Source organism: Solanum pennellii, chromosome 5 (assembly GCF_001406875.1).
Source record: "Solanum pennellii chromosome 5, SPENNV200".
Classification (NCBI taxonomy): Eukaryota; Viridiplantae; Streptophyta; class Magnoliopsida; order Solanales; family Solanaceae; genus Solanum; species Solanum pennellii.
This window is the reverse complement of record NC_028641.1, coordinates 20996339-21068427: the sequence shown is the minus strand read 5'-3', so window position 1 is coordinate 21068427 and position 72089 is coordinate 20996339. Positions and strand designations below refer to the sequence as shown.

The window sequence follows — 72089 nt, the reverse complement described above, 5'->3', positions numbered from 1 at the left end:
CTCTCTCTACATGAACTCACCATTGAAGGATAGCAAGAACTAGGGTTTGGGGTCTGGAAAAAAGGGGGGATTCTTCATAAAATTGTTGATAAACATTAAGGTATGGGTTCTATTCACCTTTGAGATTCTTTCCTCAAAGGGTTCCTTCAAAACAGATTTCAAAAAGTTGAGTTTTCTTATGTGTTTAATACAATTACGAAATTGAAGTTATGGATTGAGTTTAATTATTAGGTTTATGTTTAGTATATTAACATGTAATTCAACTTGTTTATGGTCATTTTTGATGGTTTGGTCTAAATTGAAGAATATGATCCTCTATCCCTAACCCTAGGTAGAGATGTTGACCTATGTTGTATGGTGATCAGTAAATTGAGTTGGTTGTTGATTAGATTACTATTCTATGGTACTATAATGGTTAAATTAAGATGAATTATCGACCTATCATGCTAGTTCTTGAGATGTGATATAGGTTATGAATTATAATGGGAAATTTGTCTATGTACCTTGTCTCAAGTTGTGATCTAAAGATGAATTGTGTTATAGAGATGCAATTGGTCTTGTTGTTCTATTGGTTATAATTGTGTGATGATGTTACTCCCAAGGTTGGATTGAGTTATGGGTTGATGGTAAGACTTTGATGATAGACTATGAGAAAGACTTGGTAAGTCTTAGAATCTCTATCTTTACTTCCAATTGTGATTAATTGTTGTTAAGCCATGATATTACATTGGAGTATGCCTTATACTAGGATTATAGGGTTGTATGATATTGAATCAGAATGTCTTGACTATGTTGTGGGGTTGATTAAGGTGTATGTGTTATAAAGATGGTGAAAACTATCAACGAGCCTTAATATGTTATGAAATGCTAGAGTGCTAACCTCACTTATATGAATTGTGATGAGAGGACTTATACTCATATAATTCTTATTGATCTATTGATGATGATGATTATACAAGGGGTAGACCCCCATGGCCTAAATTAAGTTAAGATTGATAAATTAAAGGCTTAAATACATTTCAAAAGGGACTCTGCTTAGCACCGAGTGAACTAGATGGAGAAGTGTCCTTTCCCACATATGGAAGGTAGGAACACTACATTACTCTTATTATTGGAGACTATACTACATAACGCATAAAGAGGGTCCCAACTAAATCTACTAGTTCTTGAACTATTTTGCCCCCATAGGAATACTAGCTAGTGGATCCACGTAGTGGCTATGTTTTATGTTTTGGTACAACCTTGGCAATTAGTATACCTTTTTTTTGGTAGGGTTTTATGACATCATACTCCACACTAGCTCATGTCGTCTCTGTCGGTTAAGGCAAGATGTTCCCAAAAAGGTAAAACTAATTGAAGGACTTGAACTCTAACTTGGATAACCTAAGGGGTCTAGCTTAGTCTAGGTAGGGGTATGAGACTCTACCTAGACGTTGCACTAGTTAGTTTTGGAGGGAGTCATAGGAGGAGGTTCATTTATGTTTATGTAAGATAATATATGATGTATATATATGATGACCATCTCATATTGTTGATACTATATGTTGATTAGTTGGTTTATGAATATGCTTTGGATTATAATGATAATATAAGATGAATTTCAAGCCAAAATTCCATGATATATAAAGTTGGACATTGGTCATGTCTTCTTGTTGAGGATACTTTATTGAGTAAGGTTATGGGGCTTTGCTTGGTCATTGCACCTGTTGACTTTATAAGGACTTGTGAGTAGTTGTCTTGCTTATTATGACATGTATAACTCGTATTCATTCTTGTGATATTATTCCTTGATGTTACAGTTGTAGTAAATCATGATTCCAAATGTGTTGGGATAAGTATTACTTGTTTAGATAGTAAGCATGTTTGGTTCATTAATATGACTTACTTGACTTTGCATTAAGCCTCTAAAAGGGGGTATAATGGCATGCTTTGAAAAAAGTCCCTTTTATCATGTTTTGCTTGTGTATGTGCATAAGATCTAATACTTAGTACATGTAGAGCACTAACCCCATTTTCTTACCTTGTCCCAAACATTTTAGGTTCCGGTCATTGAAGAGTTGGGAAGGTGATATTGTTGAAGACTTGGATTCTTCCTTTCATACAAGTGGAGTAAGTCTTCAACTTTCGAGGGCAATGCCATTTTCTAGCTTTGGATTGTGTTATGAGCTTATTGACTCTATCATTTCTTTCCTTTTTTTTAAAATATTGTACTTTCATATGACCTATACATGGTCTTGTTGAATTTATGTAAGGGTTATGCCCATATTGTGATATCCTTTTAGATGGTATAAGACGAGACAATCGTTGAGACTATTTCTATATATATATATATATATATATATATATATGTATATATATATATGTGTGTGTGTGTGTGTGTGTGTGTGTGTGCATTAAAAATAGAAGGCTATGTAACCTTCCTATATTAACTGTCTATATATACTCGATATGAATATATATTATGTGTATGTAGAGGTCTATGTAAATTTCCAAGTAGATAAAATAAAAGTTTTAAATTTTTCCGCATTTTTCAACCTATGAAAGTGATGACATGAAACTAAGAGGCTAGTCTTAATCCTTAAAAAGGATAATGACGCCGGTTACGTCTAGGGGGTAAACCCAGATGTGACAAACATGGTATCAGAGCATGAGTTGAATGTCGTTGAGTTATGTCGTTCTCTCTACCACGTCTATGTAGGTTTGTTTTTATAAATGTGAAGCGCACCACACTTATGAGTAGGAACCTATATGGTGCGTAGGAATCGCTCTCGTTCTTGGAAATCGTATATTGTGTCAATAGAGTATACTTATGGTGTGCCTCACATCTAATCATATTGTTGTGCTTATAGGAAACATAAACACTCAAAGGAATTCGGCTCGAAGACTCTAGGAGGAAGTTGCTAATGCGGGAGCTCCTCCCCATGATGAGCAAGTTTCTCCACTTGAGAAAAATTCTAATGTTGATCAAGCCGCGGCTAATACTACAACAAATACGGAGGCGGAGATGAGGTCTATTCTTGCTCAAATGGACCAAGCCATGACTACTCAAGCACAAGCCACAATGGCTTAGTCCAAAGCTATCATCAACAAGTCACTACTATGGCTTCCCGTTTAAGGTACTTCACTCCGATAAACCCTCCTACTTTCTATGGGTCTAAGGTTGAGGAATACCCCCAGACTTCCTTGATTAGGTATAAAAAGTGTTTTATGCTATGGGGTGACTTCAAGTGATAAGGCCGAGTGAGCCTCATATCAACTCAAGTATGTGGCTCAAACTTGGTATGTTCAATGGAGGGACAATAGGCCGTTAAGGGGTGGTCCGGTGACTTGGGAGATCTTTAAGGCGGCTTTTCTAGATCGGTTCTTCCCTAGAGATATGAGGGAGGAGAAAGTGACGGAGTTCATCAATCTTCCCCAAGGAGGGAAGAGTGTTCATGAGTACTCTTTGGAATTTGTTAAGTTGTCCAAATATGCTCCTTCATTAGTCTCTGATCCTAGATACCAAATGAGCCATTTAGTGATGGGGGTGTCGGAGGACTTACAAGAGGAGTGCCTATCGGCCATGCTACATGACAACATGAAAATTTCTCGTCTTATGGTCTATGCAAGAAGGGTTGAGAAGGCAAGAGCTAAGAGAAAAAGTAGGGATGCTAAGAGGGCTAGATCATTTGATGGAGGCTCCTAAAGGAATAGGCTTGATATACAAGATAAGCCTAAATTTAAGAAGCGGGGTTCAAATCAAGTCCCTACAAAATTCCCAAGAGCTAGTGGTGATAGGGTGTCTAACCTAAAATTTAAGAAGGGAAAAGGTTCTAATTCACCAAAGGAGAAAAAAACTTGTGGAAAGTGTGGTAAAAATCACTATCGTAAGTGCCTTAAGGGGACGGATAATTGCTTTAGTTGTGGACAGGGTGGTAACAAAATGAGAGATTGTCCAAACTTGTAGAGTCATGACAAGGGTAGTGGCCACCATCAAGCAAGTGGTTATAGTGATGCTCCAAAGAAGAACCGCTTCTATGTTCTCCTCTCTATGGGTGATAAAGAGACCTCTCTCGACGTGGTGACCGGTATGTTAAAAATCTTTACTCTTGATGTGCATGCTTTACTTGATCCGGGTGCTACTTTTTCCTTTGTTACACCACTAGTAGCTAAAAAAATTTATTATTTTACAAGATATTTTGCAGGAGCCTTTTCTAGTGTCTACTTCGGTGGTAGAGTCAGTTGTTGCTACAAGAGTTTATTGAAATTATCCTATTTTGTTGCACAATATAGTTCCTTATGTCGATCTAGTAGAACTCGATATGTTTGATTTTGATATTATATTGGGTATGGATTGGTCTCATGCATGTTTTGCATCCATTGATTGTAGGACAAGAGTGGTGAGTTTTAAACTTCCCAAATGAACCCATTGTTGAGTGGAAGGGGGGAAATTCTATTCCTAGAGGTTGCATCACATCTTGTCTAAAAGCATGTAAAATGATCTCAAAGGGTTGTCTCTTCACATAGTAAGAGTCCAAGATTTGGATTCCGAAATTCCTCCTATTGAGTCGGTCCCCATAGTGAATGAATTTCCGCAGGTTTTTCCTAATGACCTTCCCGGTATTCCTGCCGAACGGGAAATTAATTTTGGTATCAATTTGCTACCAGAAACAAATCCCATTTCAATCCCTCCATATTGGATGGCTCCGGCCGAATTGAAAGAGTTGAAGGCTAAACTCAAGGAGTTTCTTGACAAGGGCTTTATAAGGCCTAGTATATCTCCATGAGGTGCTCCGGTGTTATTTTTCAAAAAGAAGGATAGGTTTTTAAGAATGTGTATTGACTACCGCCAACTCAACAAGGTCACCATTAAGAATAAGTACCCTCACCCTCGGATTGATGACTTATTTGACCAACTCCAAGGGATGAGTTACTTTTCAAAGATAGACTTGATGTTGGGGTATCATCAACTCAGGTGAGAGGGGAGGATGTACCAAAGATGGCCTTTCGAACTAGGTATGGGAATTATGAGTTCTTGGTCATGTCTTTCGGTCTCGCTAATGCTCCGGTGGAATTTATTGAGCTAATGAATAGTGTATTTCGAAATTACCTATGTTTGTTTGTCATTGTCTTCATTGATGATATCTTGGTATACTCAAGGAATGAGGATGATCATATGTGTCATTTGAGGTTAGTGTTGCAAGCCCTTAAAGAACATCAATTGTATGACAAATATAGTAAGTGTGAGTTTTCGTTGAGATCGATTACTTTTCTTGGGCACATAACTTCTAGCGAGGGAGTTGAAGTAGACCCAAGGAAAATGGAAGCGGTGAAAAATTGGCCTAGACCATTGACTCTAACTGACATCAGGAGTTTCTTGGGTTTACCAGGTTACTCTCAGAGGTCCATGGATAGTTTCGCGTCCATTGCGTCTCGTTTGACTACTTTGACCCAAAAGAGTAAAAAATTTTAGTGGTCGAAGGCATGTGAGAAGAGTTTCCAATTGTTTAAAGATAGGCTTACTTCCGCTCCGGTGTTGACCTTATCTGAGGGTACAAAGGGTTTTGTGATGTATTGTGACGCATCCCGAGCGGGTTTAGGGTGTGTGCTTATGCAAAACGAGAGTGTGATAGCTTATGCCTCTAGGAAACTAAAGGTACATGAGATGAATTACCCCACCCATGACCTTGAATTAGCGGCCGTGGTGTTTGCTTTGAAATTTTGGAGGCATTATTTGTATGGGAATGTGTATGTTTTACCGATCATAAGAGTCTCCAATATGAGTTTACCGAAATGAGTTAAATCTCCGACAAAGAAGGTGGCTTGAGTTGTTGAAAGATTATTATATGAGTGTCCTTTATCACCCCGGCAAGGCTAATGTAGTTGCGGATGCCCTAAGTCGGATGACTAAGGGTAGTGTATCCCATTTTGATAAAGCCAAAAAGGACCTAGCAAGGGAAGTGGATAGGTTGTCTAGGTTGGGGTGAGGTTGGAGAGTTCTCCGAATGGGGGTGTTATAGTTCATCATAAATCTGAGTCATCATTACTGGTTGAGGTGAAGTTCAAACAACACATTTATTTAGCCCTGATGGAGTTGAAAGAATCAGTTCTTGGCAAGTTGAATGAATCATTCTCCCAAGGGGGGATGGTGTGTTCAGCTACCAAGGGAGATTGTGTTTTCCCAATGTAGATGGGTTGAGGGTTCGGATCTTAGAAGAAGCACAAGAGTCTCGCTACTCAATTCATCTGGGGTCGACAAAAATGTACCATGACCTAAGGGAAATATATTGGTGGGAAGGTCTAAAAAGGGACATAGCGGAATTTGTCGCTAAGTGTCCGAATTGTCAACAAGTAAAGGTCGAACACCTAAAGTCGGGTGGCTTAATACAAGAGATCCAAATTCCAACTTGGATGTGGGAAGACATTAATATGGACTTTGTAGTAGGTTTACCCAGGACCCAAAAGTCCTATGATTCCATATAGGTGGTTGTGGATCGACTGACTAAATCCGCCCGCTTTATCCCCATCAAGTGTTCTTATATGGCGGAGGATTATGCGAGAATCTTCCTAGATGAGATTGTGTGCCGCCATGGCATTCCGTTATCCATCTTATTGGATTGGGGCGCACAATTCACATCTAGATTTTGGAGGTCGTTCCAAAAAGGGTTAGGTACTACGGTGAAGTTGAGCACCGCTTTTCATCCCTAAACTGATGGTCAAGCGGAGCGTACGATACAAACACTTGAAGATATGCTTAGAGCATGCATTATTGATTTTAAAGGATAGGCATTTACCTTTAGTGGAGTTTTCCTACAACATCAGTTTTTATCCATCCATTTCCATGGCTCCTTATGAAGCCTTGTATGGTAGAAGGTGTAGGTATCCTGTTGGATGGTTTGAAGTGGGTGAGCCATCACTTATTGGTCCTGAGTTGATTTATAAGACTTTGGAAAGGTTCATATCATAAGGAACCGGTTACAAACGGCCTGTAGTCGGCAAAGGTCTTATGCCGATAATAGGAAAAGAGATTTGGAGTTCGAAGAAGTTGACAAGGTGTATTTAAAAATTTCACCAATTAAAGGGGTGGTTAGGTTTGGCAAGAAAGGGAAATCGAGCCCTCGTTATGTGGGTCCCTATGAAATCTTGCAAAAGGTTGGTAATGTTGCCTATGAATTGAAACTTCCTAGTGAATTGTCTTCGATTCATCTAGTTTTCCATGTTTCTATGTTGAAAAAGTTTATTGCTGAACCCGAGTCTGTTCTTCCTATTGAGGGTCTTGGTGTCAAGGACAACCTCTCTTATGAGGAAGTCCCGGTTCAAATTCTTGATAGGAAAGTCATGAAGTTAAGGAATAAAGAAGTGGTATCCGTAAAAGTGTTATGGAAAAATCAATTAGTTGAGGGTGCTACATGGGAGGTTGAGGCTGATATGAAGTCCCGTTATCCTCATATTTTTGAGAATTAAGGTTAGCCATTCTTTTTAATTATATAATTATGACAAAGGTTTGTGGTTTCTTGATTTTTGCGTGAAGTGTTACAAAAATGGCATTTTTGAAAACCTCACAGTAAGTTTTACAGTGAAGTCACTGTACTATTGCTATTAAAAATTTGAACTTTTACTTTTCGCTTGCTTTGAGTTATGTTGTACATTTTGATATGGTGAGTCTTCATGAAATGATAGATAGCTTGTTGTTAAGTTGAATTTTGTGCTAATTGACTCATGTGATGTTTGTTGAGCTCATAAGTGTTGTGAGAAGGAAATGCCTCATGATGAAGTGTTTTGAGCCTTTGGTGTTGTAATATGAGTTTTGATATTTGCTTTGTTGAAATGATATGACTTATGTTAAACGGATGTTGTTTATTGATTGGGTTGCTAGTCTTGGGTCTATTCCTTCCTTCAAAAGAGTTTTAGTGTCATTCGGAGATGAATGTTCCTAAGGGGAGGATAATGTAAAACCTTGAAAATCCAATACTCATGGTAAATCCTAACATAGGCGTCATAAAGTCTAAACACTGTTTCTAAGTCCATTTTAAATGAATATAGGTCATTTCGAAGGTTTAAGAATCAAAACGTCCAAAACGTCCGAGAAGTTGGTTCAAAGAGATGTTTTTGTGCCTTAGCCTTTTTTTTTACTAACTTTTAGGAGTCGAAAATGTACGAAAATGGGTGGAAAGGTAGCTAATGGGTGTTTGAGTTGTTTCATGGCTAAAACATCTGATACGACTCCCCAAGGACCAATCCTGAGCCATTGAGAAGAAACCCTGCAGTTTGATGGAGCACTCTGCCTGGCAGTGTGCATCGACAGAACAAACAACGGTCCGTGCGTGGCTCGATAGGGCGTCGAGGCCAACGTCGTCCCACAATTAGAAAGATTCGTGAAGTCCCTTGTTTACCTAGCTACTATTACACGCGACGGAAGGGGTTGACGAGGCGTCAGTGGCTCGAAGAGGCATCGAGGCCATCGTCATCCCACACTTAGAGAAATTGGAGGAAGCCCTCGCCTGCAAAGTCTCTGACCGAGACCACTAAGTGCAGGATGGAGGGGGGTTGTCCGTCGACTCACCCACGGACCGTCGATCAGGGTCTCGTCGGTGAGGGTCGACTTTTATTGATGAATTTTAAATGATTTCATTTAGTTAATTAACTGGTTTAGGGGTTAGTTAGGGATTAAAGGGAGACTTATTAAGTTGATTAGTCCCCTCTATAAATACCCTTAACACTCATTAACCTAAAGACAACTCTCAAAAATAAACTCTCTTCCTTCTCTCTTATTTCTCTCTCTACATGAACTCACCATTGAAGGCTAGCAAGAACAGGGTTTGGGGGCTGGAAAAAAGGTGTATTCTTCATCAAATTTTTGAGAAACATTAAGGTATGGTTTCTATTCACCTTTGAGATTATTTCCTCAAAGAGTTTCTTCAAAATAGATTTCAAAAAGTTGAGTTTTCTTACTGGCTTCATTCAGTTACGAAATTGAAGTTATGGATTGAGTTTAATTATTAGGTTTATATTGAATATATTAACATGTAATTCAACTTATTTATGGTAATTGTTGATGATTTTGTAATTGAAGAATATAATCCTCTATTCCTAAGCCTAGGTAGAGATGTTGACCTATATTGTATGGTGATCATTCAATTGAGTTGGTTGTTGATTAGATTACTATCCTATGGTACTATTATTGTTAAATTAAGATGAATTATAGACCTATCGTGCTAGTTCTTGAGATGTGATTTAGGTTATGAATTATAATGGGAAATTTGTCTATGTACCTTATCTCAAGTTGTGATCTAAAGATGAATTGTGTTATAGAGATGCAATTGGCCTTGTTATTCTATTGGTTATCATAGTGTGATGATGTTACTACCCAAGTTGGATTGAGTTATGGGTTGACGGTAAGACTTTGATGATAGACTATGAGAAAGACTTGGTAAGTCTTAGAATCTCTATCTTTACTTCCAATTGTGATTAATTGTTGTTAAGCCATGATATTACATTGGAGTATGCCTTATACTAGCATTATAGGGTGGTATGATGTTGAATTAAAATGACTTGACTACATAGAGAGGTTGATTAAGGTGTATGTGTTATAAAGATGGTGAAAAACTATCAATGAGCCTTAATATGTTGTGAAATGCTAGAGTGTTAACCTCACTTATATGAATTGTGATGAAAGGACTTATACTCATACAATTCTTATTGATCTATTGATGATGATGATTATACAAGGGGTAGACCCCATGGCCTAAATTATGTAATGATTGATAAATTAAAGGCTTAAATACATTTCAAAAGGGACTCTGCTTAGCACCGAGTGAACTAGATGGAGAAGTGTCCTTTCCCACATATGGAAGGTAGGAACACTACATTACTCTTAACATTGGAGACTATAATGCATAGCGCATAAAGAGGGTCCCAACTAAATCTACTAGTTCTTGAACTATGTTGCCCCCATAGGAATACAAGCTAGTGGATCCACGTAGTGGCTATGTTTTATGTTTTGGTACTACCTTGGCAATTAGTCCACCTTCTTTTTGGTAGGGTTTTATGACACCGGATTCCACACTAGCTCATGTGGTCTATGTCGGTTAAGGCAGGATGTTCAAAAAAAGGTAAAACTAATCAAAGGACTTGAACACTAACTTGGATAACCAAAGGGGTCTAGCTTAGTCTAGGTAGGGGTATAGACTCTACCTAGACATTGCACTAGTTAGTCTTGAGGGGAGTCTTTGGAGGAGGTTCTTATATGCTTATGTAAGATAAAATATGATGTATATATATATGATGACCATGTCATATTGTTGATACTATACGTTGATAGTTCGTTTATGAATATGCTTTGGATAATAATGATAATATAAGATGAATTTCAAGCCTAAATGCCACGATATGTAAAGTTGGACATTGGTCATGTTTTCTTGTTGAGGATACTTGCTTGAGTAAGGTTATGGGGCTTTGCTTGGTCACTGCACCTGTTGACTTTATAAGGACTTGTGAGTAGTTGTCTTGCTTATTATGACATGTATAACTCGTATTCATTCTTGTGATATTATTCCTTGATGTTACGGTTGTAGTAAATCATGATTCCAAATGTGTTGGGATAAGTATTACTTGTTTAGATAGTAAGCATGTTTGGTTGATTAATATGACTTACTTGACTTTGCATTAAGCCTCTAAAAGGGGGTATAATGGAATGCTTTGAAAAAGTCCCTTTTAGCATATTTTGCTTGTGTATGTGCATAAGATCTAATACTTAGTACATGTGGAGTACTAACCCCGTTTTCTTCCCTTGTCCTAAACATTTTAGGTTCCGGTCGTTGAAGAGTTAGGAAGGCGATATTATTGAAGGCTTGGATTCTTCCTTTCATTTAAGTGGGGTAGGTCATCAACATTCGAGGGCAATTCCATCTTCTAGCTTTTGATTTTGTTATGCGCTTATTGACTCTATCATTTCTTTCCTTGTTATTTGAATATTGTACTTTCATATGACCTATACATGGTCTTGTTGAATTGATGTAAGGGCTATGCCCATATTGTGATATCCGTTTAGATGGTATGAGATGACACAATCATTGAGACTATTTCTATATTTATACATATATATATATATATATATATATATATATCTGTGTGTGTGTGTGTGTGTGAGTGTGTGTGTGTGTGCAATAAAAGTCGAAGGCTATGTAACATTCCTATATGAAGGGGTCTATGTATAGTCGATATGAATATATATTGTGTGTATGTAGAGGTCTATGTAAACCTCCAAGTAGAGAAAATAAAAATTTTAAATTTTTCCGCATTTTTCAAACTATGAATGTGATGACATGAAACTAAGAGGCTAGTCTTAATCCTTAAAAAGGATAACGACGACGGTTACGTCTAGGGGGTAAACCAAAATGTGACACAAGTATGCCCGATCACAAAACGTGGGTTCTCCCTAACTTCTAGGGGGTACTTTCGGGTCATGACAGACTTGGTATCAGAGGATAAGGTTATGGGAAATAGTGTAGGGTCTAAAAAGTCTCACGAGCCACATATAGTAGTATTTTCGTCATTGGTGTGAGTGGCGATACATCCATGGACAAGAGGCTATAGGATGATAAAGTTTCACTTTCTTCAGTACTCTTGAATAGTGCCATAGAACTTAACTCCATAAGGCCTCTCTCTCTCTCTCGTGTGTTACCTTGTCCGGTGGTCTTTTAGGTGTAATTGCTTGGAAAGGGAGATGTTTCTAAGTTTGAGGGAGAGAAAAGGTGAGTTTTGATGTTATGATGGTTTTGTGGCTACAAGAGTAGATATGAAGGTAAGTTTTGAAAATTGTGATGTGATACCATTTATGGCTAGATGTGATGTATGAGATTGGAAGTGTTGTGATAAGAAATGTTATGGTGGTGTAGTTATAAGCATGGTAAGAATTATAATGATTTAATAAAGGGCTTTTGAGAGCAAATGAGTTATCTTGGTGATTATGTTCAAAGATGGTAGAAATGCTTTAAGATGTAAATTTGAGAAATGTTGAAAGAATGTGGAGATTTTGTAGGAGTTGAGGGCAACCATCGTGTGTGGTTAATGTTTGAATAGTTGTTCTTGTGATTTGGTTGAAGTTATTGTGTAGGTTTACACTAAGGAGAAAATGTGGTATGAATACCTAGTAAGAGAGTTTGTTTAGGCTTGAATCCTAAGAGGGAAGTGTTATGCTTAACTTGTAAGGTTGATGTTTAATCTTGATGTGCATGAGTTGAGGATAGTGTGAGTTGCTATCTTGTGAGAGTCATAATGGTGCTTTGAAGCATGAGACCTTGAAGATGGCTTTACCCTAAGTGGGGGAAACTGAGTTGAGTAGAATTGCATGTAACGTACTTAGTCCAAGAGAATCCGCAAGGATCACTAAGTGGGGAGTGATAGTATGGGATGCTACTCTCACATTGCACTTAGTGAAACTTACCAAGTCTTTTTGGAGTAAGTTAGTGTGGTCTTGTCCCTCATAGTGTCATGCCATCTTGTTAAAGTTGCTTGAAAGGTGCATTATTAAAGTCATAAGCATGTGACGCAGTGAAGTTTTGAGGTCACTATAAAGGAGTCCAAATATTTGAGAAAATTGCATTTATCATGAATTATGGTTTCAGTGTGTTATAAGATGAGTTTGTATGGTATTATACTTCATATGATCATGCCTTCTTGATGAATTGCTCATAGAATAAAAATTGGAAATTTTAAGCATGCTTAACAGTGTGACAGTGAGATACACTATATGATTTTTGAGTTTTGAGAAAAATTGTCTTGTCTTTGATTGAAGTTTAAATGTGGGCAAAAGTGTTGCATATGATAATGTTTAATGTTGGAGAAGGTAGTTCCTCCATCAGTGAAGAATAAGAGAAGATTTTGAAATTTTTTAAGTTTTGCAAAGAGTTGCTTATGTTGCTAGTGTTTGAAAGTGTGAAAATGTTCTTTTGCTAGTTGATGCTAGAATTTTGACTATTTTGGTCATGATTGTAATGTGTTACGTGATGCTAAGTGAGTCCTTGTTGCTCTTATGTTTTTAGTGTCATTCGAGGACTAATGTTATTCTAAGTGGGGGAGAATGTAACGCCCCAAAACAAACTAAGGTAAACTAGAGTCTCATGAGTGTTTATTGAGTTAATTTTGTTTTTAAATGAGTTATTTTAGATTTCTTAGGCAGTGTATGAGGTTTGGTTAAGTTTGGAGGTCTATACATCCATGACGTTTGGAAGGTGTGCCTTCGACAGCGCTTGCGTGTCTTGATGTGTTTGAGTGAGTTTTACGTGTTCTTTTTTTCTTATCAAAATTGATGTGGGATGTTCCTAAGACCTAGATGACTTAGTTTAGGGGCTTAACGTTTGGGCACGGCCCCACCTAGGACCCACAAGGGGCCCTATAAAAAGGGCCCAAGACTTGGACCAAAACTGCCTTGGCAGTGTCAACTAACGAAGGCAACTACGGCCAGTGGTCCAACCAACGGCCCATCGTGTTGCTTCGTCGGTTGGAACTGAAAGTTTAGTTAGTCAGGCTCCATTTGTATCTAAGTGTCCATTGATGCACAGACGGCCTGTTGGTTAGGACTCGTCTATGAGGGGTCCAAAACTGTAAGTTCCCGGTTAAGGCTTGGGGTGTTTGGTAAATTCACCCCAAGTCTTTTATGACCCTAGAACGTTAGTTTTAGGTTTTATTAGGTATACTAATGTTTTCTAAACCCTAAGACCTCATTTTAGACCCCTCTTTCTAAAACCCAAAAAACCCTCTCTCTTAGAAGACTCTCTTAAGTCACCATGGAAGCTAGAAGTCAGGAAGTGCTAGGAGGGTTGTTGGTGGTCGTTTATTCATCAAAAATCATTGTTATTTCTTCAATGTGAGTTATGTTATACATCCTTGAATTCTCTTCCATTCAAGGAGTCTCTTCAAATGAATTTTCAAAAGGGGTTTTCAACCATAGTTTCTACTATCTTCAACTCTAAATATGGGTCTTGCATGAAAACGTTTCTAATGACTTAATAATGGTATTTATGATGTTAGTTGATGATTTTAAGTTTAAAACTTCAATGAAATCATTTTAAATATTTTCATCAAATTTGGACTTAGGAAAAGGGTTAAATGAGCATCAATTCGTAGTCTTCAAGTTTTGGTTTCTTATGGTTGTTATTGTTGTTTAGCTACTGACCAAAGGGATTTATTATGATGGAATATTGAGTTAATTTCTTTAGGTTATTAAATCTTGGGTTAAAGCTTAAGTTGGTTATGTTGTTTAGCTTAAATTTTGAAATGCTCTTGAGTGGTATAGTCAACATTGTTGGCGGCGATGTATACTTGAATTGTATGAATGTGAAGTTACTAGTTTATTGTGAATGAAGTTATTGAGGCTTTTTATGTGAAGTAAGATTATAAATATGTCATTATTCTTAAATGTGCATTATGAAGTGATTATGTGAAGTAGCCTAGACTGTATGCTTGAATGAAGTCATACTTGTTAATTGTTTTATAAAGCTTATTATCAGATGTATGTTAAGGATTAGGAATAAAGGACTTATATGATTGTATGAAGTATGTCAAATGTGTGATATGATGAATGAAGGTCTAAGCATGTATAGAAGTTAAATGTAAATGAAAGAAAGCTTATGTGCAAAGTGTGATCACATGTACAGACACTCACACTTGAATGAATGAATAAATCTAAGTTAAGTCCTACAGGGGAGTTTTGGGGTGAACACTCTTCGTGATTTGAGATGAAGTGTTCAGTAGCAACCCCATTACATCCCATGAGCTTTCTAAGATAGGTTAGAGGATGAATGCCCTTCGTAAGTTGAGTTATGGTGTTCAGTAGTTATCCTTAACCTATAGTTTATAATGTTTAGAATCTGTGGGAAGTTATGCCTAGCACCGAGAGGATATGAAGAAGAGGTGGTTACACTTCGTGAGTTGAGATGTTGTATTCCAATGTACCTCTTGAGATGAGTACTCCTCGTTAGTAGAGAATGAGTTACTTAATAGCAATCTCCTTATCCTTTAACTATGCGTCCACATAGGTATAGCTATTGGGAAAGCCAAGCAAAATCTAAGAGAATGACCTCATTCTAGGAAAGTGAGGATTCCTAATCCGATAAGGGTTAATATCGGGATTCCATATCTCGCTCTCGTGGTCTATGTTGGTTAAGCTAACTCCCACAAAAGCAACGAATATGCTAAGTCTTCTAAAGGAGTGTTCTACTTAGGGTAGGTAGTGGTATGGGACGCTATTTATCCATTTCATTATGTAGGACCTTTCAAAAGGGGAGTCTTGGTGAGTCTTATGTGAATTGATTGAACTAAGGTTTCTAAAAGAACGTGCTACTTAGGGTAGGTGGTGGTATGGGATGCTATCTATCCATTGCACTAAGTAGGACCTTCCGAAGGGAAGACTTGGTATCAAACCTTCTAAAAGTGTGTGCTACTTAGGGTAGGTGGTGGCATGGGATGACATCTACTCATTGCACTAAGTAGGCAATCCGAAATGGAAGACTTTGGTGGTTTGTTGGGTGTTTCTCTAGTGTCTTCTCATTGAGTGAGGGCTTGTTCTCCTGAGGTGAGTAAGCCGAAATGGGTAGTCTTGAGGATCACTTTGATATGTATTCAAGGAGGAATATGCTTACTTCCTTCGTGTCTTAACTTGGTGAATCTTAGGATAATCCGTAGTTAGGGAAACTCCTACGGAAATGAGTTCACTTCCTTTTTACTTGGCTTTAGAAGTTCACTCCTTAGAATAGGATGAATTCAGTGTAATTTTCTTAGGAGTTCACTGTAATTGTTAAATGAGCTTACTGTAATATTTTGTAAGTTACTGTATAGTGATCCTTTGAGTTTAAAATTATGCAAATTCTTCTCTAAGTGTTCAATTATGTTCCTTATGATGTTTTGCTTCTATATTCATGAATGTTTTACTTATATGGCATGAAATGTTATGTTAGTAAAATTTCCCTTTTTGCATGTTTTTGCATACACCATACTTAGTACATTGGCTTGTACTAACCCAATACTTTTCTATACTATCTAAGTATAGGTTGGAAGCAAGGTTGAAGTCTAGAAGGCAAAGCTTGGGAAAGTTCCTCTCAAGACAAAGTGTGTCCTCATATATTCGAGGGCATAAGTCCTATCTTCTTAGTTTCTTTATGTTAAGACTTATTATGTATCTCTTTCAAATGTAAAGGGTTGTGTCCCTAAGTTTATTATGTCGTGTCTTAAGTTGGCTTTTGATGATGAGATTTTCTAAGTATTTTTAAAAAATTCCTTTTTATGTGAATTGGCTTGAAAAGTTTTAATTTCGCACTACTTTTCATGTCGTATGTAATGAACGATAGTTAAAGGGCTTGTACAAGACCACAAAGGGTCAAGTACACCTGGTCACGAAACGAGGGTTCTCCCTAACTTCTAGGGGTACTTTCGGGTCGTGACATAAATGAATGAGTACATAATCTAAACTGACTGAAGGATTATTTAGCTAAAGTGTGAAGTAGGAATAAGGGATGATCTCTTCATGTCTTATCTTTGGAAGTCTTGAGAGACTCTAGTTAGGGAAATTGGTTGATTATGTGGACATGATCTAAACTTAGGAAGTCTTAAGGATTATTAATGTAGTCTGGAAAAGGTCAATCATGGACGTTATCTTCTAGATTTACTTAAGTAAGTATTTTGATAGCCTTTGGTATGTAAATGTCATATTATCTTATATTGATATGTTTGATGTCTTGTAATTGTGTATGCGTCTTATTATAAGTGTCTTTGAGGGTCATTTAGGTATGCTTAGGGAGGTTTCATGGACGGTCTCTATTTGTATTGCTTAAGTGGGTCTTAGGATAGCTTTTAGTGAGAAGACTACATGCTTGAAAGTGTTAAAAGGAAGGAAGAGATACTTCACTGTAACAATGAACCAATTCACTGTAACAGTGAAGCAATTCACTGTAACAGTGAAGCAATTCACTATATAGTGAATATAGATCATTGTTAAGTTAGCTAAAAATTGGGTTAAATCGTTTAAATGTTATTTTATGTGTTTCTAAGTTGCTAAATGTTGTTCTTATGATTATAATATGATTTTTAAATGAAAAGATTCATATTTCTAATAAATGTTCATTTTCATGATTTTCATGCATTATGCCATACTTAGTACATGTGGTTGTACTAATCCATGCTTTTATCTATCTCTATAGTTCTTGGTAGGTGAGGAGCATTTGGGAAGGAAGACTTGTATTGTAGTATCATTCAAGTGAAGTCGAATTATGTCCTCATTTGATTTGAGGGAATAGATGTCTTTTATGTTTCCATTTGAAGTATTGTAATAGACTAAGTATTTATATATTAGTATTGAAGTATGGGCCATGTCCCAAGTATTCTCGTGTCTTAACTTTGATGAGATTGAGACTTAGTATTTCCTATGACTATATAAAAAGATTTTTTAAAGACTATGATATGTTTTGTGAAAAGTTCTAATTCTGCACTACTTTTCATTATGTATATGTGATGAATGATATGTAAGGGCTTGTACAAGAACTCCGAGAGGTCAAGTATGTCGGTTGCAATCCGAGATTGCCCCTAACTTCTAAGGTGTGGTTTCGGGATGTTACAGAAATTTACTTTGAAAAGCCTTATGCACATTTAAGAAGACCATGCCAAGTCAACACGACATAAATATTAAGTAAAAATCATGTACATCACAAGACCAACGATACTAAGTCTAGTCAAGCCAACATGCATATCACATAATTGAACACATTGTCGAGGCAACTCTATAACCGAATTACAATAGCAACAAGCATGCATAAGACTTCATTACAACATATCCAAAGCAAGACAATTACGCATAAACCCTCATTAAGTCACTAGTGCAATGACCAAGCAAAGCCCCATAACATTACTCAATCAAATAAACCCAACAAGAACCATGGCCAATATCCAACTTCACATAGCTTATTATTTAAGAGTACATATCATCATAATTTAGAAATAGTGACCAAACACATATTTGTTAGTGAAACCAATCATAATGTAGCATCATCAATGTGCAAGGCCATTACATGTATACCATGTCTTATTATAAACATATACATATATATAAGAACAACCTTCTAAAGATTCCTTCAAGGCAAACTAGTGCAAGGAATAGGTAGAGTCTCATACCTTAACCTAGTCAAACCTCTCAAGTCACACTAGTTGGTTCGTACTTCATTACTTCATTTTAAGTTTGGGGAACACTTGCCTTAACCGACATAGACCACAAGAGCTAAATATGGAATCCGGTGTTGTAAAAACTTACACCGATGGAAGGTGGTCTACCGGCCTAAATAAAACCAAACATAAACGTACCTTTCTAGGTGGATCCACTAGCTAGTCTTTCTATGGGGGAAACATGGTTCAAGAACTAAGAGATATGTATGATCTCTTTACCTGCCACTTTGCAATTGGAGCCTCATCTCATGGGAATCCATAAGATGAGTATCCCTCATAGGGGAGTCAACACCTCATGTGGAACTATTGGGTGAATCTTCCTCTATGGAAAGTCAACACCTCTCATTGTCAAGTTCACTTGGTGCTAAGCTAAGTCCCTTTTGAAATGTCTTTAATGTCTTTTTTTAACATCATTGCTTAATGTAGATCATAGGGTCTATCCCTTGTATAATCATCATCATCATAGCTCAATAAGAACTGCATGAGTATAGTCCTTTCATTACAATTCATATAAGTGAAGTTAGCTCATTTACATAATCACATCATGATAAGGCACATTGGTAAGTTGTCATCATCCTTATAACATTTACATCTTAGCCAACACCTGACAAAACCGAAGTCAAGAAATTTCAATTCAACATCATACCAACCCTATCAATCTTAATACAAGGTATACTTCAATGTAACATCATCACTTAATCATAATTAACCACAATTGAAGTAAAGAATAGGGATCACAAGACTTACCAAGTCTCCTACATACTGCATCATCAAGGTCTTACAATCAACCTTAAATGAAACCAATAAGGGTGTTATATCATCACACAACAATAAGCAACATGATAAGAAGGCTAATTTAATCAATGCATCACAATCCGTCACTAGATCATAGCTTAAGATAAGAGACTTGGGTCAAATTCATAATGTATTTCACAACCAAGATCAATTAATCAAGAACTATCATGATAGGACTATAATTCATCTTAATCTATTCATAATTGATACAATAACATCATAATATAGTAATTCACACACTAACCAAGTCAATTGAGTCATTACTATGCAATTCAATTGAAGATGAAAACCTAGGGTTCGGGGGAAAAGGTTATCTTCTACAAACTAGAACAATACATCAAGAAATAACATGATTAAGTTATAATAATTCTTAAACTACTCGTAATATCCAAAATAAATCATAAACAGAGCAATTCATAACATCAATTTCGTATTGGATGAAAACCCACTTGAACTTCCTACTTTTTAAATCAATTTGATGAAACCATTTGAGGAAAGAAGTTTCAACGGTGAAAGAAATACCATACCTTAGTATTTGATGAAGATTGATGGAGAAATTTTGAGTTTTGTAGCCCTAAAACCTCCTAATTTTACCTTCTACGGTGTTCTTCAACTTGAGAGAGAGAAAGAAGAGAGAAGGAAGAGAATTTGAATTTGGGAATTATGAGGGCTTAGGTTAGTTTAATTAGCTTAGGTTCTTTATATAGGTCATTAATTAACTTAATTAGACCACTCTTAACCCCTAACTAATTAACTAAAACACCTAATTAATTAATTTAACTAAACTAAAAATGAACAGTAAAAGACAGTCATCACAGACGAGACCACGACAAACGGTTCGTTTGTCAAACGACGGCCAAGGGACCAACTTTCCTGTTGGTCCGTCATTTTGGTCAGATACTGTGCATAAAGGCCTCCCATGAATTTGGCTAAGTGTTCATCAACGGTTTCCATGGACGCCCCATCGATTGACACGCAATGGTTGGTCCTTGGGGAGTCGTTCCTGGACGTTTCGATTATGAAATAACTCTAACACATGTTAGACACCCTTCCACCAATTTTCATCATTTTCATTAAAATTGTCCTCAAAGCAGTGTCCAAACCTTTTGAAACTTATATTAGTCTCTAGAACACGTCTTAGTCTTTCGAAGTATTACACAAACTTTTTGACAGTAATAAAGATTTTTATTGGAGAAATTGTTTTTGAAATATTCTCTATGTTGTGACATAGATTTGATGAGGAGATTATGGAGAGGAGAAGCAAATTTTTTAAGATTATTTGAAGAACGTGGATAAATTTATTTTGTCAGAAATTCAGGCCAAGGAAGAGATTTGTTGGGTATTAATTGCCCTGAGTTTCTTGTCATAACCTTTTAGGAAAATGTTTAGGATTGGCTAGTCCTTTTCTGGTTGGAAAAGGTGTAAGACTCTATAAATATAGGTTTGTTCCTTCTAACTTAATTAGCATTTGAAATGTAGTCCTAAGGGATATGAGAGTTTTGGATGGGGGGAGGGGATTTGTAGGACACAAGTTTTAAATGTTATCACTTGTGAACCTCCCATGTATTCTGACAAATCGGTAGAGGTTATTTCTCTCTATATTTTGTACCCTCATTTTTTATAATGGATTGTTCATCTCCTTTAGAATGTAGGTCAGTTTGCCGAACCACGTTAAATATTTATGTCTTTTGGTATATTTCTCTTTGTCTTATTATTAGTGGTCTTTCGAGGTTTGTTTTGATAGCTTCAGCATGACACCTAATTATTTTACGATCCTAACACTTCACTCTAAGTCAGAATCTTGCAACAATTATGTCATGTTGAATGACTGTTGCAAAATGTTTAGATGTTGCATATAGGGGTATACATATTGCATATCATCATTGATTGCTGCTAAATGTTTTAAGGTGGTGTCTTCAACTTTAATAATTTGTTTCTCATTTTATATCTTATTTGCATCAAAAAATCATTTTAAAAATATCATATCACATCGAATTGAAGTTTTACAAAATTAAAGTGAATTGAATTAGTTTGGTTTGATGTTTGACTCACACTTTTCGAAAAATAAAAATAAAAAAATTGAATCGAATCGAATTTTGATAAAATCGAACAAAAGAACTGAATGTCCACCCCTACTAACAATGGAGTAGAGTCTACAATATGTATTATAAATGTATTATTCATGAATAAAACATGTATATCTTATCAATTATTTTGATTTGTATCACCAATAAAAGGTGTTGTCTGAAATATGTATTAAAGCATATTTGTATTATAAATGTATTATAAGTGTGTTATCTAAATTATTTTGGTTGGCATAGCTTAGAATGAGATATCTCTACAGTATATATTATAAATGTATTGTTCATTATATTTGATACAATTCTAATACAACTAAGATATAATTTTGAAAACTTCGTCTTCTTTGAGTTCGAACCTAATATTTCTCCTAAAATCAATTCTAAACTTAATCAATCCCTATTAAAATTCAGATACAATTTCAAATGATATTTTCAATTATTTGCAAGAACAAATAATCCAAACTGGTCACAAATTTGTAAAACCCTAATAATGAATTCAAATCCTGAAGTTTTTTAATGGTCATTAATAGTGAATCCTTGTTGTTGTAATTTTAGATATTTGAAATCCTTGTTTGTGCAGATTATCGTTATATTTTTTTTCCTCTTGTTGTATTGGGTAAAAATCGTGAAACGTGATTGAAAATCTATTTGGTGAAATTAAAATTTAAAGATAGTTCCTTGGAGGGAATTTAGAATAAGGAGAAAAGGAGGATGAGGAGGAGAAATCATGAATATGAGGAAAAAGAATTATAGAGAAAGTGAGACAGACAAACAAACTAAATTCAATTTCAAAAAAAATGTTATATTCAATTAGAAAAATGATATTATTATAGATGATAAATATTTTCTAAACATAGTATAGATAATTACATCAAACGACCATTCGATCAATTTGATTACCAAAAATAGAGTCAAATTCTTTTCCACCTTCTCCTTCTTCTTCTAATTCTTCTTTGTATGCTAAAATTTGATGTACCGTAAAAGTGAATCATTTGAAACAAATTATATATCAAAAGACTCAAAACATCAAAAGGATGTCATATCTAAATTTTGAAACTATTTAGAGTTGACTTTGAATTAATCAAGATTGAATAGTTGATGTATATTCCATGTATAGTTAAGTTATATTCGGTTTTTTGAGTGTATATTCAGTGTATAACTCATGTATAGATCAACTATATTGTATAGTCAGTGTATACTTTAACTTTTGTATAACTTTAAAGTTCACTAATTAGAAATTCCAACCTAAAATAATTTTATGTAATTTTAAATTCATAATATGTCAAAAAGTAGGAATTATTCCTTTAATTACACATGAAAATTATATTTTTCAACTTGTACTTATTATATATCACTCTTTTTGGGACGAATAAAAACGCCTCTTCTTTTTAAGTAGCAAAGGTATCCATAATATAAGATAATAGTGAGTCAGAGCCCGTTTGGTAGTTGGTTAGAGTTATGAATATATTGATAACGAGTGAATATATGTAATATTTTATGCATGAATTAGTCACACATCATTTATCCAGCATAAAATTGTTGACATCTTTTGAGAGGGCGCAACGTGACTAACTAAAAAAATAGTTATCAATTTTAAAAAGAATAAAAGAATTTTAAAAGGATAAAAAGGGTAAAGGAAGTCGCCATCTAATTTTAGGAAAACTAGGAAACCAATAACTAATTAGTTTTTAAAAGAATATCTACGGAACCAGTAGGTTGTAGGTAAGGGGTTCAAGTTATTTCGTATAAAAGGGGTTAGACATCGTTAGAAATCCACAAATTTGATTCCCGACTAAGTTCATTTTTTCAAATTGAGAAGATAACAATAATATACAAGTATAATAAATATGCAATATACACAATAATATAATAAAACAACAATACAAGAAATGGTAATTTCATTAAAATAGCTTCATTGGGAAGAAACTCCTTGTACATGTATATATACTTAGTAAATGTGTTAGTAATTAATAAATATGAATAAATCAAATAATAAATTAAAAATAAAACCCCACCTTATTAACATGGGATGCGTTGAAAATCCATGGTAATTTCTTCATCGGCCCATTTTAACGAACAAAATATGAACATAAACTAAATCACTGTTTTCAAAAATAAGAAGGCCTCCAAAATTGACGAAGAGATTTTCTCATTAGTCAATTTTACCAAATAAAGTAATGTAATAAAGTACAAAATATCTAAAATTAACCTCAAACAAAATAAATGAATATAATAATAATAAAAATAATGATAATAGTAATAACGATAACAACACAAACAGTAACATTAATAACAAGACTACTACTAATAATAATGAATGCAACTAACTATTTTATCTTTTTTTAAAGAAAATTAAATAAACTTATGTAAGCAAAGGTAAAACAACAATATAAATGACTTAAACAATCAATTAATAAAATAACTAAAGAAATAAAATAAAGAATAAACAACTATTAACACAAAAGTAACTATAATGAATTCAACTGAAGAAAAAGTATCCAAATTACTTAAAAAGTACAATAGTCATTAAAAAATTAACTCAAAACAAACCCATAATTAGTAAGAAACAGAGCAAAAATTATGAAATTGAAGAACTAAGGTCGTTAATTCAACAACAACGATATAAAGCCAAGTAAAATAAAGTTATAAGAGAAAAAATGTCATAAAAAGAGAACGGAAGTTGTAGGGAAGATCTGGTTCACCATTATTAAGCTTAACTCCGGCGTATCTAGTCTGAAACAACAATGGATGGTTTTGGTATTGGGCCAGTTCGCCGGAGATGGAATCGCTCTTTGCCGAGTAGTAGGTATTTCTGCAACTCGGAGCTACCGGTGACCTGCAAAATGAAACAAAAATCGTGATTAGGGAGAGGAGAAGGGGCTGGTACGAGCTGATAGTCGAAGAAGTGTTGTTTCGTCATGGAGCTTGCTGGAAAATGGAGAAGAGGGAACAATCTTGGAGCTCAGTGGCGGCTGGTTTTGGAGCGAGATTTGGTGGAGGAGAGTGGTGGAGAGCTCGTGGTGTTGTTTCTAAAGCCATAATGGTGGTTTGGGTTGTTTCTGGTGGTGTTTTCTGGTTGTGTTTGTTGGAAAACGGAGGGAACAGGGGGTTGAGGGCTGGTTGTTTGCCGGAGAAAAAAATAAAATGGGTGTTTGATGGCCATGGTTGCTGGCCAAAAACGGAAAGGGAAAATGGGGATCTTTGGATGGTGGTCTAACTGAATTTCGGCGGAACTCCAGCAACTTGTTGGTAAAATAATGAAAAATCAAAAAATATAAAAATTTGTATATTATACCCCTAAAATCTTATCTATCGTATTTTAATCTAATGAGCAAGTTATTCTTTAAATAGAGAATTGAAAACCACACCAATACTACAATATCATTATCTTAAAATTGTGGTTCAAATCATCGGTTAATAAAATATGTGTACGTAATTTTATCCATACCATAGTAAATTTCTGGACTTTCGAGTGATCGAATGAAATTTCATCGATTTCATTAGTCTTGAAATGTGAAATTTGGTATGGGAGGATCGTCGGTAAATTCTGAGTCTTTTTGAGCACTACAGGTCCTAAGTTGTGGAATTGTGGAATTTTATCATTTATATTGACTTTGGTCAATATTCGAGGGTTTGGATGCTCGAATCAAAATTTCGAAAGTTCCGTTGGATTTGAGGATGATTTTAGGCTTGGGTTAGGTCTTAGTTAATTTTTGAGAGGTCCCAAATTGGTTTTACCCTTTTTAGGCGTGAGTTAGTCTCTTGTGGTTCTCACATATGTCAAGTCAAAGAGATCTCATATTTGTGTTCTAACGGTTCCAATGAGTTTGGAACATCGGCTATAATTGATTTACATATGTGGTTTGTGTGCCCATGTTTCTGAACGGATTTCGAGGGTCCTTTCGATATTCTTTTTTGGATAATATTAACCATTGTTTTGCAGTGTTCGCTTGAGAAGAACATATTCGCTTTAGCGATGGTCCTTTAAGAGAAGCCAAGTTCGCAAAAGTGATTGGCTATTTGGGTAGGGATGCTTAAGAATAACCTTGTTCGCAAAAGTGAGACCCCCAACTTTTGTGGGATTTGCTTAAGCAAGGACCTAATTTAGGCACACCTGAGACGTTTTTGCTGTCATTTTGGGGTTTAAGCCCTATTTTACTATTTTTTTTTGTTTTGGAAACTTTGGGGAGGCGATTTGGACCAAGTTCTCGAGTAAAACACTTTGGGTAATGTTTCTAAACTCTAAATCTTTGATTACCCATTATTAGTATTGAATGTATGAGTTTAAATCAATATTTTGGGATGATAAATTGGGGGTTTCTCATGAACTTGAGTTTTTAAATGAGTTTATGAACTAATTTTAACTCCATGTTTTAAACTATTTTCTCTAATTATTTCCTAAATCCTTGAATATTACTTTCAAGTATTATTTTCAAGATTTAAACCTTAATTTTAGAATTGAATTTGTGTTGATTGACCTACCTTTCCAGAGGATTGATATAGATACTGTTGTTTCCAAAAAATTATTTTGTATACTTGCTTGTGCATAGATTTTATGACTTTGGAGGTGATCCGAAAGAGGAAAACTCAACTATTGAAGTGATTGTTAATTTATTTAAATTAAGTGGCTTCCTAAACCTTGTAATATAGTTGAATTCATATGTTTCCTTTCTTGTTTGTGTGTTGAGAGTAACAGAATGAAGTGAAGGGTTAAACTGTTCACTTGTTTTTGCTAAATGAACAGAAAGGGGGTTGAAATGAAAAAGATTATGTTGAACATGATGTGTTTTGCCTCAATGTAAATCTTATTGATTGATTGATGATATGCTTGAAAACATGATTGTGGACTTGAATTGTGTAATTGTTATTTCTTCTATATGGTGTGATATTGCTTGCGTGCATTGACCGTTGAACATCGTGATGAGGCAGGTAATGATTATAAGGCCAAGGTCTTTGTCGGCATATGTTATTATGCCAAGGTCTTTACCGGTAAGAGTGTTATTTGGCCGAGGTAATTTTTGACAATGGTTATAAAGCCGATGGAAAATAGTTTCGACTTGACATTGATGTACTTATCGCGTGTGTTTGAACTAGTATTTGATCTGTTATTTGTTGAATTCTGGTTATTGAGCTGTGAATATTTGATCGTTGATCCGTGTATGGTAGAATTACTAGGTTGACTTGGTCTCTGTACATGTTTTACTTTGAAGAGGTTCGATTGGAAATTCAGAGGTATCCGTTTTCAAGCTAGTTGTTTTGCTTAATAAATTTCTTGCTAGGTACCGTGCTATTGGTACTCACCCCTTGCTTCTACATTTGTGTAGGTTTTGAGCTTGGATCCATTTGATCTCTTTCTCTTTCTTCGATCTCAAAGCTTGTCAAGGACTTGAAGAGGTAGATGTTTGTCGTTTGGCGGGTCCTCTTTCCCTTTTCTTACACTCTGTTCTATTTGATTATAACAAGATTGAGAGTTGTATTTATATTTGAATTCCACACTTATGTATTTAGTGTCTTTTACACATGATAATCAGATCTTCAGAGTTTTTATAGAAGAATAAGTTTTTCACTTTATCTTGTTTTTATTTTTACTGTTTTTCGCATTTCTTTTTTTTCGATCGTAATGAGACTGACTTGTCTTGGTGAAAATAGACAAGTGTCATCATGTTCATTTTTACATCCTGACAAATCTCTAGTTAGTTAAGAAGTATATTTATATTCATGTATTTTTTTTCACTATGTATTTATTTTTTTTCTTCAGATTCTTATATCCTTTGTTAGTCCATATTCATTCCAATATGTTTATTGTTTGTATTTGTATTCATTCTAGTTTTTATTTTGTATTTTGTAGAATGATATATAAAATAAAAAATAATATGATGAAAAAGTGAGAATGAAATATGAAACGGAAAAGGAATTAGTGTATACTTGTTGCAATCATTCTTAAATAAAATTCATAACTAGTTGGCATACCTTTAAAATTAATAAAATTTTGGAATAAATAAAAGATTCATAAACTATGCAACATGAGATTTTTAATGCATATGAAACATACTAATTTGAATACAAATTGATAAAGGATACAAAATTGTGAATAAAAACTATAAAAACAAAAGGAACGAATAGGAAGTTGTTCTTCTTATAAATAAAATACTTAACTAGTTCGCATACCTTTGAAATGCATAGAAATTAGAAATAAATAAAAGATTCATAAACTATGCAACATGAGATTTTGAATGAATACAAACATTAATAGCATACATACTAGTTTGAATACTAACAAAGAAAGGATACAAAATTCTGAAGAAAAAAAATATAAAGACAAAACAAACTAATCAAATTGTTTTCCTCAATTTGGTCTTCAACAAGTTTTTCAAAATCTTCACCGCCTAAAATAAAAATTATTAATAGTGTCTCTACCCTGGCTAACATTGCTATCTTGAACTTAAATGTGATGTACAATCATAAACAAACTTAGATGTTCTCTCTTGAGTCATTTTAGCCGAGAGCCTATATTTTTAAATAATCCTTGAGTAATATATACATCGAAATAGTCAAAAAGTTGATGATTATATGAGATACCTCTTGTAGTTCTTTTTAAATCGAAAATTGGAGTGCATTTTTTGTGTTTTCCCCTTATCTAAAACTATAACTGAAAATGGAGAGATTAAAAAACATAAGAACGCACAAAAATCTAAGTAACTTCATATGAAAATATAGAATAATAAATACAAAAAAATTGAAACAAAATCCCTAAAAATATGAAGAAATCCTAAAGGATGTATGTCGAACTTATGCTTACCTTAATCATTGGATTGTATGATTGTGGAATTATGATGTACATCTCTATGAACTTTTTTCCAATTTCTAAAAGAAAAAAAATCATGCAATATATTAGAAATAAAAGTGGGAGAAAGAAGTTCCAGAAGAAGCATCGAGGGAATGGCGTGATGGGATTTTGCCATTTTTAAAAAATGAAGAAGTGCCTAAAATGTCACTCAACTATTTGAATTGATACAAAACTATCCTTCATCCATATTTGCGCCCCCAAATACCCCTAACGTTAATCCTTTGGCTCAAAAATATCCTTATGTTTAACACATCATAGTTATTAGGTGGATGAAGGGTAATACCGTACCAAATCTCATAGTTTAAGAGCATTTGAGGTCATTTTCCGTAAAAATTATATAAACTTATTTAATATATAAGCTCATATGATTGACTTTATTTTGAATTCATAGTAAATTAAAAATTGAAAAAAAATGTAAAGGATCTACTCTCTACACTCGCGCGCCCTCCCACCCCACCCACCCCCTCAACTTCTCATTTCTTTTATTTTTATTTTGTATTTGGATTTTGTCCACCATTTAATTTTTTTTTCAATTCATGAACAATAAGAAAAAAAAGGAGGAAAATAACGATAAATTCATATATAAATAATTAGTTCAATAAAAAGATAACTTAATTAAGTAAGTATGTACGAATAATACAGTTTTCTTTTGTGTGTACCAAAAATTCAAAATAAGAGAAAAAAATAATATTTTCTCTTATCCCCGCCCTCATCCCACTATAACAATACTACAATTAAAAGAATATAAACATGTGAGTTCATTTCAAGTTTGAGTCTCGGATATCCTAATTAAGAATAAGAGATTAAAAAGGAATAAAAGAAAAAATGAACAAGACATTTGGATAATTGAACAAGAATTTTATATTAATGAAAATAATATTTTTTTTTCATGGACAATCAATCAGGGCAAGTATTGATTTTAGTTGGATCCTCATTTATGAGTTGGAATATGTTAAAATAAATTGGTTGTTGATTTAAAATAGGTCAATAGAAAGATATCATGAAATTAATTATTTTTCAATATTACTTTCAAGTGTATCGGGTCAAAATATGAACCATATGCTGTCTTATAAAAAAAATTTAGAAATAATTTTTCTTTATTATTTGTTTGTGGAGGGTTTAAATTTGGACTAATCATGTTAAGAAATACAATAAAAAAAATTAATAACTTTACTTTAGGAGAACTAATAAAAATAAGGACAAGTATGACCCAATGTATTAACATCAAGGGTAGTTTTGAGTCAAAAATTGGACATCAGGAGTATTTTAAGGGTGAAAGGTGGATGAAGGATAATTTTGTATCAATTGAAATACTTGAGGACATTTTAAAACCTTTTCCGTTTTAAAAAAATCACGCAACTTGAGAGAGAGAGAGAGAGAGGCGGGAGAAAGAAGGTTTGGACGAATTATGGAGGAATTGGAATGATAGAATTGAATGAGAGAGAATATGGGTAATTAATTTGTCCCCAAAACGTGGGATTCATTAGAGATAATTTAGAAATTAGATTAAAATAAACTTAATTTTCTATATAATTAAAATATCCTCTTTTTAATACTCCATTCGTTTAAAAAAAAAAAAGATGACTTAGTTTGACTTGGAAGGAAGTTTAAGAAGAGATAGAAGACTTTAATCCTGTAGTTCTAAATTAAGTTATGTCAAATGTATTAAAATGACCTTTAATCTTGTGGTCTTACCACGTGGAAAGTTAAAGTTAAAGTGTTGCCAAAAAAAAAGGAATCATTCTTTTGAAACAGACTAAAAAAGAAACAGATCATTCTTTTTAAAACGAAGGGAGTAATATTTTTAGAGTATGACTATTTTCAATAAATTAGGTATCTTGACTAGGTAGCAAATTTTTATTACTCCCTCTGTTTAAAAAAGTATAACATTATTTCCTTTTTAGTCTGTTTTAAAAAGATTAACCTCTTTTTTTTTTGGAACATTCTAATTTCAGTTTTCCACGTGTCATGTTAAATGCCACAAGATCAAAGGGCAATTTTGTATATTTTACCTAACTTTAATTTAGGACCACAATATTCAAAAGTCTTTTTTTTTAATTCTTAAGTTTTGTGTCAAATTAAACTAGGTCATTCTTTGTAAAACGAAGAAAATACAAAATAAACTCATATTTGGTCCATTATACTAACTCCTATTTAATCGTCCACTGTTCATACTCACATCAAATTACAATACTTAAAAGAATTATTTATATGAATCAATCTATGGGTTTAAGGCTTAAATTTTATTTCAAAGGTTGATTGTTGTTGACATACTCGTGAAATGATCGTTCGTGTTTTGAAATTCCAAAATAGCTACTCATTTCAAAAGCATGTTGGTGAGAAAAATTTCCTAACTATGAAAAATTGCTTAGATATGGCAATTGAAACTTGAAATGGCTATTACAATGTTGATTTTGAATGGATAATTTGATTAAAATTAGGGATTTGAAATCATTAGTTTGGAAGGCCAAAGGTGCTATGTTTGTTTCATAACAATGGAGGTATAAATGGCCGGATAAAATAGTAAAGTGAAAGATAAAACTAGCTTTTATATGAAAGTCGATCATTTTCCCTTAAAAAAAATGATTTGCCAGAGGCGAAAAAAAGATAGCAAATTTATAGCAAGATAACAAAAAGTTCCAACTAATAAGAAGTCTAATGAACATAAAAATGGATCACTGCCCGATATTACTTATTATTTGAGATTTTAGTATAAATTCTATCCGTATATTGTTAGATCAGCAAATCATGCTTTACTTGATTACATTTTATTGGATCTATTTCCTATCTACCTACCAAGTATTGAGTAAGTGATATGAAAATTAATAAATGAATTAACTTGTTCCTTTATCTAGCTAACAAATGATCCCAAATTGCTTAACCTTGAGAAATGATGTCATTCTGTTCGCTTATCTTCAAGAATTTTTTTTTATAATGGAAAAAGAGTCTGATATATTCCTTCTTTTTGTCATTTAGAGTTGATATACCTCTCGTTATGAAAGTGACTTAAATATACTCATATTTATATACAACTGGCTCACATATACCATTTTTCTCTAAGGAAAATGAAAAAAATAGTTTTTATATAATTTTTTATTATTTTTTTGAAAAAATATAAATTCCATATGAGTATTTAATCCTCTTCAAACATATAAATTTTTTTCTTTTGTTTCAATGACTAATTCAGATTTATTATTTTGATGGCAAATTTATTTATGTTTCACTATTATTCTTGTAAAACTTATTATAGATGACCAAATTTTTTTCTTCAAATATAAAAATTAAATTACAATGTAGATAAAGAAAAAAGGGCAAATCACGTGAATGTACCATATTAAATTATTTTTTTACCATTTATGTCAATATAATTTTTCTAACTAAAAATAATAATTTTTAAGAATTAAGAAATTGTACAGTTACTCTTCCTTCGCTCTTTCGCTGCCCATATTCTCTTCCTCCTTTTTTTTTCTGTGTCAATCTCTCTTCCTCATCTCTTTTTTTATTCTTTTTTTTTTTTTGAAAATTTCATCAAATAATCATTTTTAAATTAGTTTTTTTCATATTTCACTATTTTTATTCAAAAACACGACAAGTAAAGGAATAGAAAAAATAAAAAATTGTACAATATGATGTTCTCAAATAGGAATTTTAAAATTATAGAAACAGAAGTTCATCATCGGTGGTCATTATAAAGATTCAATTTTACGAATTTGTGATTAGTTTGGATAGATTATTCCTACAAATAAGTGAAATGTCGTTTGTAGTTTATATCCCAAGGTTTGGTTAAGTTTATAATTGATTTTGGTTAAGTTTATAACTTATTCATGAATAATACAAGTTTTGTTCAATCTATAGATGTCTTTCGTTTGTTACGTTTTCCATTTATTATTATTTTTCTCTTTCATCAACTTTAATATTGTTTAATACACTTTTAATGCAAACTTAATTCATTTTGTAGTTTATTATTTGTCATTGTTAGATTACTTGTTTAATTCATTATTGATATACGTTTAATTAACTCTATAGATCATTGTCTTTTGTTTCATTGGTTACAAGTTTTATCTATGCTTAATTCAACTTTAATTTAATATTTGTGTATGGACTTTTAAGATAAGTTAATTCGTTTTGCGTTCTAGTGGTTGATTTGTTAAGATTGAATTATATCTTTAATTCATTATTGTTACAAGTTTTATTCAATTTACAAATCGCATAATGTTCTTTCGTTTGCTACATTTTACATTCACGTTTAATTTGTTTCTCATTCAACTTTGATATGTGTGCAACATCTTTTATTCAAGTTTAATTCATTTGACAATTTACTAAGTTTCTTCATTTGTTACAGTTAGACTACTTGTCTAATTAATTGGTTATTTTAGTGATAAAAACAAATATAATCTATAAGATACATATGATATAAGTTTTATTCAGGGATAATATGAGTTTTATTCAATTTATAAATCATTGTCTTGTCTTTTGTTAGTTACGTTCTTCATTCATTCTAAATGCTCTTCTAATTCAACTTTAATATTGTGTAATACAATTTTAAAGCAATTTAATTTATTTTGCAACTTCTTGATTTATTTATTATTATTGAATTACTTATTTAATTCATTATTAATATAAGTTTAATTTACTCTATAGATCATTGTTTGTATTACATTTTTAATTCAACTTTTGTGTGAGATACATTTTTAATTCAAGTTTAATTCATTTTTTAAATTATCATGTGTCTTCATTTGTTACAATTAAATCATTTGTTTAATTAATTAATTATTCATACAAATTTTATTCATTCTACGAATTATTGACTACTCTACGAAAGAAAGTAAAGAGAGAAACTAAAGGGAAAAAAAAGAAAGAGCGAGCGAGGCAAAAATCTAATAATAATATATAATATTATAATATATTGATATAAATGATAATAATTAAAGAGTATAGCTAAAATAAGTAATTATTTTTAAAAAATGATTCACTCAAGTAATTAAGTCTAAAAAATATAGTTTTAAATTATAATATAGCCACAAAAAATAGCTTTACTTTTTTTTCTCTTTACACTAAGGATTAAAAGAAAAATAAAATAAGAATAAAAAACTCAAATAATTATAATAAAAGAATTCAAAAAATTATTTATGTATGAAAAAGATTAAAATATACCTTGAACTTTGCTAGAAGAATCATATATCATGTCTTTTTCCCCTGTTTTAATTAAAAGGATTAAAAGACTTTGGGCACAAAATTTCGTTCTTTATATTCAAAAGATACATGATTTAAGCATACGACTACGAGTAATATGTGGCATCTATCTATATTGATGCAAAATGTTCCCTCCTACAAACATAATACAACAAAATACAACTCTTGGTTGAAGGGATTCTCACTGCTGCTATGGATTCTCTTCCACAGAGAACGAACACCATCATAATTTTCCAAGAGTAATACACTTGCCAGAATTGTGAATATTATCCACAAGCTGGGGACCTTCAAATATTTGATCTCTTCTTTAATTTACACCACAAGCCAGTTTTCGTGTGAATAGTTGCCCCCGTAACGAGTTCTACATCCTCAGGAGACCCTTTCAGTTCCACATCAAACTTTTGCAACAACATTGCCAATGCTATTGTTGACTCCATTAGTGCAAATTGATCACCGACACATTTTCTTGGTCCCCCACCAAAAGGCAAGAAAGCAAAGTCTGATATAATCTGATTACAAAGACGCATTGGTAAAAACATAGATTCTGGAAATGAATATAAAAATTAATAGAATGGCACCTCATTTGGATATAATGCTCCAGGACTTCTAGATGGATCAAAACCTCCCCAGCCTTCAATGCCTTGACTTTCCTTTTGTACTAGGAACCTCTCGGGTTCAAATTCATTAGGTTTGTCCCAGAAATATGGTGACCTATGAAGATTATATACCTGCTTGGATGTGCTTAAGTGTCAATAGAGTTCATCAAGATATTACCAACCACTGGTTCAATTCATAAAGACTCAAGAAGACATTACTCACAGACGCACAAACACTTAATACTTGGAGAAAATTAAAAAAGTAAAAGTAAGGAAATGAAAACTGACAGATAGGAAAACATCAGTGCCAGCTGGAATTTCGTATCCATTCTTGTCACCATTATAGCCCCCTGAGGAGTAAAATAAAGTCTCAACCTTGATAACAACAGGGTGGGGAAACACACTGACTATACTCTTTTCACAGGGTTTTGACCCATCATAAAGAAGAAATCAAAAGAGTGGAACGAATGTGCCAGAGTTTGCAAATGGAAAGAGAGCTACAGCCCACAGATACAGCTGTGCTAGAGGGCATACAAATGCCCATAGCAATTAGCAAAAAGGGAAATATGTACAAGACTAATTGAGCCAAGTTCCCAAAACTAGGAGTAGATAACCAAAGCAGTGTGAGGAATCTTACCTGGTAGTATATCTGATGTAAGGGAACGTCTAATAAGCAATGGAGGTTGTGGATACAAGCGCAATGACTCCACAACAATAAGTCGCAAATATCTGAAACAATGAAAGTATGATATAGCATCAAGAAGCATTACAGATCATGCAAAAGAAATCCTCAAATTTTATGTTAACTAATAAAGGTAACCCTTAAAAACTTCATCCCATTACTAATGAATAATATATCCAGGAGACAAAGACTGGCTGCAGCAGTCTGTCTTTTCAATTTATCTGTATGACAAATCATTATTTGCCAATCTACGATTTTTCCTAGTTACTTCATTTTACATGATTTTGCCTTGCTCTCCTCTATTTACCAGGTTAATGATTGTCGTTTTTCAATTGTAAGGACATGTCTTCCTCATTGGTCTTAACCATCTTAATTCCATTTAGTCTCTCTATAATCAATGTTTTAACTGTTAGCCAGTTATTTTTCATTCCTTACCTTGTTCTTTTCGATTGCGCATTTTACATTGTAACATTCTTATTTAAGCAATTACTAAATTTATGGAAACATCATTATTCACGAATTGCATATGGTCCTATTGCCTCATTTAACACCAGTAGAAACTGTTTGTAACTTCGACATCTCAAGATAAACACCAAAAACACTTTCACCAGATATCTTCGCTACTTCAACTCAAGAAAATATTTCATCTTAAAACTAGGGAAAGAGTGACCATATCAAAAAACTATGCTAAAAAGGAGCATAGGCACACTGAGGGGAAGTACAGAGGATTACATTTTGAGAGAAAATGTCATAAGAAGTGATTGCTCCTTGTAAAATAACCAGTACTATAAGCTCGATAACTTACTCTAATTTTTTAAGAGACTCGAAGGTCGTCCTTCCCTGACCAAGCACTGCATCAATCTCTGACTGCGCTTTCTTCATTTTGACTGGATGCTTCAGGATAATTTATGAAAGTGACATTAGCCACAATGTTCAATTGGAGTAAAACAAATCAACTCAAGGAGATCCATTAAAACTTAAGCAAAGAGGTGTGAAGTGGAAAATGAGGGAATGACAAGTACACTATAGGAAAGGGACTTGAAAACTAAATATTCAAACTTGTAATTTTTAAAACTCAAACAATTACAACGTTTAACGTAACAAGTTCTTATTTATGTAATTTCTTTTGGCAACAGTGTAGAAGATATTTATTTTGGGTTGTAATGACCCATACTTGTGCAAGGAGGAAAACAGCCCACGTAAGAACGGCAGCAGTTGTTTCATGTCCAGCAATCAGCATCGTCATCAAGTCATCTCTTAGCTGTCCAATGAAATTAGTGACAGGGATGTTATTGAGGAACCAGTTTTACTTGTGTAAATAAAACACACATAAAATTTGGTGATTGTGACAATTTTCTGTCACTTTATGACAGTTTACAGAAAAAAATAAGATAATTTACCTGACGATCATCGACATCAACACCCCTCATATCAACTAAAAACCGCAAAAGACTTGCATCCTGCAAACTTCAAAAGTTACAATGCCAAGACTCACTGGTCTGAATTTTGCAATGATCTGTAAAATTGTTTGTATACACTTTGCATACCAGCTAACAAAAAAGAAATAGAAGAAGAGAAAACATAAGCAAAAAAACCTTAAGATTTAAGTAGTCTCTTTGCTGTAGTTTCTCAACATCTGTTTCCTGTGAAAAAATGTAACAAGAATTAAGATATGGTGCTCTATAATTCTTCTAGTATTTATTATTCTGCAAAGGTCCTTTATTTTGTTTCTCTTAGTTGATCAACTATATGAATCCTCTGTGTCCATACGCTCTATTCAAGTCCATTTCATTCCAATACTAAATATGATGTTTTTCAAGGTTAATCGGGGTCTTGAAAACTAGAGATTCATCAACACTCACATTTTTTACCCATACACGGGCATGCGAGTCCATAAACAAAATTAGAAGACTTGGAAAACATCAACAATATGATGAAGCATTGCTTGTATGCACCCAAAGATATGCCTGATTATTTACTAAGAGAATATATTTAACCATAAAAGTATTATTGGCTTGTGATATATGTAAGATCCTAAAGAATACAGATCACAAAACAATCTCATGAAAACAGCAAACTATACTAACTTCCAGAAGTACAATCAGATAAGTGTAACAACAAACTTTTTTGCCATTATGGGGCATGTAGTCAACTAGAGTGGAACCAACCAACTATCAACATAAGGTAATAACAAGAACAGATAAAGGCACGATCCATCCTCTCAAGTCTCACCTGCCTGGTCTCTTTTGCATTTTTTATAAGTCCATCAAGGCAATCATTAATGACCTTCAGATCACTTTGGAACTTCCGCTGCCGAGGAACTATCCATCTTGCCAAAGGGATATTCCAATAGGGGATGTAGAAAGTAGAACGATGCTCAGCTTCAAAAAGTGTACCATACACAGCCTGCAAATTTCATTAAAAGAAAGCATCAATTTTTGATTGGGAGGAAGCAGATGAGAGAAGATAGAAGAGTATCTGCAGCCTCGAAATCGTTTGTCAGCTGTTAGAAAAGCAAATCTGCATTCTTTACTCCGAAACTATAAGATTAGAGCAAAACATGGCATGCTAATAATATACTGAATGCTTCAGCATATTGAGAAAGTAACTGAAGTATCTTCCGGAAAATAAGGAATTTAGTTGCACAGTCAGACCTTAATAACTGGAGACTCTTTTGTGATGGAACCGAAGTCATAATTGAAAACACCAAGCCCAATAATATCTAGTGCTAAATTTGAGAATTCTGTCTCGAGATCCAACTCAATTAGCTTCCCTCCTCCTGACTCTTCTTGTTCAATAAGCTTATCAAATTTCAACATTGTTCTATCAGCACATTCAGTGAATACTTTAGCCATAGCTTCTAGGTATGATGAGTGGAATCCAGGGGCAATAACTGTCAATCACAGGAGAGCTAGTCAAATTATTTGAAGTGTACAAATGTTCACACGTGAATCCACATGCTTGTATCTATACATCTAATATATAAGTACAAAGGAAAAAGAATGCACAAATGACTAATAAAACAGAAGCAAATCAAGGATTTTAATCTGATGGGTTTTAACTTTTAAATTACGGGTTCAAAATCTTTCTATGGATTTTGTTTTATATATATATATATATATATAGGTATGTTCCGTTTAAAACCGGTTCAATTGAACCTGTATCTCTAAAGTTACATCCGCCACTGGGTAATAAATGTGATTCTGACTCTTCATTACCCACACAAAGCCATAAGGGTCTCGGATGGTACCTCAACTTTCTCTGTCATGTGGGATCACAAAAGCTTAGTTTTTTGTCTTAATAGTCCTTTACCTTGAAATATTGGGAGAGAGAAAAGCACCAATTACCAAGATGATCCTTTTTCTCTTTGGCTACACATCATTTTCTAAAAAGGATAGGGAACTTGAGTCTCCCTGAATGATGTTCCTTATGTTATCTTTTTCTTGTTCTTGTTTTTGTTTTTGTGTAGAGGCAGGAGGAGGAGTCTAAGTCAGGCGAATGCCACCATCCATGCAATCAATAGAATTGTTTGTTTGTTTGTATAGAACTGAAGTAGAACACAATCTTCTCATAATTTATTAGTAGCTTTATCCTTCTCTCTATAACTTTTATCGGAATACTCGTCTATTAGTCATTTTCCTGCCTCATTTGACTAGTGATGAGTATCATGACGACACCTCTATGTTTCTGAAACACTGGAACTTTATGCAGCCTAACTTCGTATCCTAGAGAAAAGTTGAAAGCAAGTGGTGCTACCCTTGATAAAAAAAAGGCTATCAGATTACTTTGATGTCTGACATCATCCAAATTATCCAGTCATGAAGGCATTGCACTTCTGTTGCATAACCGATTTTTATCACAGCACTATTCTATTTGACCATTCAAAAGACAGAAAAGAGCAGGTATCAAAAGATACGAGAAAGTAGTATCCTTCATCATGGACAAGTTTAGTAATTAGTAAGGGTCAAGCTTGACTACATCAACCGATATATCAGTCAATAATTTCTGCTGCAGGATTATTTGTGTTACAAAATGTACATAACCATATCTAATCATAATATTCATAGCATAATCATAGGTAGAGATCTTAGAGATATTTAGGGATATTTTCTGATTTTATTTCCTTAGATAGATTCACTTGTACACCTATAAATAGCTCTTATTCTTCGAATAATAGAACAACGAAATTGATCCATTGGCTCTGTACTTTACATGGTATCAGAGCGGGTTATCCTGCTTTGTCTGAGTTACATCAGAACTCCTCCGATATACAAAACACCAGACTCCAGTGGTCAGAGGACAAGAGTGTAAGACTCACATGCCGGGAAATCTGCTGGAGACATTGCAGATCTTGAAGCACGTGAAGGTGTGTACGTGGATCTATCTTGGTTTGGTTTTTCTGTTACAATTTCGTCTTGACATTTGTAGAGGATTTCGGTGGTCCTCTAATCATCGGACCATATGTTGGAGAAGAAAATCCTTGAAATAGAATCCGTGCACTCTCATTGGTTAGGTTTGACACTTGTCTGTTTATTGGTTTTTTGGTCTTTCATTTTGATATATGATTGGAGGCTGTTTGCAAAGTGCAACAGTAAGTTGAGTGATTGCTCCACAATTTGTGAACTTGATATTGCTTAGGAGGCGATCTGCCACTCATTTGGAAAATTGTTTTGAAGTGATGGTTGTCAACCTCAAGATTCTGTCTACCAGTTAGCTACTGTTTGTCTTTCCTTTTGGGTATAGTGTGACTTTCAGATATAGCCTACTTGGAATGTTCTATTGGTTTCAACATCAATTTGATCTGATACAGTGAGCATTTTAGTCGGAAAAAAAAATGGCTGATCAAGGTGAGGTTGTTGCTGCATCTAGTCCATTATCTGACAAAATGTTATTGATTTCGGTTGAGGAGATCTCTAAATTCTCTCAATATAAGAAATTATTGAAGCAATCCACTTCGGTTAATGCTTTTCCCAAGTCAGATAAAGCATGTCTCATCACTTCTTCAAATAAACAGGTGATTGATTCAGGTGCCACCAATCATATGACAGGTAATCCTAATATTTTTTCTAATTTTCAGCCATACAAAGAACCCTATCCAGTTACAGTAGCTGATGGATCAACCTGTAACATCATTGGATCTGGAACTGTTAAACCTACCTCCTCTATTACTTTGTCATCTGTATTAAGTATATCAAAATTGGCCTTTAATCTGATTTCTGTTAGTAAAGTTACTAGAGACCTTCATTGTTATATCACTTTCTTTGCCGATCATTGTTTGTTTTGTAATCTTACTACAAATGAGGTTATTGGTAAAGGACATGTTTCTGATGATTTATATATCCTGGATGAATGGGAATCTCGATTTGTTGCATGCTCAAGTGTCGTATCTCCATTTGAAGCACATTGTCGATTAGGACACCCTTCTCTACCTTTGTTGAAAAAGCTTTGTCCTCAATATCAGCATATTTCCTCCTTGGAATGTGAGTCATGTAAATTTTCAAAACACCATCGCATCTCACTAGGTCCAAGGGTTAATACTCGAGTTGAGTCTGCTTTTGAGTTAGTACATTCAGATGTTTGGGGACCATGTCCAGTTGTTTCTAAAACTGGCATAAATATTTTGTTACTTTTGTGGATGATTTTTCTCGAATGACTTGGATTTACTTTATGAAGAGTAGAACTGAAGTGTTTACTCACTTTATTGCCTTCTGCGCTGAAGTCAAAACGCAATTTAGTGACTCAGTTAGGATTCTTAGGAGTGATAATGCTAAAGAATATATGTCAGAATTATTTCAGTCTTACATGAGAAAGCTCGGTATTCTTATCGGTCTTCATGTGTTGATATACCTACCAAAAATGGAGTTGCTAAGAGGAAGAATAGGCATCTACTTGAGACAGCTCGAGCATTTCTGTTCCAATTGAAAGTCCCTAAACAATTTTGGGCTAATGCAGTCACTACAGCTTGTTCTCTGATCAATCGTATGTCGTTGACTGTGTTGGCAGGTAATATGCCTTATAGTGTTCTTTTTCCAACCAAATCACTATTTCCAGTGGAACCTAAGGTGTTTGGAAGCACATGTTATGTTCCAGATGTTCGACCATGTGTTACTAAATTGGACCCAAAGGCGATAAAATGTGTTTTCTTGGGCTATTCTCGACTCTAGAAAGGGTATCGGTGTTATTCTGTTGAGCTTGGCAAATACCTAGTGTCAACTGATGTTGTATTTTCAGAGGCTACACCATTCTTCTATGCACCTCAGTGAGGTGGAGGAAGATGAGTGGTTGATCTATCAGGGTACTCGTGATGTGACAAAACAATCAGATGATGTTGTTCTTCCATCTTCCAGTTCATTCATTGAGAATCAGTCAACTATTATGCCTTCAAAACCTTCTTCATCCGTTCCAACAAGATTGCAAATTATTCAAGTTTACTCGAGGAGGAGAGGTAATGATGATACTTATCCTACATCAACTCCTTTATCATTAGTTCCTTCTCCACTTGATTCCTCAGAAAATCTTGACCTTCCTATTGCACTTCGGAAAGGTACACGTCAGTGTAAATCCACATATTGCATTACTAACTTTGTTTCTTATGATCACTTATCTCCTGCATCTAGCTGTTTGATTAGCTCTCTAGACTCTGTCTCTATTCCTAAAACAGTGAAAGAAGCCTTAACTAATTCTGGATGGCGTGATGCAATGCTTGAAGAGATACATGCTCTAGATGAAAATTATACTTGGGATTTGGTGGATTTATCCAAAGGAAGGAAAGCAGTAGGATGCAAATGGGTTTTTACAGTCAATCCTGATGGTTCTATTGCAAGACTTAAGGCTAGACTTGTGACTAAAGGCTATGCTCAGACTTATAGAGTAGATTATTCAGGCACTGTCTCCCCCTTAGCAAAGCTCACCTCTGTTCATTTGTTTATTTCATTGGCTGTTTCTCAACATTGGTCTTTGCATCAACTGGATATCAAGAATGCTTTCCTTCATGGTGATCATCATGAAGAGGTGTATATGGAGCAACCACCAGGGTTTGTTGCTCAGGGGGAGCATGGAAAAGTTTGTCATCTAAGAAAATCTCTATATGGTCTAAAGCAGAGTCCTCGTGCCTGGTTTGGAAAATTTAGAGATGTAGTTCAAGAATTTGGGTTGAAGATGAGCAAGTGTGATCATTCAGTCTTTTATAGACAATCAATGACTGGTATATTCTTTAGTTGTCTATGTTGACGATATTGTTATTACAGTAGTTGATTGTACTGGAATTTCTTCTCTCAGACTTATGGAGTAGATTATTCACACTTTCTCCCCCTTAGCAAAGCTCACCTCTATTCATTTGTTTATTTCATTGGCTGCTTCTCAACATTGGTCTTTGCATCAACTAGATATCAAGAATGCTTTCCTTCATGGTGATCATCATGAAGAGGTGTATATGGAGCAACCACCAGGGTTTGTTGCTCAGGGGGAGTATGGAAAAGTTTGTCATCTAAGAAAATCTCTATATGGTCTAAAGCGGAGTCCTCGTGCCTGGTTTGGAAAATTTAGCGATGTAGTTCAAGAATTTGGGTTGAAGATGAGCAAGTGTGATCATTCAGTCTTTTATAGACAATCAATGACTGGTATATTCTTTAGTTGTCTATGTTGACGATATTGTTATTACAGGAGATGATTGTACTGGAATTTCTTCTCTCAAGCAATTTTTACATGCCAAGTTTCATACCAAATACTTGGGACAGTTCAAATACTTCTTGGGCTTAGAAGTAGCTAGAAGCAAGAAAAGGATTTTTTTATCTTAAAGGAAGTATGTACTTGACCTACTTGCAGAAACTGGTAAGTTGGGAACAAAACCGTGTGGCACACCAATGGTTCCTAATGCACATCTTACTAAGGATGATGCAGACCCTTTTAATGATCCAGAAAGATACAGAAGGTTGGATGGGAAACTGAACTACCTTATTGTGACTCGGCCAGATGTTGCCTATGCAGTCAGTATTGTCAGTCAATTCATGTGTGTACCAACTGTCAAACATTGGCTGCTTTGGAACAAATTCTGTGTTATTTGAAAGGAGACCCTGGCGTTGGCATATTGTATAGCGACCACATACATACTCGTGTTGAATACTTTGCAGATGCAGATTGGGCAGGATCAAGAATTGATAGAAGATCAACTACTGGCTATTGTGTCTTTGTTGGTGGAAAATATAGTATGTAGGAGGAGTAAGAAACAAAATGTTGTAGCTCGATCTCGTCCAGAGTCCGAATATATAGCTATGGATCAGTCCACTTGTGAAATACTATGGATACAACACCTTCTAGCTGAGGTTGGTTTGGATTCTTCTTTTCCCGCAAAACTTTGGTGTGATAATCAGGCTGCTCTACACATTGCATGAAATCCAGTGTATCATGAACGGACAAAACATATTGAGTTCGATTGTCACTTTGTCCGTGAGAAGATTCAAGAGAACGTGACTTCTACTGGCTATGTATAGCCAAGACAGGAGAGCAATTGGGTGATATATTCACAAAGGCTTTGAATGGAACTAGGGTGGAATATCTTTGTAACAAGTTGGGCATGATTAATATCTATGCTCCAACTTGAGGGGGAGTGTTACAAAATAAACATAACCATATCTAATCATAATATTCATAGCATAATCATAGGTAGAGATCTTTAGGGATCTTAGAGATATTTAGGGATGTTTTCTGATTTTATTTCCTTAGATAGATTCACTTGTACACCTATATATAGCTCTTATTCTTGGAATAATAGAACAACGAAATTGATCCTTTGGCTCTGTACTTTACAATTTGCAACATTTAGCAGATTATATGGGGATCAAAGTGGGCAGAACCAGGCCAACCCCATATACTACACATGCTTACTTCTTCTTCTCTGTTTCCAAGTATCAAGGTCAGCAGGTATCAGCCCTTTTCCCATGATTGGTTCAAAAATTTCAGCAAGGACCCCCTGGTTAGAAATAAGAAGAACCAAATTACAACATCAAATAGAGTAAGTTGACTTAGTTTCCTGCTGTTGTGCCACTATATAAATTAACTTCTATCAGCTAATGTAAGTATTAACAAGATTTCCCTTTCTCCCTAACAATTAAAAAGGAAAACGAAAGGTCATAAGCAAGTTCTTATAACTTTTGTTTTTTTAAGAAAGAACAAGGCCTGGAATTGTTATGGTTTGAAATTGATAGACAGACATACAATAAAAACTGTAAATGTGAAATATCAAGGTTAAAGTATCATATGTTAACTTGAGTTCTTGCATAAATTAAATTTCTCCATCAAAGAACAAGGAAAATTATTTTGGACGCATCATATAACAAATAACTAACTTAATGAAGAACCAAGGAGAAGTTACTAGTTGTCTAAAGGTTCCGCTGATACTCCACTTCTTGCAATATTGATTTGCAAACATAATCAAATCTAACAACTCCCTACATGAGTCAATTGCATCCCTTCTATGCAGAAAAATCAGTAAAAGAATGAATAAGAGATGATGTGCAAAGCAACAGTTGACAATCAGAGGCAAGTAAAGATATGAGAATATACAAGAGCAGACAACCTTAGATATGCTAAAGAATGAACAAGAGAATTACAAAGAACAAAAGGGGTACAATACCTTGTCATAAGAAAATGCATTCTCACGAAGAATATGCCGAGCAACAATGGGATCTGATACAACAACAAATGCCTTTGGTCCAAAAGCAAGTTTATAGACTGATCCATACTGTCAGCCCAAACAAAAGAAGGAGAGAATTAAATTTCACCAAGAAAATAGGGGGACAATGAAGAGAAAAGTCGTATAGTATTTGCATTAGATACCTTTTTTAGGGAAAACCTACAAGTAAGTTCATCCATTTTTTCATTATAAAAATATTAAGAAATTAGTCAGCTTTGATATGAATAATACTCAATATATCCTAGCAAATTCTTGGCTAGTTTTTATTAATATAACTAAAGACCAATACATGTTTGGCATCTTTGTTCTGAATAATCAATTCATTCTAAAAAAGTTGGTAACTATAAAAGTAATCCTGTTGGTACAGACACATCATAAATCCACATTAGCATTCTCCTCTCCATCATGATACTTCAAATCTCTATTTTCTCACATTTTCTGTCAAATGATACAGATTTTTTCTTGCTTTGATAAAAGTTATGCAACAACCAACTCTGGACAACTTTTCGTCCAACACAATATTCTGTTCCCTCTGACCATTGGGAACTGAATTTTTTAAAAAAGTACAAAACTAAATTGTGTCTCTTGCTCAAAGGCAATGTTGCTCGGACTCTTCAAAAATGTCATCGAGTGTGTGTCGGATTCTCCAAAAATAGTTAGCTTTGGAGAATCCGATAGAGGTTTGACATCGAAAATAAAGAGTCCGAGCAACTTAGTTCAAAGGAATAGAGAGATAAGAGAGAGTATCATACTAAGGCTATTACCTTTAGGAACCAATCATACAATGAGAAAAAAAGTGGGCGGTCGAAAAGGTCAGTCACTGCCCCTTCTGCAATAGGCATTGACCCAATTCTCCCACCACTCAACAGATTAGTGAGGAGGTTGCTAGCATTATCAAATAAATTCATCTTTGTTTTTGGTTCATCTGTGCCTGTGGACTGACATCTGCATTTCATAGTCCTGAATTTTAGCCAAAAAACACGGCCACATATAATCATTAGATGCCACAAAAGATGAAGAGGATATCTTATTTCAATCAACATGACTATACTCCAGAAGGACTAAAAAGGTAGAAAAATGTGCTTATGATGCTCGTAAGTAGGGGGCGGAGCTAGAGTGTTGGTCACAGGTTCGATTGGACCCAATACCTCTGGTTCAAACCCTATATTTGTCTTAAGTTTTCATTGAATACACAACAGCAACAAAAATATACCCAGTGAAATCCCACAAAGTCATTGAATATACAACAACAACAACATACCTAGTGAAATCTCACAAAGTCATTGAATATACAACAACAACAACAATAACAACATACCAAGTGAAATCTCACAAAGTCATTGAAAATACAACAACAACAACATACCCAATGAAATCCTACAAAGTCATTGAATATACTACAACAACAACATAACCAGTGAAATTCCACAAGTGGGGTCTAGGAAGGATAGCGTATATACAAACCTTACCACTATCTCTATTAGGTAGACAGACTATTTCTGAAAGACCCTCAGCTCAAGCAAATCAATGCAGTAACTTAAAGAAACAACGTTAATGCAAAGAAACATGACAACTAATAGGAAAACAATGGGGTAAGGAACCGTAACAACAACAACACAATGCGATCACCTAAACACAATAAACTAAGACTACATGAAAAGACTAATACTACGAGCAACACAACGCTTTATACACCACCAAGCCAAATACATGAATAGGTAAAGGTGAAGCCAGGATTAGAAGTTTGGCGATTCTAAATTATAGTATAGAAGATAAAATATTACATAACATGTTTTTTTTTTTAAAAAGAAAAAAAAACTTTTGTTGATATTCGGGTTAGAACCCACAACTCTAGCAAGAAAAGCATTTTCATTCATGTCCCTTTCCTTACCACTTAACTGTCAATCAATTTTCTTTCGCATTCACACGTTAACATACATATATATTTATTTTGATTTTTAATATAAATACAAAAAAGCTAGTGGGTTTGTCGAAACCACCGATTAGCTTCATCCCTGTGAATGGATAGTAATACTACATCTTTGAACTACCTACTGACATACTTACCTAAGCTCGTTAAAGTTGCATCATATCTTATCTAATCATGTTGTTAAAAGAATATGATAAGTAGGCAGAGCGTAGGAATAAAAAGTGGCAGAAAAATGAATGAAATTGAGTTAGTACATTGGTGACAGAACCGCCATCGCTACTCACTAAACAAATTCATGAAAGATACCTGATTGAAGATCTTTTTTCGGTAGACCAGGAAGTTGGATAAGAAGAAGGGAAGTGGCGGAAAATTGAGTCACTCCGTCGATTCAACACAAGACAGGTGTTGCTGCTACAAAACCCAGTTGCCATTTTCTCTCCAACTCAAACAAAACGATCTGTTGAGTGCTCAAGGATAGAAAAGGTAGTGGAGCACACACTACTACAAGTAATTAAACAACTGCCTTTTCATTTTCTTTTTTCTTTTTACTATAAATATATAAGTTGTTACTCCTTAAATTTGTTTTTCTTTTCCCCTCTTTTCTTCTTCTAGTTTTCTGCTTGACACTCACTCTTGCTGTTTGGTAGCAATAAATATGTTCCCAATTTGATCGATTACATATATTTTTTTTAAATCAGAAATATAATTCCCTTAAAAAAAAGTAAGCTACATGACTCATACTTTAAGTTTATTGTCTTTTTCTCATTCTATCCGATATTGAAAAAATAAGTTATATAAATGATATTATAATATGTGTTATTTCTTACAAAAAGGGTATAATATACTTTTTTAACTTGTCATTTAAACTTAATATATGGCTCATTTGTTCATAGATACATTTATGGTTATACAAATGGCTTATATATACAGTACCATTACAAAAGAAACTCACATATATCTTTCATCTTTAAGGAAGTGAAAATTTTAGTTCTAAATTTATTTTTTGATTTTTAATTTAGAAAATTCATGTGGGGTGGGTATATATGATCCTTCTAGCAAAGTTCATTGTATATCTTAATCTTATTCATACATAAATTTGTTTTTGACTTCTTTAATTATAATTACTTGAGTTTCTTATTCTTTAATTTCTTTCATTCTTTAGCCTAAAAAAATTAAATTAATTTTTGCATCTATATTGAAATTTAGTTTTTGTATATGTAAAAAAAACGAGACATCTATAATAAATTTTACAAGAAAATTAGTGATACATGATTAAATTTTACCATAAAAATAAATTTAATTAGTTGTTGAAACAAAAAAGTCAAAAAAATATACTTATGAGGAGCTAGGATCAAATATACCCCATACTATTATATATATATTTTAAAAAATATAACAATTAAAAATTAAATTAAAATTATTATTTTTCATTTATACGAGAGTTATTAGTATAACTATAGGGGTATATATAAGTTACTTTCATAACGAAAGGTATATCAGATCTAATTGTTTCTTTCTCATCCACCCAACACCCCCACCCAGCTACCCTTGACCATCCCAACTCCCAACCCCTAGAATGCTCACTCCCAATCATATCTTATCTTTGTAATGTTTTGCTAGGTATAAATGTTCTTGAGATGTATCTTACTTACCTTCCAAACATAAAGGGAAAAGGGTGTGATATATCCCTTAAGTTTATCATTTAGATTTGGTATACCCCTCGTTATGAAAGTGACTCATACATACCATTTTCCTCTAACAGAAGGGAAAAAACAATAATTTTAGTTTTAATTTTTTAAATTATTTTTTTTTAAAAAAAAAGATAATTCCTAGGAGTATATTTAATCATCCTCGCACATGTTTTTTGACTATTTTTTTTATTTGAATGACTAATTTAAATTTATTATTTTGATGGTCAAATTTATTTGTGTTTCATTAATTTTCTTGTAAAGTTTATTATAGATGATTGGAATTTTTTTAAAATACAAGAACTAAGTTATAATATAGTCGAAAATGATAGTTTTCCATTATAATTAGCCACAAAAAATCAAATTTTAAAATTTTTCTTTATATTAAAGAATAAAAGAAAAATAAAATAAGAATAAGTAACTGAAATAATGATAATCAAAGAAGTCAAATACAATTTATGTATAAAAAAAATAAAATATACCTTGAATTTTGCTAGAAGAATCATATATACCCCTACGTTAATTTTTTTTAAAAAATTAAAAGTCAAAAATAAGTTTAAAACTATTTTTTTTTCACTTCCATTAAATGAAGGGTGTATGGGAGCTCATTTCATAATGGAAGGGGTACATGTGAGCCATTTATGTAACGATAAGGGTATATAGGAGTCTCTTTCATAATGAGGAGATATGAGCTCCAAATAGAAAAAATAATGGGTATATACCTTTTTCCCATCATAAAAAAAAAGAGTAAATACTCACTTATTGTTTAAGAAACTATTGTATTTTTATTCATACCAAACACACCCGGTCAAAAATACTTATTTTGAGAAAAAAAATCATATTTTAAAAAAAAATAAAAATGTTTGGTCAATCAATAAAATAGTTTTTAGAAAATTCATCTCACATATAAATATTCTTGAAATAATTTATACTTACCTATCAAACATTAAAAAATAAATAAATACTTCACTTATTTTTTAAGAAAACTTTTTCCGCTATAGCAAACATAAATGATATTACTTATAAGGTTATTTATAATAAATCAAAAATACATAACATACATTGAAACATAAATAATTATCAAATAATCATAATTAATTCATAAATAGTTTCACATTATTAAATCACTCAATAATTTTTAAATTTCATTGAATTGATATAGATAATATAATTTACATAAATCCCTAACAAGCCTACATAAAAAATTTAGAAAGAATTAAGCTATATAATTGATAATCTATATGATTTTCAAAGAAAATAACAGTAAAATATGTTTTACTTTTTTTATAATATAAAAAGTAACTATTACATTCATCAGATTTCAAAATAATATTTATAAGAATTTAACTATAACTATTATTATGGAAAGCTTATGTAACAACCCTAAAAACAAACTAGGTCAAACTAGAGCCTAAAATGTGCATCGTGAGTTTATAAGGTGTAAAATGATGAATATTAGCATTAGAAATTAGTTTGAAGAGTTTGGAGCTGAAAAGTCGAAGAACGACCAAGACGTCCGAAGACTAGTCTAAGTTTAACTAGTCTGTAGTACGGCTTTGTAGTGGAGTTTTGCGGTATTTTATGAGGGTGGAAGTGAGTATCGATGATTCCTACACATAGTATGACATGTAAAGGGTCAAAACGTTTGATTTTAACACCCGGGGACCACCCTTAGGGTCCCCAAGGAGGACCCAAACATGGGCCAAAGAAGCTGCAGGACAACCCCTTTTGAAGGTGGATGTGTCGCGCCTGCAACACTTCAAAGGCAAATTTTTCCATGAGACATGGGGACAATGCAAATCATTCTGTCTCAAATGAAATTCTAGAACCAAGAATTGGAAGTGTCTGCGAAGCGGCGTGACTGCCCAGTTTTTGTCACATCGTTTTTCAGTCAAATTAGAATTGGTTAAAAAGTCCATTAAGTGCAGGGGTATTTTGGGTACTTTGGGGATTAATTATTGACGGTTATTGAGTCTTTTTAAAACCCCAAAAAGTCATCAATCAAGCTAAACCCTCAACTCAAAAGAAAACCTCTCAATTCCTTCTCTCCAAAATCTCCATTAGTGAAGCTTTGAAGCTCCAAGGAAGAAGACAAATTTCCAAGTTTTCTCCACCAAATGTAGGTGGCAAGTGAGGAGTCTCTTGGAAGTGACGCTTGTGAATAGTATTCTCTCAAGTCAACTTGGTATGTCCTCATACGATTTGAGGACATAGTTATGTTTTAATTTTTTTTCAAAGACTTTCAAATAGACTATAGTTTCCTTTCATTGATGTAAGGGTTGTGACCCTAAGATTTATATGTGTCTAAGATGGCTATGAAGAGACTTAGTCTTTCTTATGTTTCTATAAAAAAGTTTGACTATTTTTATGAAACGTTATAATTCCACACTACTTTCATATATATATATATATATATATATATATATATATATATATATATGTGCGATGAATGATGTCTAAGGTCTTGTATAAGACCTCCAAGAGGTCGAGCACACCGTGTGGAGACTTAAATGTGCCCTAAATTCTAGGGTGTACTTTAAGTCATTACAAACTTGGTATTAGAGCATAAGGTTATGAAGTATTCTTGAGGACTCAAAGTCTCATGAAAGCCATGCCTAGTAGAGTTTTGTTCATCAGTGGTGAGTCGTGACACATTTATGAGCGAGAGGCTTTAGGATGATAGAAGTTTCCCTTTCTTCATTACTCTTGTGTAGTTCCATAGAATTGAAGTTATAAGTGTCTTTTCCTTATCTCTTCTCTTGTGTTTATAGGATATGAATACAAGAAGGACGCCCGCAAGAAGAGTTGATGAGGAAGTGGTCAATGAGGGAGTTCCTCCCTAATGTTAACAAGTTCCTCAAGGTGAACAAGTCCCTATAGTTGATCAAAGGAATGAGCTTCCGATGGTTCCCCTAGACATGACTAATAGGGAGATTAGAGAGGCTCTCCTTACCCTAGCCCGAGCCATGACGACTCAAGTGAATAGGTATGGTGGGCGTAGGATGAATTCTCTTGAGAGTACCATGACCTCTAGATTGAGGGACTTTGTGAGGATGAATCCTCCTATGTTCCTTGGTACTAAGGTGGGAGAGGATCCCTAAGAGTTTCTAGATGGTATCTATAAGGTGTTGAGTGCTATGGGGGTGACTTCTAGGTAGAAGGTAGAGTTAGCTTCATACCAATTGAGGGAAGTTGCTTAAGTGTGGTACACACAATCGAGACAATAGTCTGGTTAAGTCGGGTCCTATAGAATGAGAAGAGTTTAAGGAAGCCTTCTTAGGAAAGTAATTTCCCCGTGAGAAGAGAAAGGTGAAGGTTGAGGAGTTTATAAACCTTAGTCAAAGTAATGTGAGTGTTGAAGAGTATTTTTAGAGGTTTACCATATTGTCTAAGTATGCACCATCCTTGGTGTCTAACCCTAGGTATGAGATGAGTAGGTTTGTGATCGGTTTTTGCCAACCTTGTGAAGAAAGAGTGTCATACGACGATGCTCCATAATGACATGAACCTATCTAGACTTATGGTGTATGCAAAATCCATTAAAGAGTCCAAACTTAGTAGGATTTCAAGAAATTTGAAGAGGGGAAGATTCGATAAGCAAAACCAACCTAGGTTTAAGAATAGGGCTCCAAATCAAGATGAGTCTAGTGCTCGTAAGGCCAACTATGAGAGAGGTGGTGGTTCTCAAATTGTTAAGCCTACTTTCTCCACTTGTGTTAGCATTTTAGGAAGTGCCTAGCCGGAACTAATGGGTGCTTTGGTTGTGGAAAAGATGATCATAAGGTGAGAGATTGTCTTACTATTGTGGCTAGAGGAAGAGAGGCCAAGAAAGTTCCTCCTAATTATCCGGATGTTGGTGCACCAAAGAGGAATCGCTTCTATTGACTCCAAGCTAAAGCAAATCCGGATGAGGATACCATTAAGTTATAATTCTCTCTTAAGTTGTGATGGGTTCCTTCTAAGTGGATGAGTATTGTGAATAGTTGGGTTGTGGATGGTTGTCTCTTCTCTTTTATTCTATTCAAGCTTGAGAGTTAGAATTTTATAGTAGCATGTTGCATGTGTTTAGGAGTCTAAATGAAAATGAGTTTCATTTATCTCCTTGCATTGTGCATTTTCCATGAGATTATGATTATATGGTAAAATGAATTCAAATGATTTTGTCTCTCATGTTGTCATGCCTCAATAAGAATTGCTTAAATGTTGCATAAGTGAACTTGCAAGTATGCTTTACATTAAGCTATCTCAAAATGTTGAATAATTTTTTTTTTTGAAGATTTTTACATAATGTGCTTAGAAATAATGACATGAGTATGATGATATGTGGAGAAAGAAGTTCCTCCTATGTGAAATGAAAAGGTAGAGTCTTATTGCATGATAAGTTGTAGATGTGGTTCCTACTTTCTTGTTCTGTTTTGAGTCTCTGGATTATGTGGAGTTGATGTTCCTCCTATATATGTGTATTATGTATGGTGTGGTATGGTTATGAGCTGATAGTCTTGAGTTTCTACCTTTATAAGTGTTGAAAGTGTTTTAGTGACATTCGAGGGCGAATGTTGTCCAAGTGGGGGAGAATCTAACAACCCTAAAAACGACCTAGGTTAAACTAAAGCCTAAAAAATGTGTCATGAGTTTATAAGGTGTAAAAGTAATGAATATTAATATTATAAATCAGTTTGAAGAATTTGGAAGTAAAACGTCGAAGAGCGACCAAGACATTTGGAAACTAGTCTAAGTTGAACTAGTGTGTAGTAGGGTTTTGTTGGTAGAGTTTTGGGGTACGGTATGAGAGTGGAATTGAGTATAAAAGGTTCCTACACATTGACTTACATGTAAAGTGTTAAAATTTTCGAGTACAACTCCCAGGGGACCACCCTAAGGGTCCCCAAGAAGGACCCAAACATGGGAAAAGGAAGCTGCCGGGCAGCCCCTTTTTGAAGGTGGATGTGCGTCGCTCTTGGAGCACTTTAAGGGTAAATTTTTCGCTGCGACACAGGAACAACTCAAATCATTTTGTCTCTAATTAAATTTCAGAACCAAGAATTGTATGTGTCCCCGCGACGCGTAGTGACTACTCCGTTTTGGTCGCGTCGTTTTAAAGTCAAATTAGAATTGGTTAAAAAGTCCATTAAGTGCATGGGTCTTTTGGTACTATGGGGATTAATTATTTATGGTTATTGAGTCTTTTTAAAACGTCAAAAATTCATCAGTCAAGCTAAATACTCAACTCAAAAGAAAACCTCTACATCTCTTCTCTCCAAAACCTCCATTGGTGAAACTTTGAAGCTCCAAGGAAGAAGACCAATTTTCCAAGTTCTCTCCACCAATTTCTTGGGATTTTATTCAATAAAGTTATGGTGTTTCATACTTGACTATTCTTCCATTCAAGGAGCCAATTTCAAAAGCTTTTCAAAGATGTTCAAAAACATACAAATTTCTATTTTGAATTCTAGCCATGTTCTTGCATGAAGGGATTTGAATCAATGTTTTATGATATAATTGATGTTAATTGAATGTTTTAAGATATAAAACTCTTTGAACCCTTGCATCACATGAAATCCTATTTTTGCCTCTAATGTGGGTGAATTGATTATGGCTTGATCTGATTGTATTCACGTGTAGATTGTATTGGGCTATTAAATATATGTATAGATCATGACAGAATTATCTATAACCTGCCTTATTATGATGATATTCATAATGTATGTTGTTGGATCATTGATATGGATTGATTGTTGGCTTAGTATTGTGTACATGGCTATTTGAAAGAGCCTTTGTAAAGTGAATTGATTGAAAAGGCTAAGGAATGGTGATGATGATGACTAGGTGGTGAGTTGACCTAATCTCTCTATATTGTGTAATATTGATATTGAATTGTATTGATTGTGTAACGACCCAAAAATTGAAATAGGTCAAACTAGAGCTTCACATGTGTTTCATGAGTTAATAATGTATTACAATATTATATTTTCGCATTAGAAGTCAGTTCGTAAAGTTTGGGAGCGTTTGGAAGTGAAATGCCCAAGACGTCTGAAAACTAGTCGAAGTTGAACTAGTGCGTCGTAGTGTTTTGTAGTGAAATTTTGGGGGATGATTTGAGAGTTAAATTGAGTGTCAATGATTCCAATGCGTATAGGGATGTACCAAGTGTCAAAACTTCCAAGTACGACTCCTCGGGGACCAATTGAAGGGCCCCAAAAGAGGACCTAAACATGGGTCTAGATACTGGACAAGGCAGCGAGCAGTGGCAGTATTTTGAAGTCCACCTCGCGATGCGCAATGACATGAGGTTCAGTGCCTCAAAATTTTGAGAGGAAAGAATCTAGAGCTTGTCCACGATGCGCAGCCAAGTCCCAGATTTGGCCGCGACGTTTTTAAGTCAAATTTCAAGTTGGAAAAGGGTCCAAATGGTATGGGGGTCTTTTGGGAACTTTTGGGATCATTTGTGGTCTAATTTAGGTCATTTTAAACCTCATTTCACCCATCATTTCCAACCCGAAAGATGAAAACAAATTTCTCTCCAAAAACCTCCATTGAAGAAGCTTCAAGCTCCAAGGAAGAGGACCAAGTTCTTCAAGTTTTCTTCACCAAATTCTCATGGGTTTATTCATATTAAGGTATGGTAGTCATCCTTGAACATTCTTTCATTAAAGGAGACCTTTCAAAAAGATTTCAAAAAGGATTTCAAACTTCAATCTTCTTTATTCTTTGACTATAAGTATGGGTCTTTGCATGAAAATGTTTTGATAGTTAAAGTCAGTTGTTCTTAGTGTTAAATGATGATTTTAATGTCAAAACCCCAATGGAATCATGTCTATTTTTTTAATCAACTTTTGGCTTATGAAATGGGTTTACTAAGCATGATTATATACTGTTAAAGTTAGTGTTTCTTGGTGGTTTCGTTGAGTTTTAGCTACTACCCTAAGGGCTATTTTATTATGGATTATTGTATAAATTGTGAATAGGTGTTAAAGTCTTGGATGGAGGGTAAGTTGTTCTATCTTGTTTAAGCTATATTGAAGTAATTCTTGAGAGGTGTGGTCCACCTTTGGTGGCGGTGTTTACTTGAAGTTTATGATGTTATATGTGTATTGTGAGAATGTCCTTGAAGGAATGATATGTGAGGTGAAGTGATAATTTTGATATGTATAGGTATGGTATATGTTAGAATGTTGATATGACCATCTTGAAGGTTTATGTCTAAATGAAGTATGCATTTGAGATGTGAAGTATGATAATGTGCGAATTGTGATAAATGTGAGTTGAGCATGGCTAGAAGTCAATGTTATGAATAGTCATCATTATGTGAAAGGTGTGCTCACATGTGCTCACACATACACACACACTTGAATGCATGGATGAAGTCAATGAATGAAAATGGGGGATTGTAGGGTAGACACTCTTCGTGAGTAGAGATGAAGTGTCTAGACCATACCTACTATCCCTAAGTATGAAAAAGGGGGATTTTGGGGTGAACACTCTTCGTGAGTAGAGATGAAGTGTTTAGTAGTTATGTCGTAACCTATAGTCAATGAATGTTTAAGACTCCGTGGGGGAGTTATGCTTAGCATCTAGAGGATTTGTAGAAGGGGTGGGTACATTTGGCGAGTAGAGATGTATCCAATGTACCTCTTGAGATGAGTGCTCCTCGTTAGTAGAGAGTGAGTTACTTAGTAGCAATCTCCTTATCCCTTAACTATGCGTCCGCGTAGGTGTGGCTATTGGAAAACCCATGTAAAGGCTAAAGAATATGACCCTACCTTAGGCAAGTAGGGATCCCTCATCCGGTAAGGGTAGTACCGGGGTTCCATGTCAAGCTCTCATTGTCTATGTCGGTTAAAGCTATCCCCCACAAACAAATGTAAATGAACTAAGTCTTCTTAAGGGTGTACTACTTAGGGTAGGTGGTGGAATGGGACATATCCTATTCAATGCACAAGTAGATATTTAGAGGGAGTCTTGGTGTGTCCTTATATGAAATGTATGAATGGGTCATGATATGATGTAAATGAAAGTAATGTGACTTTACGTCTAATGTTGAGAAATCATGTTAAAAAGTAATATCTTGTATGAATAATCTTATGAATGATCAATCTAGTGTATTTAATCTCATGCAATACTCAAGGAGCACATAATTGGGGTAGTAGTATGGGATGCTACTCCCACATTGCACTTTGTGTGACTTGTAAGTCCATATGAGAGGGGTACTTATGTGAAGTTCTTAAATGCTAGTATGTTCCTCTAGTGTCTTTAGTATGAAGTGTTGATTTATAATTGAAATGAATTAAGCCTATCCCTAGTTGTCTTAAGGATACCTTGAGTAGGTATTGAGGAGGTTGTATAGGTGATCTCCTTATGTCTTACTTTGGGGAGCCTTTGGACAACTTAGGATAGGAGTAGTTCATATGTAATTTAGGGTTCGCTGTAAGAATTCTTTTATATTGAGAAAAATGGACGTTTTGCCGTATGTGCTAAATGATGGTCTTAAATGATGTCTGGTGACTTAATTCATGAAGGATTTTATCAAAATAGCATGACTTGTATGTTTCAACTATATTGTCCCTTTTTGCATGTTTTTGCATATGCCATACTTAGTACAATGTTTGTACTAACCCCATACCTTTCTATACTCTATAAGTATAGGTTGGAAGCTAGTTGAAGGTAGAAGGAAAGCTTGGGAATCGACTCTCTCAAGACTAAGTATGTCCTTATATATTCGAGGGCATAGTCTCTATTTCTTTAGTTTTCTATTTTAAGACTTGTAAACACTTATTAAGTATTTCTTTAAATGTAAAGGATCGTGTCCCTAAGATATATATGTCGTGTCTTTAAGTTGGCTTATGACGATGAGACAGTCTTTAGTATCTATAAAAGAAGTTCTATTATTATTATTTATCGTGAAAATATTAAATTTCTGTACTACTTTTCATGTCTTATGTAATGAATGATAGCTAAGAGGCTTGTGTAAGACCTTTGAAAGGTCAAGCATGCCTTGTTCCGACTCAAGAGTACTCTTTTCTTCTTGGGTGTACTTGCGGGGCGTTACAAATTAGTATTAGAGCATAAGGTTTTGGGAAATAGTTTAGGGTCTAAAGTCTCACAAGCCACGTATAGTAGAGTCTTGTTCATCGGTGTAAGTCGCTCATATCTATGGACGAGAGGCTATAGGATGATGAAGTTTCACTTTTCTTCATTTCTCTAGCGTTGTGCCTTAGAGTTGAGTTCTATAAGTTCCTTTTTCTTAACCTCTTCTCTTGTGTTTATAGGACATAAATAGGAGAAGGACACCCGCTAGAAGGGAGGAGGGAGAAGTAGCTAACGAAAGAGTTCCTCTCTGGAATGAGAGATATACGTGGTTTCACGGTATTTTTAATGCTTTTTCCTTAAGTTTAGTGTGTGTCCAAAAGCCTTTTTGTATTAATTTTTATGTAAGTTTCTCTTTATTTCCAGGAAATCTGTCTAAAGATGAACGCGGAAGTTTTTGAGCAAGAAATGCAGAAAAGTTACCACCTACGGAGCTTGTGACGGTCCGTCGTGCTTGTGAAGGTCCGTAGGTGGCATCATAGTGAAGCTTCTAAAGGAAGATGGGGAAGTCTGACCAAGTGTGGGGTTACGAAGTGCGTGACGGACCGTCGTATCCATGACGGTCTGTCCTGCTGGTTCGTCGTGATGATCAGAGAAGTAGTCCCAGTACCCAAATTCCAAAGAGTTTAAGTGTTATGGAACGAAGATCCTCGACGGACCGTTGTGCCTGTGACGATCCGTCATACCTGCCGTTGAGGGTAATGAAGAGAGCACCATAAGAATTTGCAAAGTATGGGACGATGGAGTCCATGACGGCCCGTCGTGACCACGACGAACCGTCGCGAGGTCCGTCGACCCAGCCGCATTTTGACAGATTTCCAGCAATTAGAGTCCTTCTTTTATTAGGTTTTTGTTTTTTATAAATAGTTCGAAAAACCTCATTTTGGGGGTTAGACTCTCTTATAGTTAGACTCTTGGTTATTAGACACTTTTATGTTATATTCTTTGTGAAAAGATTATTTTGATTATTACACTTTGGATTGTTACACTTTTCTCTGGAGTTGATTGTTGGTGATTTTGTCGATTAATCAAGTAAATTTCTAGATTTTATTCTTTCTCGTTGAAGTAGGTGCATGACTTCTTATATCATATATATGAATATTGTGATTATGACTATGGATAACTAAACTCCATAACTAGGGTTGCGGGAACCATAGGCGAATAATGAGGTAAAACCTAACTAAAATAACAATTCTAGAATAGTGTCTTGCATGTATTGATAATTATTTCGCTTAGAAGTCTTTTTAACGGATGGACAACGTTATAACTCGCCTTAATGCTACTTGCCGGAGCAAGGAGGTAGGTAATAGGAAAAAAATTATCAACACAGATTTAGTGTATACTATCTAATAGGCTAGTATTGATTGGTACGAGGTAATAACTTAGTCAAATATCGAATACAATGCTTAATATGAGGTAAAGGTAAGGGTTAGTATAACAACACGTGTAGCCGGATCAAGGTGCGGAGTGAAATTTTCTAGATGCCGGACCAAGGATTTAGAAATACATAACTTATCACTTTTCATGCAAGATACTAGGAAAGAATTGTTATAGTTAGAATTATCAAGTTAGGAACTTGTGGGGAACATGTAAACCCTAGTTACTTTTATTATCTGATTCAACTCCAACATTTGAATTTTTTAGTTGTCTAATTTGATTTAGCTAATTATTTTCATTCATTTAGAAATAAAAACCCCCCTTTTGTTGTCTTTGTTTTCTAAGGGAATAATTGGCTAAATAGTAGTAATAATAGATTGAAGTTAAGTCTTAACTATTTTTCTCGTGGGAACGATCCTAACCTCATCAGTTGGGTTCTTTACTTGATACGACCGCTTTACTTCATATTTGAGAAGCAAGTTTGAGCGTATCAAATTTTGGCGCCGCTGCCGAGGAAAGTAGCTTTTAGATTAACTTAAACTTATTACTATAGTTTAGTCGGTATTTTCTTAATTTTACTTTGTTTCTTGTTTTTTATTCTTGCAGAACTATCTTCCTTGTATTCCAAATACACGGAGAGGAAGAGAACCCTTCTTAGAGAGTACACTACGCAACACGAATCGAAACTTGGGTATTAATGATGATGATCCAAACCAGAACATTCCAGCTCCGGTTGATGTTCATGGTCTGTTATTACCCGATGTCCGGGTGAAAACCAACAGACGAGACAAAATCCCGCCCCACGTCCCTAAGAATACTACAGAGGCTATGACAATATAGCAGACTCCGATGGGCCACATGTCTTGCCTCCTCTACCACCAGGCCACACCTTTGTGGTAACTAGTAGCCTGAGCAAATGCTCACTGCCAGAGGTTTGTTTTCAGGTCTACCTTCTGTGGATCCACATGCCCATATAGCTAAGGTAAGGCAGTGTGTAAAAGCTGTGTAGGCCTGACTTGGACTTGGATGTAATAGGGTTAAGAGTTTTTCCTCTGTCACTAACGGGACAGGCTGCTATTTGGTTCACTGAGCTCCTTTATAACTCAATTTTCACTTGAAACCAACTAAGGGACGTTTTCTTAGCACGCTACTACCCTGTCTCCAAGAAACTAAACCACAAAGACAGAGTGAACAACTTTGTGGCACTACCAGGAGAGTCAGTTAGTAGTTCTTGGGATAGATTACCTCGTTTTTGAGAAGCGTCCCCAATCACCGCATAGATGATGATTCACTGAAGGAATACTTCTATCAGGGACAGGATGATAATAATAAAGCGGTGTTGGATACTATAGCGGGTGGTTCTTATGGGGAGTGTCCTTATGCTGAGATTGCTGAAAAGTTAGAGAAAATCTTCCGGAACAATAAAGCTTGGAGTACTAGGAAGTCAGATACTGGGAGAAATACCTTCATAGTGCAATCCACTCACAACCTAGCCACATATGAGATTCGTGAAGAGATGGCTCAAATGAGAACTGAGCTTAGGTTGGTATTAAAACATGTCACTGGGGGTGCAGAAAAGATAAATGCAGTCAACTACTTGTCTAAACCACAACCACCAAATGATGAATGCTATTATGAAGAGGATTCCTATGCGGTAAATGAGAAGACGGAGGGTTTCCGACCGAGTACCCAAGGCTCTAATCAGGAGAATTGGCGCCAAGGTCAAGGGAACCAAGTTCGGATCTATGGTAACTATAACCGTGAGGGTCATTATGTTTGAGAAGGAAATTAAAACCGCGACAACAACTTCAACAGGGGTAACTATGGTAATAGAAATGATAGGAATGGGCCCTATGTTCCTCCTCAAAATTGTGAAGTTACTCCTAGGGATGGTGGAGGTAGTATGGTGCAAGTTGAGGATATGTCGCATAAAATGACGAGGAGGTTCGATACTAGTGATGAGCACACTAAAGAGTTGAGAAATGTTTTAGCGGGTATTTTGCAAGAAGGAGATACACATGCAATATCGATTAAGCAGTTTGAGTTACAATTGGCCCAATTATCTGCGACTGTGAACACACGACAACCGGGCAGTCTTCCTAGCAACACTGTCCAAAATTTGAAAAATGAAAGACATTGTATGGCAATCACTACTCGCGGTCGTAAGCGAACCGTTGACCCACCATTGCCATCTAATGAGAAAAAGGTGATAAAAGATACTGATAACGTGGTAGAGGTTAATGGTGAAGTAGAAGATTACACTGGAAAAAATGCTGAAGTGCCTAAAAAGGTAACTCCCATGCCTAGACCCCCCCATTTCCTCAAAGATCAGTAAAAAAGACCGAGGATGGTAAATTCAGCATTTTATAACAATGTTGAAGCAACTTTCTATCAATGTCCCTTTGGTAGAAGCTTTAGAACAAATGCCCGGTTATGCCAAGTTTATGAAAGATCTGGTTACAAAGAAAAGATCGGTCACTTTTGAGGATGATGATAGAATGCAGCATTGTAGTGCTATTGCTACAAGATCTCTGGTACAAAAGAAAGAAGATCCGGGTGCATTCACTATTCCTTGTACAATCGGGTTATTACATTTTGCGAAAACATTTTGTGATCTAGGGGCAAGCATAAATCTCATGCCCCTCTCGATTTACAAGAAGTTGGGTTTGGGTGATCCAAAGCCCACTGCGAAGCGGCTACTGATGGACGATCGAACAGTAAAGAGGCCTATAGGGATACTCCATGATGTGCTAGTACAAGTGGAGTCGTTCATATTTCCGGCAGATTTTGTTATTCTTAATTGTGAAGTCGATTTTGAAGTGCCCATTATTCTTGGAGGCCATTCCTTGCTACGGGAAGAGCCTTAGTAGATATGGAAAAGGGGCAGATGAAATTTTGGTTGAACAATGAGGAAGTGACCTTCAATATTTGTAGGTCCATAAGGCAGAGTGGTGAGCTCCAATCGGTATCTTCTATATCCTACAATGTTGGTGAGTCATTGAGACACAAATAGAAGAACGTCTAGGTGTAGAAGCATTAGCGGCAGTGATAATGAATTTTGGTAACGATTGCATTGAAAAGTATGAGTCATTAGTCGCGGTTCTTGATCGAGGTGATTTTCGGTTTAAACCAAAGAAATAGGAGTTAGACATGAAGAATCGCGAGTCTCCATGCGCGAAACCATCTATAGAGGAGGCTCCAAAGTTAGAACTAAAAGCTCTCCCACCTCATCTCAGGTATGAATTCTTAGGAAATGGTGACACTTTACCGGTAATCATTGCATCAGACCTGAATGAACAACAAGTTGAGAGTTTGGTGAAAGTGCTAAAAAGGTTCAAATGAGCTATTGGGTGGACTATTGCGGACATTATTGGGATCCCTCCTGGTATTTTTTTCTCATAAAATCAAACTTATGCCCGATCATAAGCCAAGTATTGAGCACCAGAGATGCTTAAATCCACCTATGCAAGAGGTCGTGAAGAAGGAAATCATTAAGTGGTTGGATGCCAGAGTAATCTATCCGATCACCGATAGTAGTTGGGTATGCCCTGTTCAGTGTGTATGTAAGAAAGGGGGAATGACTGTGGTCCCCAATGAGAAAAATGAACTTGTTCCAATGAGACCGGTTACTGGATGGAGGGTGTGTATGGATTACCGCAAATTAAATGCATGGACTGAAAAAAACCTTTTTCCTTTGCCCTTCATGGATCAGATGTTGGATAGACTTGCCGGAAAAGGGTGGTACTGTTTTCTTGATGGATTTTCAGGGTATAATCAAATTTCTATTGCACCAGAAGATCAAGAGAATACCACTTTTACTTGTCCATATGGGACCTTTTCGTTCAAGAGAATGTCGTTTGGGTTGTGCAATGCACCCGCCACATTTCAAGGATGTATGATGTCGATATTCTCCGACATGGTGGAAGATACTATAGAAGTTTTTATGGATGATTTTTCTGTGGTTGGTGATTCATTCGAGCGGTGTTTGAAAAATTTATCTAAGGTCCTTAAGAGATGTGAAGACTACAATTTAGTACTAAATTGGGAAAAATGCCCCTTCATGGTGAAAGAAGGTATTGTTTTGGGTCATCGCATTTCAGAAAAGGGCATAGAGGTTGATTGAGCTAAAGTCGAGGTAATAGAGAGATTCCCCCACCTATCTCTGTAAAAGGTGTGAGAAGCTTTCTTGGGCATGCAGGTTTTTACCAGAGATTCATCAAAGATTTTTCAAAAATTGCGCATCCGTTGTGCAAACTGCTGAAGAAAGATTGTAAATTTTGTTTTGATGAATCCTGTCTTAAAGCATTCGGCGAGCTATAAGAAAAATTGGTGTCTGCACCTATCATGATTTCTCCGGATCGGAACAATCCATTTGAGGTGATGTGCGATTCTAGTTGGGTTGCTCTTGGTGTAGTATTGGGACAAAGAAAGAACAAAATCCTTCACCCCATTTACTATGCTAGTAAAGCCCTAAATGAAGCTCAGAAGAACTACAAAGTGATTGAGAAAGAACTACTTGCAGTAGTCTTTGCTTTTGAAAAATTTCGCTCCTATTTGCTAGGTACTAGAGTTATAGTGCATACTGACCATTCAGCATTGAGATATTTGATGGCAAAGAAGGATGCGAAACCGAGGTTGATTCGTGGGGTACTACTGCTACAAGAATTTGACTTTAAAGTAAGGATAGAAAAGGGACCGAAATCAAGTTGCGATCACTTGTCCTGACTAGAAGATAAAGCTATGAGAGAGTTAGGGGATAAGATTGATATTCATGATACTTTCCCCGATGAGCATGATATTGGCTGCCTCACAAGACTTGATTCCATGGTTCGCAGATTTCGCAAACTATCTGGCTAGTGATAATATTCCATCAGACTTGTCCTTTCATCAAAGAAAAAAGTTCATGTACGATGTGAAGAAGTTCTTTTGGGATGAACCATATTTATACTGGAGTTGTGCGACGGGCTTATTCGGCGTTGTGTGCCAGAATGTGGGATGCTGAGTGTTTTAGAGGCATGCCATTCCTCACCCGTTGGTGGACATCATAGTGGTAGCCGAACCGCTCATAAGATATTACAATGTGGGTACTTTTGGCCAATTCTTCATCAAGATGCTCATGAGTTTGCTAAAGCATGTGATAGATGCCAAAGATATGGCGGCATTTCAAGAAAGCAAGAGCTCTCTCTAAACCCCATTCTTGTGATTGAGTTATTTGATGTTTGGGGTATTAACTTTATGGATCCTTTTGTGAGTTCTCATGGAATGAAGTATATTTTAGTAGCGGTTGATTATGTATCTAAATGGGTGGAAGCTATCGCCCTCGCAAACAATGAAGGGAAGAGTGTCACTGCGTTCTTAAAAAAGAATATATTCTCTCGTTTTGTCACCCCAAGGGCAATTATTAGTGATGGGGGCTCCCACTTCTGCAACAGATTCTTCAAAGGGTTATTGGAGAAATATGGGGTTCGCCATAATTTGGCCACTCCTTACCACCCTCAAACTAGTGGGCAAGTTGAAGTGTCAAATAGGGAGATCAAACAGATATTGTCAAAAATAGTGAACGCTAGTAGAACGGATTGGTCAAGGAGGCTTGATGATGCTCTTTGGGCCTACCAGACAGTGTATAATACTTCCATAGGTATGTCCCCATACCAACTTGTATATGGGAAAGCTTGTCATCTTCCGGTTGATTTAGAGCATAAAGCCATGTGGGCTATGAAGAAGTTGAAAATGGATTGGAACGAAGCTGCAGAACAACGGTTAACTAAGTTGAATGAACTCGATGAATTTCGCCTGAAAGCTTATGAAAGCTCATCCCTCTACAAAGAAAAGATGAAGAAGTACCATGACCTAAAAATTGAAAAACAAGAGTTTATGGTTGGGGATTTGGTGCTTTTATTCAATTCTAGGTTGCGCTTGTTTCCGGGCAAGCTCAAGTCCAAATGGACTGGTCCTTACTTGGTTACCCAACTATTCCCTCATGGAGCAGTTGAGTTGGAAACTAACGAGGGTGTGCGGTTCAAGGTGAATGGACAACGCATAAAAATCTATTTTGGGCATGCTGAATCGGCGAATGAAGTGATTGAGGCATACCATCTTGATGAAGTCTGAGTAATCAAGTGTCCTCAGTCGTGCCGCAACGTTAAATCAGGCGCTTGTTGGGAGGCAACCCAATACTTATAGTTTTTATTTCTAGTAATGGTAGCATTTTCTACTAATGGGTTTTAAATTTGCGGGCACATCACCAGGAAATTCATCAGAAAATCACTCTGCAGCACTCACTAACGGACCCATCGACGGTCAGTCACGAACGCAACGGACCGTCGCATGAATCCATCGTGCCAGGTACGTCTTCAGTTATTTTCAAAACTAGGGCACACGAATGAATCACCGTCGCAATTGCGATGGACCGTCATCGGGGACTCGTTGCGTCATTAATGAGCGTACACGACCCGATCCGGCTGGGAACTTTTAAAAATTTTCAACCTATAAAACCTCCCACCCCTTCATTCCCTCTTTCTCCCATTCCCTCCCTTTTAAACTTCCCACTGCCTAACTCTCTTTCAACCGATCATTTCCCTAAATTCCCAATCCCAAAAATCCACTCTCTACTAGTCAGAGTCTGCTACTGTGGTTCTGTTCTTGCTAACCAAGTGCCTCACTTGCTTGTCTTTCTCCTGTTCTTAGGTATGTGTCTCTGATTTCTACCCGTTTACATTGCATTTTTGTTTTTCAATTAGTATTAGCCTAGCTCTTATTGATGGGTCTTCATTCTTTGATCCAATTTTGTCTAACCTAGGTTGAGAATCCTTAAATTGCCTTGTTAAAACTCTAGAAATAGGTGCTTTAGCATTGCTAGTTTACTAGGTATTTGGGTAGAAACGTATAGGTTAACATTAAGTATTCCATGTGAGTCACAGAGGATAAATGTGGCATCCTCAGTTCGGTCACTGAATGACAGAACGAGACCCCGATGACGGACCGCTGTATTCTCGATGGACCGTCATAGGGTCCGTTCCAACATCCCCAACACCCCACTGTCCAATTTTCTCCAAGTGTCCACCAACAGAAACATGCGACGGACCGTCGTTCCCACGAAGGTCCGTCCTGCACAACCGTTCTGGTTGTCAGAGACCCTATTCCTAAGGGTCTCTAACTTTTTCTTAAGTGTCCTCTTACGGATATATACGACGGACCGTCATACCCTCGATGGTCCGTCCTGCACACCCGTTCTGGTTGTCAGAGACCCTATTCCTAAGGGTCTCCAACTTTTTCCAAGTGTCCTCTTATGGACATCTACGATGAACCGTCATACCCTCGATGGTCCGTCCTGCATAACCATCATGACGGTCATAGACCCCTCTCCTAAGGGTCTCCATACTTTTTTCAAGTGTCCTCTGACGGACACCTACGACGGACCGTCATACCCTCGCTGGTCCGTCCTGCACAAACCGTCATGACGGTCAGAGACCCCTCTCCTAAGGGTCCCAATACTTGTTCTAAGTGTCCCACGACGGACATCGATGACGGACCGTCATCATCACGACGGTCCTTCCTGCTTATCCGTCAAAACTTTTAGAGACTTTCCTTCAAGGGTCTCCACATCAACATAGTTGAAGTAAGACATGACGGACCCCATGACGGTCTGTCGTACTTATGACGAACCGTCACCTGGTCCTTCGTGTTTCACTGTTACTACAGAAAAGTTATTACAGCTTTGATCTTATATTTATTTTGTTTCGTTTTTGCTCGTCTTGTTTGCTCCTTCTCGTACTACTATTGATTCTTTACAGGTACTATCTAATATGGCACCAAAAGAAGATCGAGTTTACGCACGCGGGCGATCAAAGTCTGTCGCCCCGTCTGCCCGCCTGGTCATTGGCTCTGATAATGAGTGTGACCCCGAGTACGTGCCCCAGGCACTGCCACTCTATTCCGAGCTGCACGTGCTGCCAGAGCTACGCCCAAAAAGGTGGAGTCCGGTGTAGTCAATGCCTCCCAGTCTGAATAGGAGCGCACACTGACCGGCACACCTTATGGGTCAGCTACTTATAAAGAAGGAGCGTCTATTTCCTTAGAAGTTTCGTGGTCGGAGGAAGCCTCTGGGTCTGCTGAAGTCCCTGCACCCGCCACAGCTGCACAGTTTGCCTCGTCTAATGAGGCTGACAGTTCTGAAACCATTCCCGGCTCACCGACTCGTGCTCTCACCCCGGTTGCTGACCAGCCCAACCGGTGGTGTGTCGACGGGCAGTATCAAGTTTATTCAGATGCAAAGTTTTTGAATGAGAAAGGAGTCATGACACGGACCCTTACATTGGAGAGGCAGGTCCTTACGGGAAGTCTCCCTACTATGCCAGAGATCCACAATCTCTTCACCAGACACCGACTAGAGTGGACAACGCATTCTTTGGGCTGTTATAGTGAGGAGTTGGTCCGAGAGTTCTATGCCTCCTACGTGGCTACTCTCATATCACAGATTGATAGGCGGGCTGCCCCCGCCAAACAGGCCCCACTTGAGCATGTCCGAGTACGTGGCATTCAGGTTGATATCTCCCTGCTTGCCATCCACCAGTATCTATACGGCGAGGATGTTGATGCCAACCGGACCCCTCTCAGCGCAAAGTTTGACTACCGGTGGTAAATTGTCAAAGATGGCCAATTCTTGCGTGAGCCATTGCTGAGAGAGACCACCAAGAGGTGGATGGCCCTGCACTTGTATGTTGATGAAGAGGATGCTGACTGGGTAACCGAGCCGAAGGGAGCCATCAAAAAGGCTAACCTGACCTTCACGGCTAAGTTCTTATGGTTGATTGTCCACCACTGCCTTTCCCCCACAGCCGCTGATAATATAGTCACATGGGATCGTGCAGTTCTGTTGGCGGCAATGATAGCCGGGTTTGAGGTGGACTTTGCTTGGCTTCTACAGGCGGTCATGCACGAGAGGGCTTTTAAGGTCACTACTACTTACCCTTTTCCGTGCATGATATTTTCTTTATAAAGGTCCGCAGGTGTGCCCATCTGGCATATTGATCAGCTCAAGATCTCACTGGGCACTGTTGATATCGGCCTTATCAGGGATGAGGCCAATGAGTTGGATCCACGCGGAGGGCCCTGTCCAGAGTTGCCTCCACTTGGTGACAATCTGGCTGATACGGTAGCACAGGCTCGCACGGCTACGCAGGCTGCTCTGAAACCACTGACACTACCCCGATCGAGTCTATCCCGGGTAGTAGCACTGGCCCGAGCTCCTCTCGCTCAGCCCCTTTCCCCGCTTTGGTCCCGCTTGCTAGGATCCAGAAACTAGAGGCACAGATGGCTACACTTTTGCATCACATCCAGCCTTGGATGAAGAGGTCTATTGCTGAGGCAGAAGAGCGCTTGGAGCGGAGAATGGTCCAGCACACAGAGCGGAAGATAGCTGAGGTTCATCAACGCTTGGACGCTTTTGAGTTGTGGGTGCTAGCCCGGCCAGCCCCTCAGGTGGATGTGTCGACCCTTCAGGCTGCGGTCGAGAGTCTTCGAGAAGACATTGGTATGATCCTAGAGGCTAGGGTGCCTGAGTCTGAGGCCTCTTCTGCAGAGCCTGCTGAGGACACAGTGATGGCCACCTTATTCTCCACTTCTGAGATTCCACCACCTCCTCCTCGAGAGCATGCCTAGAGGCGTAAGGGTCGAGAGGAGGATGAGGCTAGAGCACAGAAGAAGGAGCGCCGTGAGATGGAGTCTGCGAGGAGAGCCTCGCTTGCTGATGAGGAGTTGCGTCAGATGAGGGCTGTAGAGTCAGCTGCTGGGGCATCTAGCTGCAGAGATGTGGAGATAGCGGGAGGCACTTCTAATAGTGATGTTGCTGATGAGGACACTACTGAGGGTGTCCAGATTACAGAGGTAGTGGGTTCCGGGGAACCGGACCCACTAGCTTGCTGATCGTCGGCGCTTTGCACCCTAGGTTTGCTTCACCTACCACTCTCGTATTTCAATTTTTTTATGCATTGGGGACAATTGCATGTCTTTTTGTTGGGGGTGGGGTAAATGGAAAGTGAGTGCTAGGGTGAAGTCTGAGTAGCCCAATTGACTATCCTCTTTTGGGGTTTTCTTGCATGTGTTCTTTTTCCCCAAGAGACTGATTATTTTTATTGTTTAACCGGCATGTCTATATCTTGTGTACATAGTTTAACTCTGAAGCATGATGGCTAAAATGATATCCTGATGAAATGAAAATGATGCATGACTAGGCATAGTAATTGATAAATGTGTGGCTCTAAGCATGACATAGAGATACACCACTGCATGACCCTTAGTCTAAAATTTGAACTAGGTGTATGATAATCTGGTAGAGTAATGAGATGTCAAGTGAGTGTGAGGAAGAGTGAATAGTCCACTATTTGTACTGAGCTAGAACTTGCCTGGTTAGTCCTGCTAAAAGTAAGTTGTAATAGACAATTAGGAAAGGATCATAGGCCCTTGTTCAATATAGCCCATTTTTAGCCTAAATAAAAGAAAACCAAATGAAATTTATCCTTCTTTGATCCAAATGATTTGAGCTTAAACTAGACCTTTCTTTTTCACCCCAACTGATCTTTTCTGGGAATAATGTGTTGGCCCTGGTCCCTCCTTGGACATGTGCACCTCAGCTTATGCCAAAAGCATAAGTTGAGGGTGGCTAATGCAGTAAACAACCTTTTTTTGGCCCTGACCCAACTTTGGGTATTGTGTACCTTGACTCATGGCAAAGCCATGAGTTGAGGGTGGCTATTATGAGGAATGCTCTGGAAAGTGGGGTTGAAAGAACAAAGAGAGAGAAAGAACAAAAGTAAAGTGACTCAAGAATTAGTTGAAAGAAAAGTAAAGAAAAAGAAAAATATACAAGAAATACAAGCAAGAAAAGAAGAGAGTCACTTACACAAATGAACAAAGAAGGGAAAATAGCAAGGTAAAAGAATATGAGAAATTGGGTGAATTAAAATGATGAAAAAAGTGGTATGTTTAGCCGATATGTCAAGGAGGGAAAGAAGTTACTAAAGTATACCTAAATATACCCTACCATACCCTGAGCCTATGTTACAAGCTAAGAAAGTCCTATCGTGATACTAAAAGTAGTATAGCGAACTTAAAGCAGTGAAAATAAGGGCAAGCTTATGGCAATATGTATGAATGAGTTGTGAATTTTTTCTGAGAGTGAGTGTTGAAAAGTAATCCTTATACTCAAACAGAAATGATTGTGTGAAAAATGAGGATGTTGTTTTGAAGTGAGGACACTAGTTGCAATACCGGAAATATTAGCACCTCGGTGAGAGATTGAAGAGGATAGGTGCTAGTGCATGGTGAGTCTGTGTCATGGTCTGATTCCACATAATTCAAGCCTAATAGTGATAGCATGCATAAATATAATGATACTGATCGGGATTGATAGCCAAATGAGTGCGAAAGATAAAACATGGATGCTATTGTACAAAGATTTTGTAGTGAGTCATAGTGCGTTGCTTGAGGACAAACAACGAATTTAAGTTGAGGGTTTTGATATACCGTGGTTTCACGGTATTTTTAATGCTTTTTCCTTAAGTTTAGTGCGTGTCCAAAAGCCTTTTTGTATTAATTTTTATGTAATTTTCCCTTTATTTGCAGGAAATCTGTCTAAAGATGAACGTGGAAGTTTTTGAGCAAAAAATGCAGAAAAGTTACCACCTACGGAGCTTGTGACGGTCCGTCGTGCCTGTGACATTCCGTCGTACCTGTGACAGTCCGTCGTGCTTGTGACGGTCCGTCATGCCTGTGACGGTCCGTAGGTGGCATCGTAGTGAAGCTGCTGAAGGAAGATGGGGAAGTCTGACCAAATGTGGGGTTAGAAAGTGCGTGACGAACCGTCGTAGCCATGACGGTCCATCATGCTGGTTCATCGTGATGATCAAAGAAGTAGCCCCAGTACCAAAATTCCGAAGAGTTTAAGTGTTATGAAACGAAGATCCTCGACGGACCGTTGTGCCTGCGACGATCCGTCATACCTACCGTCGAGGGTAATGAAGAGAGCAGCAGAAGAATTTGCAAAGTATGGGACGACGGATTCCATGACGGCCCGTCGTGACCACGACGACCCGTTGCTAGGTCCGTCGACCCAGCCGCATTTTGACAGATTTCCATCAATTAGAGTCCTTTTATTAGGTTTTTGTTTTTTATAAATAGTTCGAAAAACCTCGTTTTTGGGGTTAGACTCTCTTATAGTTAGACTCTTGGTTATTAGACACTTTTATGTTATATTCTTTGTGAGGAGATTATTTTGATTATTACACTTTGGATTGTTGTACTTTTCTCTGGAGTTGATTGTTGGTGATTTTGTCAATTAATCAAGTGAATTTATGGATTTTATTCTTTCTCATTGAAGTAAGTGCATGAATTATTATATCATATATATGAATATTGTGATTATGACTATGGGTAACTAGACTCCATAACTAGAGTTGTGGAACCGTAGGCGAATAATGAGGTAAAACCTAACTAAAATAACAGTTCTAGAATAGTGTCTTGCATATATTGATAATTCTTTCGCTTAGAAGTCTTTTTAACGGATGGCCAATGTTAGAACTCGCCTTAATGCTACTTGTCGGACCAAGGAGGTAGATAATAGGAAAAGAATTATCAACATAGATTTAGTGTATACTATTGAATTGGCTAGTATTGATTGGTACGAGGTAATAATTTAGTCAAATGTCGAATACAATGCTTAATATGGGGTAAAGGTAAGGGTTAGTATAGCAACACAAGTAGCCGGACCAAGGTGCGGAGTGAAATTTTCTAGATGTCGGACCAAGAATTTAGATATACATAACTTCTCACTTTTCATGCAAGATACTAGGAAAGAATTGTTATAGTTAGAATTATCAAGTTAAGAACCTATGGGGAACACGTAAACCCTAGTTACTTTTATTAACTGATTAAACTCCAACATTTGAATCTGTCCGTTGTCTACTTTTATTTAGCTAATTATTTCCATTCATTTTGAAATAACCCCCCCCCCTTTTATTGTCTTTGTTTTCTAAGGGAATAGTTGACTAAATAGTAGTAATAATAGATTGAAGTTAAGTCTGAACTATTTTCCTCGTGGGAACGATCCTAACCTCACTAGTTGGGTTCTTTACTTGCTACGACCGCTTTACTTCTTATTTGAGAAGTAAGTTTGAGCGTATCAATGAGCAAGTTCCTATAGTAGACCAAGAGGAGGTGAACGAAGAGGTTCCCCCTCCGGAACCTCAAGGACCTCAAGTGCCCCAAATGCCTCCAATGCCCCAAGGTCCCCAAGCTCCCTATGTTGAAAGGGATATGACTAATGCGGAGATAATGGCTGCTCTTAGAGCTTTGACTCAACTCATGATGACTCAAGCTCATGTCGTCACTAATCATGTGGTTTCCCAAGCTAACCTAGGAGTTGGACCTCAACCCAATGTTAGTACTCCCGCTTCTAGAATTCGTGATTTCATGAGGATGAATCCTCTTACTTTTCATGGCACTAAGGTGGATGAAGATCCACAAGGCTTCATAGATAAGGTGTTCAAAGTGGTGGATGCTATGGGTGTGAATCCTAGAGAGAAAGCAGAATTAGCCGCTTATCAACTAAAAGATGTTGCTCAATTGTTGTTTGAGCAATGGAGAGATGAGAGACCCTTAAGGGAAGGTTCAGTAGATTGTGAAGTGTTCAAAACAACCTTTCTTGATAGGTTCTTTCTCATAGAGTTCAGGGAGAGAAAGTTAGTGGAATTCATGAATCTTCGTCAAGGGGGAATGAGTGTGAAGGAATATTCTCTTAAGTTCACCCAACTCTCTAAGTATGCCCCGACTTTGGTAGCCAACTCTAGGGATAGGATGAATAAGTTCGTCATGGGGGTGTCTAGTATGGTTGAAAAACAATGTCGTACGGCTACGCTCCATAATAATATGGATATCTCTA

The 72089-nt window shown here is 36.0% G+C and overlaps 1 protein-coding gene across 3 annotated transcripts; it reads right to left on the bottom strand.

The window, feature by feature from the left end:
* Positions 1–33063: 33063 nt before the first annotated feature.
* On the bottom strand, positions 33064–46643 carry LOC107020693 (cytochrome P450 97B2, chloroplastic-like). Of its 3 annotated transcripts, none has more exons than XM_015221150.2 (14): positions 46311–46643; positions 44839–45019; positions 44015–44122; positions 43267–43351; positions 37038–37276; positions 36616–36789; positions 35979–36026; positions 35784–35843; positions 35558–35644; positions 35189–35277; positions 34339–34430; positions 33990–34051; positions 33684–33833; positions 33064–33614 (listed from the first exon to the last, which is right to left on the bottom strand). In XM_015221150.2, the coding sequence occupies exons 1-14, from the start codon at positions 46433–46435 to the stop codon at positions 33393–33395; spliced, it is 1722 nt and encodes a 573-aa protein (XP_015076636.1). In that variant the 5' UTR covers positions 46436–46643; the 3' UTR covers positions 33064–33392. The 3 variants fall into 3 exon arrangements, with proteins under 3 accessions (XP_015076636.1, XP_015076635.1, XP_015076637.1); XM_015221149.2 differs by having other exon boundaries at positions 44839–45034; positions 46311–46641; XM_015221151.2 differs by lacking the exons at positions 37038–37276; positions 43267–43351 and having other exon boundaries at positions 44839–45034; positions 46311–46642.
* Between the last annotated feature and the right edge of the window lie 25446 nt (positions 46644–72089).

What these genes read in the sequence shown, in the direction of transcription:
- LOC107020693 (XM_015221149.2), bottom strand. Translation starts at nt 46,435, where the DNA reads ATGGCAACTGGGTTTTGTAGCAGCAACACCTGTCTTGTGTTGAATCGA. An exon ending in CTGTTTTCCTCCTTGCACAA is followed by an intron (nt 35,278 to 35,557) that starts GTATGGGTCATT and finishes ATTATCCTGAAG; the next exon opens with CATCCAGTCAAAATGAAGAA. An exon ending in GCACTGATGTTTTCCTATCT is followed by an intron (nt 33,834 to 33,989) that starts GTCAGTTTTCAT and finishes ACATCCAAGCAG; the next exon opens with GTATATAATCTTCATAGGTC.